Source organism: Rattus norvegicus, chromosome 4 (genome assembly GCF_021556685.1).
Source record: "Rattus norvegicus strain SHRSP/BbbUtx chromosome 4, alternate assembly SHRSP_T2T, whole genome shotgun sequence".
Taxonomy (NCBI): Eukaryota; Metazoa; Chordata; class Mammalia; order Rodentia; family Muridae; genus Rattus; species Rattus norvegicus.
The window spans coordinates 40,105,802-40,177,890 of record NC_141537.1 but is presented as its reverse complement, the minus strand read 5'-3'; positions in this window follow the sequence as shown (position 1 = coordinate 40,177,890).

Here is a 72,089-nt window from a genome sequence, read left to right as displayed (position 1 = left end):
CTTTGTGGAGGGGTGTATGTGTTCAGTGTGTGGGATGTGGGGAGGAGGTATGGGATCTGGAACTCTCTGGGGGTTGGACTGGAAGAGGAATAAAATCTGAAGCCTAAAAACAAACAAACAAAGAGAAAGAAAGAAAAATAAATAAATCCAAAAACCACAAGAAAAAATCATTTTAAAGTTATGTTCCTTTAACAGAACAATTTTATTTGGTTTTCTCGTAGGTCCATAGTGAAACTAGTCTAACATTATTGTCCATTTGAGTAGTGTCAGGCATGAATTCAGTTTTATGGAGTGAGTTTTAAATTCAATCAGAGAGTGGTTCGTTACCCCTACAACATTTGTGTTACTATTGAACAAACATATTGTGCAGCTAAGTTAAACTTTTAGATCACTGGCTTTGTAGCTGCATGGTGGTTATTTTTTCTCTTCTGGTAGTGAACAGCATGTAGAGTACTTTTCAGTACTGCGAACACTAATCAAGGATAAAATCTCTACTTAGGCAATATTATGGCTTCTTCATGTTCAATATGATATATAAGTTTTGTCTTCAGCAACAGAGCTACTCATCAAATTGTGTGGACTATGCAATAGACTGAGTTGTTTTGAAGTTTTCTGGGGGCTCCTCTGGCTAACAACTCAACTATATGCTGCCCATTGCTGACACTGAAGCTTTTACATGGTGGCTATAAAGGTCTACTTGGAACACTATCTCCTTATTTGGGACTTAATTTAGGTTGCTTTCATACATGTAAATATTTTATGAAGCTTCTATAGCTGTAGGCTTTCATATAACTCCTCAAATAACAATGTTAGTTGCCCTTCTCCATATTCTATCCCTCACTGATCTCTTCCCTCCCCATATTTGTTTAATCCTCCTGTTTCAATATTCCATGATTTCTTTCCATAGCTCTATATTCTACTCCCCTCCCTCTACCTTGGGATAGCTTTCCCTCCTGCTTAGTTTCATACTTTATACCGAACCTTTTGGGATTATGTAAATTGTAATATATTATTTAATGCTTAAATGCTAATATCCACATATACAAGAAACCATACAATATTTGTCTTTTTTGTGGGGAGGTCTGAACTACCTTATTCAGGATGACTGTTTTCTAGCTCCATCATTTAAGCTGCAAATTTTATAACATTTTTAATGTCTCAGGGTGTTTAAAAATGTTTTTCTTATAGAAAAAGTGAAATTTTATTTAATAAGACTAATGGTATAATATGTTGAAATAATAATTCTTATGTTTAGTATGAGTCACCTAGACACTGTGTAGATTTATGCAATGATCCCATGGTACACATTTACTATTCAATATTCATAGTGCCACTTTCATTTGATTGACAGGTTTTATGTATAGAGTTTCACAAGCTAGCTCCACATTAACTACTGCAAGCTGCATTAGTTTTTATTAGATGTTTATTCCCTACTTATATGGTAAGAATAGAAAATGCTGTCGGAATTTTGTTTGTTTCTACAATTCTATTACTCTGCCACCTTCCAAAAATGGGATGCTGAATTGTAGCCAAAGCCCTGGCTTTGCAGCATAAAGCATAAGATACAGACACTTGTGTAAATTAGTTTCTGACTTCACTATGGTCCAATGGTAATTTCTATGTTAATAGACAACTAGTTGTCCAGATAAGTCTAGATTACTTGGAGGGAGCTAGAGAACTTGAGTATCTATACTAATTCTGTGCTTTTAGAGAAGTATGAATTCTTTTTATATTTCTTAACATTTTGAACATTCTTTTAATGGCAACCATATGAAATTGGGAAAATTGAGGTCCCTTATAGGGTTGTTAAACTTGTTAATAAATATTTTTTATTGTTTATTTTCTATTTTTCCATGTTTATTAAATTGGGTATTTCTTATTTACATTTCAAATGTTATTCCCTTTCCCGGTTTCCAGACCAACATCCCCCGAACCCCTGCCCATCCCCTTCTATATCTGTGTTCCCCTCCCCATCCTCATCCCCATTTCCACCCTCCCCCTCAACAGTCCCATTCACTGGGGATCCAGCCTTGGCAGGACCAAGGGCTTCCTCTTCCACTGGTGCCCCCACCAGGCTATTCATTACTACCTATGAATTTGGAGCCCAGGGTCAGTCCATGTATAATCTTTGGGTAGTGGCTTAGTCCCTGGAAGCTCTGGTTGGTTGGCATTGCTGTTCATATGGGGTCTCAAGCCCCATTCAGCTCTTTTCAGTCCTTTCTCTGATTCCTTCAATGGGGGTCCCATTCTCAGTTCAGTGGTTTGCTGCTGGCCTATGTTAATAAGTAATTTAAGAGTGAGGAGAGCTGGATGGATAACCCAGCAGTTAAGAGTGGTGCTCTTGAAAGGGATCTGAGGTCAATTGCCAGCATCTATCATAGGCAATTTACAGTTGTCTGGAACTCCAGTTCCAGATGTCTTTATACCTTTAGTCTATGTGAGCACTTGCATTCATGTGTACATTAACATACATGACATATCCCCAAACACATAATCACAATCAATGCACAAACACACACATATACACAATTAAAATAATTAAAATAATAAATATTTAAAATAAAAGGAAATCAAGAATAGATTTAAACAAAAGTTCAAGATCAATTTTCTTCAATTTTAGAAATAAAATCCCCAAGGTAGGCAATCTAGAAATCATATCAGATGCCCAGAAGAGTGAATGGACAGACCGGAGGAGAATGAGGAGAATATTTTTTAAAATGTCTTACAATTAAGCTGGCACAGAGGACAAGAAGAGTAAATGATCTCATGGAAGGAAGGGGGACTTCAAGAAAGAATAAGGAGACCCAAAGTACAAAGGAAAACATTATACAGAGACAGAAAATGTAATATTTTGAGTAATTCAGAAAAGCAACAGATTTATACAACTGCATGTCTGTGGCCCTTTAAACTGCTGTGTTAGTGGGACAGAACTTGGAGATGAAAATTGCATCATTTATTAAAGAAATGCTTATTCTGTTTTTCTCTTTACTGTGGTTTAAGGTGAACTCACCCTCCTCGTTGTGGCCCTCCATTTTGGAAGCATGGTCCTTTAGACAGACGGGTGAACTTGTGTCCCAGGAATGTTAGGTCTCTATCCAAGCCAGAGATTTCATCTTTATAACCTCCTCTTAATGAGCCTTACTGCTGCTGTGCCATTTACAAGTGAGAAAACAACATTCCATTTGTGTATACCTTTGAACAGATAATTCTAGCCTGCTGATAGGGCATTTCCCCCCAGGTGATAATGATATAATTAATGGAAGCTATTCAAAGTTTTGACTTTCATGGATGTCGCAGATTCATTTGGAAAAAAAAAAACCTGCTTACACAATGGGTAGCCTCACCTGATGATCAAAGGGCATTCTTGCTGAAATTGCATGACTTACCAGATACCCCAACTAAGCAGAAGGCAGAACCTACTTCTTATATGCTCCTTTGTGCTCCACATGTGTTGTGTTAAATAAATAAAAAAGGATGTACCATCCCACGCTAGCGCTGGTTACTCTCTGGCCCCAGTGGTCTCCCTGCCTCCATGGCTAACCCCATGCAGAGACCACCCATTTCGCTGCTCTCTTGTTGTGGACTCTGCTCACATTCCCAGCTATCAGTCCCCTGTGGTTATAGTCACAATTCCCAGTAACCAGGTAGAAATCAAAACTCTAGAGACTTGGAACTTATCAATCAGATTTATATCTGTAAATTCTCACCCCACAAAACATCCACACAATAAACTCAGAGCCAATTTATATTGCTATAAACTGCTCACATAGATAAGACAAATTGTACTGTAATTATCTATCCCTTATATTTATGTGTAACTGCGGCTATTTAAAGCCAGATGCCATCTTCCTTTCTTCTCTCTTTCCATACTCTCTGTCACACCTCTAAAATTCTTAGCCCAACTTTCTTTTTCACTGCCCAGTCACAGATTCTTGCCTTATCTTGTGCCAGTGTTCATGTGCATATAGACAGCAACTCACATACATGTAATCCTAAAGCAGAAAGTTCTGTGTATTAAGGAAAAAAATTCATGGATACTTTTTTAACACATTGTAAGGCCATTCCTTTTGGGGGGTTGCAAGGATGTAATTTGAGTATAATTTTAGATTTCTGGAGACAACAGGACTTAATGGTGCCTTATGCCATCATGCCAGTCACCTGCAACTATAGAAAGATAGTCTATGGAATGAGAGAAAAATGAGATCTCTGACCAAAAACCTTTCAGGGAACCATCAGTAGGCACAGAGGCCAGAAAGACTCAATGCCTTGACATTGTTCTTGTAGAAATTACCAGTGATTTAAAGTAGAAAAACACAGTTTCCAGAACCTATATTATTTGAAAACCCAGGTTTACAGCAATAAGCTCATGTATTCTCCAACAGTAACAAGATTAGGTGAAGTCAGTGAATAAATTTACAATACAGAAATGGAGTATTCTGTTAAGAAAATGTACATACACACATAGACACATACAAAGACACACATACACAGAGAAAAAGAGAGAGGCAGAGAGATGAGACAGAGACAGAGACAGAGACAGAGAGGGCAGACAGAGAGAGACAGAAACACACAGAGAGAAACACAGGGGAATCTAGCTTTCTGCATGTTCAAATCATGACTATACAAAGTTAAAAATAAACAATTCTAGCTCCTAGTTTACCAACAAAATAAATACACAGAGCACCACACTGCACTTCTGCAGCCTCATGCACTCAGGATGATTTTACGCAGTCGAGTTGTGAAACCTAAGTTTTAATGCTTTGGTTTCTATAGAACTATTTTGAAAGAACTAGTAGCCAATTAATGACTTTCAGTGACGTTGGCTGACTGAAGGATTGCTTCTGTTACGTATCAGTGTAGAAACTCCTTTCAAACCTATTTTCTTTGAAGTAGCTTTATACTTTTTAACATCACATAAAACATCACTTTTAAATGGATTTATCCTGAGTGTGCTTGTGTTGGTTCAAAGGACATGTTCCTTTCAAAGATTTGAGAACCACTTTGGTCCAGGAGAAATTTATTACAATACAATTTCTCATGAAGCAAGACCACGTTGTTTCATGGCTTAAGACTGCCTGATGTTTCTTAGGTTGAAATGGCTCAGGTGAGATAAAGGAAAATTCAGCAAGGTCAGAAGAAAGAAGAAAAGATTTATCTGTGAGTAGAAGAGATAATGGTGTCCTAAGTGTACAGACAAGACAGAATTGAAGCTTTTCTGGTAATCCCCCTGTCCATAAATGCTACCAAGGAAGAAAAGAAAATCAGCCATACATGGGCAGTTTGTCAAAGTTAATATGTGGCATGCAAATGGATATGTTCAAAAGCTAACCATTCACATAGAAATGTTGAAGGAAATTTAATAAAGATAGTTGACTTTGTGAAGCCCGGGATGAATACTAAGTATTCATTTTACTAAAGATATAAATGATGTATGTACTATGAAATAAGCCTTCTCCATGCAGATGTTGCAACTTCCTACAACTCTGTTTGTTTGACAATTGTAAATTTGTTCTTAAACCTAGAAACACATTCTGTTAATAAGTTATGAAATATCCTGATTGTCATTTTATTATGGTATTATCCTGACATTTGTCACTAAAATAATGAAAATGCATTGTTTATGCACTTTGAATGACAGTAATTTGATATGACATTAAAATATGTAGCTGAAGGCTCGGAGTGTCATTTCTGGCTCATTTAGATACTATCACCGAATAAATAAATAAGAAAGTTGATGGCACCTTTTAATTTTTTCTTCTACTTGATTTTAATAGATTATTGCCTCTTAAAGATATTTGAAATGTTTCTTCCTTCATTTAGAACACAAATTAGTGTGTCATTTCCCCATGAATTTTTTAAAGCAGATAGGATATTGACAGTATCCATCCAGTGTGCATCTGTGTGCATATTTCAGGAATTTCAATAAGTCATTTGAAGAATAGATCCATGCAAGCATCTATCATTGCTTTGCAATCATTGTAAGCTAAAATTGCATTGTCAGTATTTGAAAATAAAACACAGTGAGAACTTGGAGTATAATAAAAATCAATTCTGAAAGTAGCTACTTCTGACTGTTATGTACTTTGCATATTCAGAAACTGGAAATGATCATTTGAACTTGGTAGGAAACGTTTTGTGAAGAGTTTTTAGCTTCTTTACACTGATCTTTCTTTCTTTTTTTTAAAGCAGTGACTCATTCTTTTATCAAATAAACAAAGATAATAAGATAAAATTAGAATTTTTAAAGTATTGGATGAGAAGATATAATTTTTGACAAACATTGAGATTACAGGGATGGGGAGGTGTTGGGCAGTAACAACTACATGCTGTTCTTACAGTGGGACCTGTTGGTTCTGAGCACCCACATCAGGCAGCCACACCACTTGTCCCTCTAGATTCAGGAAGTCTGCCACCCTTTCTGGCCACCATAAACACATACATATGAGGTATATACACCTGTGGCTTATACAAATGTGGCACATAAAAAAAGCAAATCTCATAAATGTGATTACACTTATATTCTGGTATATAATTTTTATACTTTGCTAATTAACTTTTTCATGAAATAAAGTAAAACTTAAATGTTTCTGTATTTTTCCCCCAGTGTTCACTTTCTTACACAAGGGAGTATTTTTAGTACTCCTGTATTAAGGCTTGAATGTAAAATTACCTCATTAGGCTCAGGTTTTGAACACTTGGTGTTATTTTAGAAGGTCTGGAAAACTTTGGGAGTTGGGGCTTTTCATGAGGAGGTAGGTCAGTGTGGTGTTTTGAATATGCTTGGCCAAGAGTATGGACACTATTAGGGGGTGTGGCCTTGTTGGAGTAGGTGTGGCCTTTTTGGAGAAAGTGTGGGGATGGGCAATGACTCTCCCCCTAACTACATGTGAGCCAGTCTGCTTTTGGTTTCCTTTGGATAAAAATACCAAACTCTCAGCTCCTCCTGTACCATGCCTGCTTGGATATTGCCATTTCCCTGCCTTGATGATACTGGACTAAACCTCTGAACCTGGAAGCCAGCTCGCAAAACTTGGAATACCCAAGAAACAATTCACAAACCATATGAAGCTCAAGAAGAAAGACCGAAGTGTGGATACTTCACTCCTTCTTAGAAGCTAAAACAAAATACTCCTGGAAGGAAATACAGGAATAAAGAGTAGAAAAGAGACTGAAGAAAAAGTCATCCAGAGACTGCCTCACCTGTGGATCCATCCCATATGCAGCCACCAAATCCAATCATTATTGCTGATGCCAAGAGTGCTTGATGACAGGAGCCTGATATGGATGTCTCCTGAGAGGCTCTGCCAGAGCCTCACTGATACAGATGAGGATGCTTACACCTAACCATCGGACTGAGCATGAGAACCCCAATGGAGGAGTTAAAGGACTGAAGGAACTGAAGGGGTTTGCAACCCCAAAAAGAAGAACAATATTAACCAACCATACCCCTCAGAGCTCCCAGGAACTAAAACATCAATAAATGAGTACACATGGAGGTACCCATGGCTCCAGCTGCATGCGTAGCAGAGGATGCCTAATGTTTTAATGAAAAGAAGCAAGCTGAGAAGGGAAAAATATAACATATATGGTAATAAAGGGGCACCAGGAAGTGAAATGGAGCTGTATTCTTTGTTCAAAGAGATAAACAGATTAAAGTGGTGACTTTGGGGCAAGATTCTACCCATGAAAAGCATAGGCCCAAGCAAGGTAGTAATCCCAGAAGACTGAGGTAAGCAGATTTCTGAGTTCAAGGTTAGCCTGGAGAAAAGCAAGTTCCAAATCCACACCTCCTCCTGGACACCTATATAAGGACATCGGAAGAAGGAAGACACACTCTTCCTCATCTGCTTGCACTTGCCAGCACATCTGTTAGAACCTACTTCTTCAGGATTCTAGCTTGTATAGAAGACTAGGTGAAACAACTAGGCTCATGGGACTGAGCAACTACTAGAGTTTTGGGCTTTCCATTCACACCTGTCCATTGTTAGGTTAGTTAGACTATTGACTATACGTCATTATAGTAAATTTTATTCACACATAGAGACATTCCATAAATTCTGTTACTCTAGAGAATCCTGATAAACATAGTCACAGTGTGGATCCTTGTTGATATGTTATCTCTGGTCAGTGGGTGGCACAGTCTCAGTTTTTTGGCCCACATTGAGCCTTTTCTGCCATTCTACCCTCACCATAGTAGATCAAAGCTTTGTAGAACTATGAATCCAAATAAATCCTCTTTGTTTTAACCAGTTCTTCAGGTAGGCTGTCCTAACAGCATAAAAGTAGCTAATAAGCCCCATATTTAAATAGTAAGCAATCTTCGAATCAATGACTACTTTCTGTCCTTTAGCTTTACACCTTCTTATAGTCTGTGGAGGGTATTTTAGTAACTATTATATGTAGATTACTGCATTTAACAATCTTTTCTTCAAAAGTAACTTTATTGCCAATTCTTAATTTAAGGAGAATTGCTGAGACATTTATAAGAATAGTGATGCTCCTGTTCCTCTTCAGCTTGAGGCTTTAATAAGAAACCTACTGAAAAGGAACATTATAGTAATTTGGGTATCATGACAGAAGTCAGAATTTTCTTTAACGTTTTGCATAGAGAGATGTTATTGATTTGTGTGTGTGTGTGTGTGTGTGTACATATATAAATATATCCATTGTACTACTGAACTATATAAAATCACTGATATTTTTGTACTAATAATCTACAAAATCTACAGTTTTGAGAATATAATTTGAAGTAAACCAAGCAAATAATTTTTAGAAGACTCAAATTTAATTATAATTTCATTATTGATTTATTCTTTTGTGATTTCTAGAAATTTTACCCTGTAGTTGTGCTTATAAGCTTACTACTAGACAATTTGTGGTCAAACTTTCAGTATGAATTTGAATAAGAAGTGCTTTTTCATTTCCTTTTATATTTTTTCTTTTTTTCCTCCATCCTTATTAAATTGGGTATTTCTTATTTACATTTCAATTGTTATTCCCTATCCTGGTTTCCAGGCCAACATCCCCCTAGTCCCTCCCCCTCACCTTCCATATGGGTGTTTCCCTCTCCATTCTCCCCCAATTACTGCCCTCCCCCCAAAAATCCCATTCACTGAAGGAGGGTTCAGTCTTGGCAGGACCCAGGGCTTCCCCTTCCACTGGTGCTCTTACTAGGCTATTCATTGCTACCTATGAGGTCAGAGTCCAGGGTCAGTCCATGTATAGTCTTTGGGTAGTGGCTTAGTCCCTGGAAGCTCTGGTTGCTTGGCATTGTTGTTCATATGGGGTCTCAAGCCCCTTCAAGCTCTTTCAGTCCTTTCTCTGATTCCTTCAACTGGGGTCCCGTTCTCAGTTCAGTGGTTTGCTGCTGGAATTCACCTACGTACTTGCCGTATTCTGGCTGTGTCTCTCAGGAGAGATCTACATCCAGCTCCTGTCGGCCTGCACTTCTTTGCTTCATCTATCTTGTCTAATTGGGTGGCTGTATATGTATGGGCCACGTGTGGGGCAGGCTCTGAATGGGTGTTCCTTCTGCCTCTGTTTTAATCTTTGCCTCCCTATTCCCTGCCAAGGGTATTCTTGTTCCCCTTTTAAAGAAGGAGTGAAGCATTCACATTTTGATCATCCATCTTGATTCATTTGTTCTAGGCATCTAGGGTAATTCAAGCATTTGGGCTAATAGCCACTTATCAATGAGTGCATACCATGTGTGTTTTTCTGTGATTGGGTTACCTCACTCAGGATGATATTTTCCAGTTCCAAACATTTGCCTATGAATTTCATAAAGTCATAATTTTTGATAGCTGAGTAGTATTCCATTGTGTAGATGTGCCACATTTTCTGTATCCATTCCTCTGTTGAAGGGCATCTGGGTTCTTTCCAGCTTCTGGTAATTATAAATAAGGCTGCTATGAAGAGAGTAGTTCATAGTGGCTGCTATGAGCATGTTTCTTTCTTATATGTTGGGGCATTTTTGGGTGTATGCCCAAGAGAGTTATAGCTGGGTCCTCAGTTCAATGTCCAACTTTTTGAGGAACCTCCAGACTGATTTCCAGAATGGTTGTACCAGTATGCAATCCCACCAACAATGGAGGAGTATTCCTCTTTCTCCACATCCTCACCAGCATCTGCTGATCCCAGAGTTTTTGATCTTAGAAATTCTAACTGCTGTGAGGTGGAATCTCAGGATTGTTGTGATTTGCATTTCCCTTATGACTAAAGATGTTGAACATTTCTTTAGGTGCTTCTCAGCCATTCGGCATTCCTTAGCTGTGAATTCTTTCTTTAGATCTGAACTCTGTTTTTTAATAGAGTTATTTGTCTCCCTGCAGTCTAACTTCATGAGTTCTATGTATATTTTGGATATAAGTCTTCTATCAGCTGTAGGATTGGTAAAGATCTTTTCCCAGTCTATTGGTTGCCACTTTGTCCTAACAACAGTGTCCTTTGCCTTACAAAAGCTTTGTAGTTTTATGAGATCCCATTTGTCCATTCTTGATCTTAGAGCATAAGCCATTGGTGTTTTGTATAGGAACTTTTCTCCAGTGACCATGTGTTTGAGATTCTTCCCCACTTTTTCTTCTATTAGTTTGAGTGTATCTGGTTTGATGTAGAGGTCCTTGATCCACTTGGACTTAAGCTTTGTACAGGGTGATAAGCATGGATTGATCTGCATTCTTCTACATGTTGACCTCCAGTTGAACCAGCACCATTTTCTGAAAATGCTATCTTTTTTCCATTGGATGGTTTTGGCACCTTTGTCAAAAATCAAGTGACCAAAGCTGTGTGGGTTTATTTCTGTGTCTTCAATTCTATTCCACTGGTCTATCTGTCTGTCTCTGTACCAATGCCATACAGTTTTTATTACTATTGCTGTGTAATATTGCTTTAGTTCAGGAATAGTGATAACCCCGGAAGTCCTTTTGTTGTTGAGAATAGTTTTAGCTCTCCTGGGTTTTTTGTTATTTTAGATGAATTTGCAATTTGTTCTGTCTAACTCTATGAAGAATTGGATTGGGATTTTGATGGGGATTGCATTGAATCTGCAGATTGCTTTTGGTAAAATGGCCATTTTTACTATATTAATCCTGCCAATCCATGAGCATGGGAGATCTTTCCATCTTCTGAAATCTTCAATTTTGTTCTTCAGAGGCTTGAAATTCTTATCATACAGATCTTTCACTTGCTTGGTTAAAGTCACACCGAAGTTATATTATTTGGGACTATTATGAAGGGTGTCATTTCCCAAATTTCTTTCTCAGCTTATTTCTCTTTTGTGTAGAGGAAGGCTACTGATTTATTTGAGTTAATTTTGTACCCAGGCACTTTGCTAAAGGTGTTTATTAGGTTCTGTAGTTCTCTGGTGGAACTTTTGGCATCACTTAAATATCATCTGCAAATAGTGATATTTTGACCTCTTCCTTTCCCATCTGTATCCCTTTGATCTCCTTTTATTGTCTGATTGCTCTGGCTAGAACTTCAAGAACTGTATTGAATAAGTAGAGAGAGAGTGGGCAGCCTTGTCTAGTCCCCGATTTTCGTGGGATTGCTTCAAGTTTCTCTCCATTTAGTATAATATTAGCTACTGGTTTGTCGTATATGGCTTTTAATATGGTTAGGTATGGACCTTGAATTCCTGTTCTTTCCAGGACTTTTATCATGAAGGGGTGTTGAATTTTGTCAAATGCTTTCTCAGCATCTAATGAAGTGATCACGTGATTTTATCTTTCAGTTTGTTTATATTCTGGATTATGTTGATGGTTTTCTGTATATTAAACCGTACCTGCATAACTGGAATGAAGCCTACTTGATCATGATGGATGATTGTTTTGATGTGCTCTTGAATTCCATTTGAAAGAATTTTATTGAGTATCTTCTGTCGAAATTCATAAGGGAAATCGGTCTGGAGTTCTTTCCTTGTTGGGTCTTTGTGTGGTTTAGGTATAAGAGTAATTGTGGCTTCATAGAAGGAATTCAGTAGTGCTCCATTTATTTCAATTTTGTGGAATAGTTTGGAGAGTATTAGTATGAGGTTTTCAATAAAGGTCTGACAGAATTCTGCACTGAACCCATCTGGGCCTGGGATCTTTTCGGTTGGGAAACTTTTAATGACTGCTTCTATTTCTTTAGTAGTTTTGGATTGTTTAATGTTTTATCTATTCCTGATTTAAGTTTGGTACCTGATATCTGTCTAGGAAATTGTCCATTTTTTCCAGATTATCAAGTTTTGTTGAGTACAGGCATTTGGAATAGGATCTGATGATTTTTTGAATTTCCTCTGATTCTGTAGTTATGTCTCCCTTTTCGTTTCTGATTTTGTTAATTTGGACACAGTCTCTGTGTCTGCTGGTTAGTCTGGCTAAAGGTTTATCTAACTTGTTGATTTTCTCAAAGAACCAGCTTTTGCTTCTGTTGATTTTTGTATAGTCCTTTTTGTTTCTACTTGGTTGATTTCACCTCTGAGTTTGATTATTATTTTGCCTTCTACTCCTCCTGGGTGTATTTGCTTCTTTTTGTTCTAGAGCTTTTAAGTGTGCTGTGAAGCTGCCTATATATGATCTCTCCTGGTTCTTTCTGCAGACACTCAGAGCTATGAGTTTTCCTCTTAGCACAGCTTTCATTGTGTCCCATAAGTTTGGGTATGTCGTACATTCCTTTTTATTAAATTCTAAGAAGTCTTTAATTTCTTTCTTTATTTCTTCCTTGACCAGGTTATTATTGAGTAGAGCATTGTTCAATTTCCATGTGTATGTGGGCATTCTTTCCTCATTGTTATTGAAGACCAGCTTTAGCCCATGGTGGTCTGATCAGAGGCATGGGATAATTTCTATCTTTCTGTATCTGCTGAAGCCTGTTTTATGACCGATTATATGGTCAATTTTGGAGAAAGTACCATGAGGTTGTGAGAAGAAGGTATTTCCTTTTGTTTTAGGATAGAATGCTCTATAAATATCTGTTAAGTTCATTTGGTTCATGACTTCTCTTAGTCTGTCTATGTCTCTGTTTAATTTCTGTTTCCATGATCTGTCCATTGATGAGAGTGTGGAGTTGAAATCTCCTACTATTATCGTGTGAGGTTCAATATGTGTTTTGAGCTTTACTGTTTTCTTTTTATGTATGTAGGTGACCTTTTATTTGGGGCATAGATACTTGGGATTGATAGTTCATCTTCATGGATTTTTCCTTTGATGAATATGAAGTGTCCTTCCTTATCTTTTTTGATGACTTTTAGTTGAAAATTGATTTTATTTGATATTAGAATGGCTACTCCAGCTTGCTTCTTCAGACTATTTGCTTGGAAATTTGTTTTCCAGCTTTTACTCTGAGGTAGTGTCTGTCTTTGTCTCTGTGGTGTGTTTTAAGTAGGGAGCAAAATTTTGTGTCCTCATTGCATATCCAGTTTTTTAATCTGTGTCTTTTTATTGGGGAATTGAGTCCATTTATGTTGAGAGATATTAAGGAATAGTCAATGTTTGCTTCTTGTTATATACGTGTTTGGATATGATATTATGTTTGTGTGCCTCTCTTCTCTTTGTTTTGTTGCAAACGATTAGTTTCTTGCTTTTTCTAGGGGGTAGATTGCTTTCCTGTGTTGGGCTTTACCATTTATTACCCTTTGTAGGGCTGGATTTGTAGTAAGATATTGTGTAAATTTGGATATTTCATGGAATATCTTGGTTTCTCCATCTGTGTTAATTGAGACTTTTGCTGGATACAGTAACCCTGGCTGGCACTTGTGTTCTCTTAAGGTCTGTATGACATCTGTTCAGGCTTTCTGGCTTTCATAGTCTCTGATGAATAGTTTGGTGTAATTCTGTAGGTCTGCCTTTATATGTTACTTGACCTTTTTCCCTTACTGTTTTTTTAATATTTTTTTTTGTGCTTTTACTGTTTTGACTATTATGTGACGGGAGGAGTTTCTTTTCTGGTCCAATCTATTTGGAATTCTGTAGGTTTCTTGTATGTTAATGGGTATCTCTTTCTTTAGGTTAGGGAACTTTTCTTCTATGAATTTATTGAAGATATTTACTGGTCCTTTGAGCTGGGAGTGTTCACTCTCTTCTATACTATTATCCTTAGGTTTGATCTTCTCATTGTGTCCTGGATTTCCTGTATGTTTTGTACCATTAGTTTTTTCCGTTTTAAATTATCTTTGACAGTTGTTTCAATGAAATCTATGGAATCTTCTGCTCCTGAGATTCTCTCTTCTACAGTTGTTTCAATGAAATCTATGGAATCTTCTGCTCCTGAGATTCTCTCTTCTATCTATTGTATTCTGTTGGTGATGCTTGTATCTACATCTCCTTGTCTCTTCCTTTGCTTTTCTATATCAACGGTTATCTTCCTTTGTGCTTTCTTTATTTTTTCTATTTCCATTTTTAATTCCTTCACCAGTTCGATTGTGTTTTCCTGTAATTCTTTCAGGGATTTTTGTGCTATAGGCTTCTGCTTGTTTATTTGTGTTTTCCTGAATTTCTCTAAGAGCATTCTTTATGTCTTTCTTGAAGTCCTTCATCATAATGATCAAATGTGATTTTTAATCTAGATCTTGCTTTTCTGGTGTGTTTGGATATTCAGTGTTTTCTTTGGTGGGAGAATTGGGCTCTGATGATCCCATGTATCTTGGTTTCTGTTGCTTTTGTTCCTGTGCTTGCCTCTTGCCATCACGTTGTCTCTGCTGTTACCTTGTTCTGCTACTTCTGACAGTGGTTAGACCGTCCTATAGGCTGTTGTGTCAGGACTGGTGTAGACCTGTTTTCCTGTTTTCTTTCTGCCAGTTATTGGAACAGAGTGTTCTGTTTTCAGGCATGTAGTAGTTCCTGTCTACTGGTCTTCAGTTGTTCCTGTGGGTGTGTGTCCTGAGTCCACTAGGCAGGTCACTTGGAGCAGAAAAGTTGGTCTTTCCTCTGGTCTCGGGCCTGAAGTTGCTCCTCAGATCTGGGTTTCATCTCTCTGTGAGGGCAGCAACCAGAAAGGCCTGCCCCACCTTCTCTCAGGACCCTGTGCACAGGGGGCCCAGATGGTGCTAGGAGTTTTCCTCTAGAGTCAGGAATGTGGGCAAAGGGTAGTCTCTTCTGGCTTCCCAGGTGTGCCTGCCCCTCTGAAGGTCTAGCTCTCCCTCTCACGGGATTTGGGTGCAGGGAGCTGTTTGATCAGATCCCTTCAGGTCTGGTCACTCTGGATTGCAGCCTGGACAGCAGTGTTTATGCAGCTTGAGTGCCCCTATCTTCCTGTTCCCAGAGGTCCTATACAGTTTCCTCTTGGGCCAGGGATTTGGGCAATGGGGGGCAGTACTGGAGGTCTCTCCTGCCCTGCAGTCTCAGGAGTGCCCACCTGTCTGGAAGATGAACTCTCTCTCCCACGGGGTTTGGGAGCAGGAAGCTGTGGGCCAGGATCAGCGAGGTTTGGGCCCCAGCTAGAAACCCATTTTTTTATAATGTGTAAAATTATTTATTGTCAATAAATTTTTATTTAGGATGTTTGATTCCTCTGCTGTCCATCCAGGTCATCTGAAAATAGTCCTTTTTCAAGGTCATCTAGTTGTGCTTTTTAGCCCTTTTTAAAATCTGTCCTTTGTTTAATGACATAGTCATTGGTAACTTCTAAGTTCTTAGTCAGAAGATTTGAGGATTTCTTCAATTTACTTTAGGGACTTTCTTCAATTAGCTTTAAAAACCATTTTTAAGGTAGGTTTCACTTGTGACACCCAACATCTCTGAGGAGTCTTCTCATATCCAATCCTGGAGAACAATATGTATGTCTTTATTAAAATCGACAGTTAAAGTTTACTCCAATTTAAAAGCTGTAGCCACTTCTGTCAGTCATTTCCTTTTCAAAGATGTATTTAGTTTTGTTTTATGTGTATGAGTGTTTTATATTCATGTATTTATGCTCACTGTAAGTATGTGTGGTGCCTGCAGAGGAGAGAACAGTACACTGGCTTTCCTAGAAATGGAATAACAGCATTCTTTCAAACTAAAGGTAGAAACAGTGATGAGTTTCAACATAGGTTGAAATGACAGAATCTGGCTTCTTGGCAAGAATAGAAATCACCCTTTTCTGTTGAACCATCTGTCCAATCCTGACCTTTTCTAACAGTTAAAAATTTCTCCACTCAATTAAATATTTCCAAAACTATCTATTTCTTTATATGATTATTTTGGTCTCTTAATTTTTGCATCCGCTGCTTCATATTTTGTATGAGATAAAATTCAGTAAATGTTTTAGTTTAATATGGTCAGTTCTAAAAGCTAATGTTAAGAACAGTTGCAGTAGGTTCCAAACAGAAAGCAAACAATGATGTCAAGGACAAAAACTACCACAACTACAACAACACCACCAACACAGATACTGTTCTTCCTTCACCTCCACACAATGCCTTTGTTTTTATTTTAATTTTTGCTTATTGGTTTGGACTATTTCATGACAAATCTATTTCTTCTGAAGTGTTAAATGTCAAAAGGTTTTTCGTAAACAGCACAATACATGGGCTCAGCCGACTACGAGCAGCCAGAATTTCATCAGTCCCCTCTTTGTCTCTTTCTTTGCCTCTGCTGGTATCACACAAGCTTCCAGACTTCCTTAATTACTATCTGATTGCTCTATTGTTTATGACAATGTCACATGGCACATATTTCTCCAGTGAATTATCCTATTACACTTGGAACCTTTGCAAGGAATTTTTTTGTGACTTATTATGAATATTTTGTCCTTAAAATACCTCTGTTTTTTCTCATTTCATACTTCTCTCTGACAACACTTCATTTTGTGGTTTAGCTTCTTGGTTTCTTAGAATGATGAGTCTTCTCTTAAATTTTGCACTTTAGCAGTTCTTGGATTTGAAAGTTTTTTTTTTATGTTTGAACGTCTCCTCAATCTGTTTCAAATGTTGTTAATTCTTTTTGAAAGACCTTTGGAATGTCTTCTTTTATTGACTGGCAGCTCCATATGCACATTCTTATTTCTTTACTCTGGAGATGGTGTGACATGGTAATTTGTCTGGTCCCTTCCAGTGATATTCTTGCTATCTGAACATGCTGCTAGGTGCTAAGAGAAGGCTTGTTAAATTGCCTCCTTAGAAATTCTGCCTTCTATTGCGAGAAGGCAATAATGTCCCCAATGTTTGTGTCACACCTACAATCTGGATAAGGAAGGGAACCTTCCGCACCATCAACATGTAGAAAAAGTAAACCCTGGCACTGCTCATGCAAGGAAACACTGCCACTGTAGAGTGAGGCATGAGAGGGACAAGGGCTGGGAGAGTCTCGTTCCCTTTGTTGCACCTACTCAGACTAAAGCTATCACTTTGAACTGCAGGGAAAGAAAATACCTCAGAACTGATTCCAGCTGTTCCTTTTGGAACTTATTGTGTTTTCTTGAGTGTACTTTTCATTATCTGTAAACTTTCAACAATATTTTCTGGGACTTTATTTTAAAACAATACATTTCACAAGTTACATTCATTTCCCAGAAAGAGATCTGCATACAGATTCCAATCTGTCCATTCCTTCTTCAAGTATAAAATATCGTCTATGGATAAACTTTGTATGTTTACTCACTCTCACTCTTTTTGTTACTTTGATTAGTTTGTAACTTCCTTACTGTTGGTGTGAGATAAAACTTATGGTAACTATCTTTAATATTAATTCTGATATCCATTAAGTGCAAATCCCATTTCGTACAAGTCCTAGTCCTCATGTTCAGATTCTCCTAATGGTAAAAGATAACCTTTCCCTTAGTCCAGTTTTCTCCTTTTCTGTACAAGAAGAGAATCAGCATGTTCTGACCAGCAGTCCTCAATGGTCTAAGCATCTCTGAACCTGACTGACACCCAGAGACTAAAAAAGACAGGGCATGTGGCAGGACAGCCCATTGGCTTGTGCCAGATTCATGTGATGAGGACATATGGATGAAGAGGACCTGGGCATAGGATATAAAAGCAATCCCCACTGCTACAGTTAACAAGTCTGCTTCTGCTTCTCATGTGGCTCTTGGAATCTGTGTAACTGATTCAGTGCCTTTTTATGCTGTACCCCTAAGGACTAGATCATCTTAGGGAGCCAAGGGCTAGCGCAACATCTGGTGCCCAAATAGGAACAACAGGGACCCTTATTGACCCCAGTTGGATTCAAGTGCCCCCTTTTCAGTTGATTCTTGGTAAAATGGCTACTTTTTATTCTATGTCATATGCCCCCCATAGATGAGTGAGAGGGTTCTTTTTTATCCTTTGAACGTCTATGTCCATTTGTGTAGGGTACATGCTATTGGATAAGGTTTGCCTGGCTTTTCCAGGTAAGTACTGATTTTGCCAGGTACAAAACCAGAAATTGGGCCCCAATGGCCTATTTCAGTCTAAAGACATCTTCAGGGTATAGAGCCATGGCCTAACTAACTACAGAAGTTCCCCACTAAGCACAAGACATTGCTTTGTTTGTGATAGTTTTGTTTGTCTGTGGAAATTCTACTTTTTTTGCTGGCAGAGTTACGGGGAATCTACCCTCTCATGTTAAGGAACCCCAAATCCAGGCATTAAAAACTCTCTTGGTTCCTCTAGACCTAAAGACTAAACTCTCAGACCTTGAGAGATTCTAGAATGAGACTGCAATTCTAGCATCTTGGCTCTTACCCCAGTGGAGCTCCAATTTATGGATGAGAGTACTCCTCCTCTCCAGGAAGGTTGAGGTTAGCCCAGGCCATACCAGTCCACCTCATTTATCCTGATTCTTCAGACTAACATAGCAAGTTTCACATCTTCTCCTGAGGTCACAACACCCAATAGACCATGTCAGGAACAGGTCAGTACTAATCTTTCCAAAATTGTTACCCCTCTGTGGTCTCCGTGGAGTATAAGCCACCTGTCTGGGGCCACCTGGCCTGCTTATGCCTTTCTTTGCCTAAGCTAGGTGTTTTCTGCTTCATGGGCCCTTGTTTCTAACAGCATGCATGGGGGTTACCACCAGCCAAATTACTGGAAATTTCCTGGTAGCTTGCTTCTACACAAAAATGAGTTTCACTCTATTGTTAGTTAGAAACTTCAGGAAATTGAAACTTATTGTAGGTAAGAAGTTTTTGGGAAATCAAAACTTATGCCATTGGTTTCTGATGTGACATATGTTTATTGTTACCCTGACTACTACCAGTTTGTGTTGTGTGATTTTTCTGCCTATAAGCAAGTATTTTTTACTTGATTAAATGAGACTTGATCAGAATACTGTCTTGTCTCCAATTCTTGCACCTCTTTCCCATCCATCCCACTCCCCTCTCCAGGGTCTCCGTTGATGTTCCAGCAGGCTAGAAGAGCTACCCACCACCCCTTCCCAAGGATAAAGAAGAGTATTCATCTCCACACCTCCCCAGACAACACACCACTATAGACAGCTCCCCCTGCTCCTTACCCCTCTACTCCTGCCCTATTGATTTCGTCACCTCCTTCCCAGTAGCCATGACAGGAAATGCAGACACTTGAACTGCAAGGAAACACACCCTACCCTTAGCCTGCAGCCATATTCACTGTCTTTGTTGCTGCCTAATATGGTTTTTGTGATTCTGTCCCACTTCCCTCCCACTTCCCCTAAACTTTCACCTCCTACCCAGGCCACACTCTGTGACATACCTTGTTAATATGGGACCCAACTCAGCTATGCAACCATGGGTACCTCCTTCCTTACTGAATTATCCCTCAATAGAAAGGTGAGAGTCAAGTCAGGACCTGATTCACCCTTCTTAGGGCAGATGCTGAAACAATGGTCTATGGAACTTCAAACCCAATATGACTGGCATAGTTTTCTCAAGGCCATTCTGGAACCATCAGTATTTCTGAACTGGCTTATGATTATCAAGCACTCAAACTCTTGTTAACATCCAAAACAGCAGCAACATTTCCTTAGACGTGCTGACGGGATGTGATAATTTTATTGATCCAGGTGTGCAGGACCTGATAGGTCAGTATGCTGATTTCTACTAAGTTGCTGACCTGGCATTCAGTCATTAAGGCCTGCATGCTGCATGACCTTCATTATACTTTGGCAATCTCCAGCAAATGGGAGAGGCCTTCACAGACTTTTTGACCTGGGTCACAGAGGTGACTCTGAAGAAGAGGTGACCTGTGAAGAGATAAGTGGACCCTTGCCCACCGTCGATATACTCATAAAGCAATTGACTTGGGAGGTCCTCAATGCCCCTACCTGAAATGTGCTGGCTGCTGTCCACAATGAGGTTACTCATAAATGGCTCATGGTCACACCTGATCTTGACCTGCGGGGGGCGGGGGAGGAGTCCTTGCTTGACTTAATTCTGACTTACCAGAATAGGCCTTCCAACCCCTAGTCCCCACCTGATAGAGCACGCTAGAATGCAATAGGATCAGACACCTATGGAGGGACTATCCCAATGCTTGCCGCACACAAATATTGCCCAAAATGTGAAAAAGACTTCCACTAGGCCAGGTACTAGCGGTCTATAGAAACACAATCGCTTCTTCCTTAAAACTCCAAGAGGAGTACCGTTCAGTCTCCCCCGACCCCATCAGTAATAAGGGAAATCACTCACCAAAAGCTATTATGGACCCTACCAGCATTCCTCTGTGGGACGGCGGGCAGTGAAAGGTACCTTGATTCCTAGTCGAGATAGGTTGAATCCCCAGGAGACCCTAAAAGGGCTGGCAGGTGCATTCCCATTCTCCCAGAATATCAGGGCCTCGCGTAGCTGTGACATCCCCCCCGTGCCCCGCCAAGACCCCTGTAGAAAGTTTTGAGACAGACCAGTCATGTAGGGCAATGCCTCAAGCCCCTCCTCCCCAGGTGAATACCTGACCATAGGTCATGTAGGTTCAGGACCACACCCGAATGTGTGATGAGGTCTTCCCAAGCTCTCAGGCCAAACCAATAGGAAGTACCTGCTATCAGACACTGACCTATCCAAAAACTGTATTTAAGTGTCATGTTCAGAATTAAAGGTGTTCAGGAATTATTCCATCATCTGAGAGCTTCTTTCATAAGAGCTGTAACACCTCAGCTTGGGAAAGAGATCTGCTCTCCCTGAGTGAGTCCAGCACTCAACCCAAACTACTGTTCAACCAGTACACTGGGAAGAGCTTGATGGCAATCAGGGACCAATTACCTCTACAATCGATGATATGCCCAAAAACCTATGGGACAGAGACTTGCTGAAGGATATGCGCACTGAAATAATAAGAGATAACCATGACTTTTATGATGACATTGTGATGCATGATGAAATTGGCCTCTCAGAAAAATCTGCCCCAAATGATTTTTCCCAGGTTCAACTCCCAATTCCAGAGGCCACTGCACACCAAGATCCTGTGGGGCTATAAACACCTGACTCAAAAGCACTCTCCTGGCAATCAGATAATGACACCTGGATGGAGCACTGGCTCATACTGGAACCAACGCTATCACCCTCAAGGAGGTGGTTGAGGAACGACTTAACCTTGGCCATAACTCTTGATCAGTCAGCACAATAGCAAAGGACACATCATTTGAGACTAAGTGAGATCCACATTTGGCCTTGATGAAGGTACTTTTCCCCATGAATTTTTATAATTTGATGATAAGGGTCTTAGTACTGGTTATAAAAACTGGGCCTCGCTGCTCTGCAGCAATCTTCTTCCCATGGTTAGGTGGAGAGATTCCCCTCACAATGGCAGCCTACTGCTCCCATTCTGAAAGGAAGCCAAGGCTATAGAGAGCCTTGAGGAGCCAACTTTGGACAACAGAGGAGTCCCACTCTTCTCATTCTAATCTCTGACAATATGAATAAGGAGTTGTGGGTCATTGTGCCTTTGCCACCTTTATTGCCTATTGACTCTGCTTCCCCCTGCATACCCTGCACTTCTTACAATGACTGTCACAATGGGACTCCCATTCATGAACCCTATAGATGCAACTCAGGTGATTACTATCAATTGCTGGGACCATCTGCTTTGTGATAGATATCAAGGGGCTCCCTTGTATCTTACTTAGGAATCTCATGACAGGGAACTTTGATGACATGAAAACGTCAGGGAAAATGATGGGGATAGGGATGCTTGTCTCCAGCATCCGACTCCATGCAGACCCTGACTTCTGCCTACCCCAGCAGAGTATTCATTACCCAATTTCCCCTCACTGTCCACCTACAAGTAGAATGCCCACCAGAGTCGAGCTCCCAATCTGGTTGGAATATTGTCAACCCATTTGCCCCTCTTGCCAAGTCCAGGACTTCAGGACTCATACTGCTAGCTTCAACAATTCTAAAATATCCCCCTACACTATAGGGCTATGGCACTTCCTACTGGATATAGGCCAGCTTTATCAACATAGAACACCCCAAATTTAATATTATACTTTTTGGCAAAAATGGCCCCCTTTAGTGGGGGCCCTCAGATATATCAACCTATACCTCTTCCAGCTGGAGATGATGTGAATGTACAGATGGTTATAACCTTTTGGATTAATTGGGCCCAGTCCCATTGTATGCCTCCCTTTCCCCATTCTTCTTTCTTCTCATAAACACTTCTGACATCCAAGAAGGGCTGAACTGTTTGAACATGACATGCTGACTATCCTCCAACATGAACTGTTATGTTCATACCTGGGACTAATGCAATTCATCTCCATGCTATCACTTTGATGTGTAAAACTCACCTACAAGCCCTACGATGGGTCAAACACGATTTCAACATCACTACAGCCATTATTACCACCATCCTGGAACTTGAGCAGGGGCAACTACGGCAGCAGTGATGTTGATGCAAATTGTGACCATGGCAGAACCAATAGATAGGCACAGGAGATGCTTAATCAACATCTTTATAGGCCACTCATATTTTACAACAACAAGTTGACCTATCATTAGAAAAACTTGAGATGGCAAAGCACATGTCTCTTCTTGCATGTAACCCTAGGTTTAAGTCTTATTTGCCCCACCCCTTACCAGGCATGTAATGCTACCTCAGATAGGCTGAAATTGGCCTGTTACATCAAGGGCACATTGTCCACCAAGTTCCTCAATTATTCTATACTCCTCAAGGAACAATTACATAAGTTAAACGTCACCAGACCTCTGGCTATGCTCTTTGAAGTGAGCTTTATCACTAAAGTATGGAACAACATTAAAAGGTTCTTTGATCCCTCTTGGATAGTCACTTATGCAATGCTGGGGGATGTTCTATTGTTAGCTATCATTCTCTTTAATTATCTTATGTAGCATATGTTGCTGATGACCCTGGAATGCCCTTAACAGGTCTCTCCTTCTGAAGTTATACGTAGATGTCCCTCAGAGATATGAAAGCCCCCTCAGTAGGTCCTGGGCAGGCAGTCTAGAGAGGCTGACCTAGAGCTTGTAGTCAATGACCTGGTAAAGACCCTAATAGCAGGGTCTACCTAAGACAGTCATAGTTCAATATGATGATCACCCCTTGAGTTTGGTCAACAAGGTCAGAGCACAGAAGTCTGGCTCCCATTGAGCTGCCAAATTCTAAATGAAATGTAAGAGGAGTGAGTCAGCATGTTCTGACTAGTAGTCCACAATGGCTTACACATGCACAGCAGGAGCTTCTACATTTCCTGAACACTGAACCTGCCTGACACTGAGAGACAAACAAATGGGACCAGCTATTATGGAAAGAGGTGACCTGGGTAGAGGGTATAAAGCCACTCCTAACATTACAATAAATGAGTCTGCTTCTGCTTCTCATCTGACCCCTGGAATCTAAGTTGTTGATTTGTGCCTTCTTAACTCCTACCCCCAAGGATCATTTCAGGGGTAGAGGGCTAGAGCAATACTCCTCATTTAGCATGCATATCATTAACTTTTTTTTTTTTGGAAATGTCAGCCTGCTTTTTTTTTAAAGCAATGGTTTCCTTAATTTTTTTAAATTTTACATTTCACTTTTAAGATAAAATATCATCAGACTTTGTAATTGAAATTCAAATTTTTGATTTGTAATTTTAAGGGGGATTTTCTATTGTGTTTAATATGCTATACAGGTTTTTTCGGCACAAAAACATACATATAGCATGAAAGGAAATTTGAGTTTATTCTACAGCAAGTCGGATTCAGATTATCTCAAATACTATGTTGCTACAAGGAAACAATTTTATGGAGTCTTTATAATTATGTTACTAGTGCCCAGTGTCTGGAATGGGTATTGCAAGGTTCTCGGCATCTTAGTATAGAATAAAATGAAGCACACGTAGATTGCAAAGTGGCAGGAATTGGTTCTAGTAGTAGTTGTGGATTGGTTCTAATGCTTCGATTTAATTGGTAATCTGTGTGTTCAAACACTGAAGGTCTTTATCCCCAATTGGTTTTTGATCCATCAATAAAAATGCCAGCAGCCAATAGTTGGGCAAAGGGAGATAGAGCAGGACCCTTAGATTTGTGCATGCTAGGAGGCAGGAGAGAGGAGGAGACTGGGAGAAACACCACATTCAGAGGGAGAAAGTTTAGATTTAGACCTGCAGGAAAAAAAAATCACCTGAAGTGTAGATGGGAAGGAATGTGTCTCCCAAAAGGGCTGCTGAGAAGTCTTGGACAGCAAAAACTAGGATGCTGCCCAGAAGGAACAGGGCAGCAAAGATAGATCATAGAGTCAGCAGTACCAGAGGGAAGTCTATGATAGCCAGGTGGAGGATTAGAACCACCTAGCCTTAGAGCTAGCCAAGGAATAAAAATAAAGCTAGTGTCTTTCATTTGCAGATCCAAAGAGTCCCTGAGTGGGTGGCTGGAAACACACAACCCATTGGGAGCACAAAGCAGTGTAGCCAACTACAGCTACATATTCTTAAAGTATATGGTATATTCAGAAGGAATACACCTTTGAGAATGACATTAAGCCACATTAACAAATATGCTTAAGGGTCAAATCTTATTTGAGATTATCTTTTAGCTCAAGAGAAAAACAATTTACACACATGGGTGTGGTTTTTGTGGCTCTCTATTTTGTTTGATACATTAAGCTATGTAAATCTTTTCTACTGTGAATATCCCTTCCCATAATGCATCTGATTTTAATCATATGCAAGTCAGATTATGCATAGGCATACTGTGGTAAATAATGGATTCTTTGGGTTTCTTATATGTAGGCATAAGATGATGACTTATTTGAGGTTATTATTGCTGTTATGATATACCATGACAAAAGCAACTTGGGGATTAAAGCATTTACTTGACTTAGGTATCTCAATTCACAATCAAATACGGGTTTTAAGCCAAGACAGGTACTCAAATCAATTGAGAACATGAAATAGGAGCTGGCGGAGATGCCTTGGAGAAGAGCTACTTACTAGTTTGTTCAATGGAGAAGTGATACTTACTAGCTTTTTCCACATGGGTTGTTTAGTCTTGTGTTTCCACATCCAAGAACCACCAGTCCATGTGTGGCATCACACACAATGTGATGCTCTCCCCACACCAATCATTAATTAAGAAAATATCCTATACGCGTGTCTACAGCAGATCTGATGGGAGATTTTTCTCAGTATACATTTTCTTCTCTCAAAAGCTTGTGTAAAGTTGACATAAAGTTCTCCAACACAGATGGCCAAACATTAACTGCAAGAGTTTATATAGAAGATACAGCTTGCCTTATTCGGTGCTCATCCAAAATTACTTTAGACAAATCACCCCTTTCTCTTTCATACCCAGACCTATTGGGAATATGGTTCAGAAGAAATTTCTCAACTCTGATAATTCTCAAGCAAAAGAAAAATACATTATATTGTTTATAGTGGATTGGATGTAGAGTTGAATGCAAACTAAGGTCCCAAATCGTTAACAGGTTGCTGAGGTATGTTACTAGAGTGTGTGTGTGTGTGTGTGTGTGTGTGTGTGTGTGTGTGTGTGTGTGTGTGTGTGTGTGTGTGTGTGTTTGCAATCTCACAGACATAGAATACGCAGGGAAAAGTCCTAATCTTCTATGTGTGCTGTTATTAAGGTGTTCTGCATATCCAAAGCAAGTAAGTCTTAGGTGGCTAAACTCATCTCTATGTTTGCCTATTCCAGTTGCACTGCAAAAGAAAATATATACCACAGCACAAATCAATTACCTTGATAGAATCATGAAATGTGTAGATTACAACAAAAGAATGAATATGCAGGTATTGGTTTGAGATCAAATAATTATACTCTAAGTTGTGTCACTTTGTGAAAGCAAGTCGTATGTTTGCTGCTAAATCCTAAAAACTTGAACATGACAACTAGAAGGATGTCATGTTATATACAGGTAGAAAATCAATTGCGGTATGGGAATGGCTATTTATAGTTAAAATTATTTGGCTCTGGGTCTATAACATTGATGAAAAATTTAATTACTGAACTTATAGAAGCTGTAATACAGTGTGTTTATAATCCTGAGTACTTGTAAGCTTATAAATTAACACAATAGGAGAACCAGACACAAGTTCATACAATTACAGATCCTGATTTGTTACAAAGAGACAACAAAACAAAATCAAACTTAAATAAGCACAACACTATTCAGAGAAAAGTCACCATCTTCAACAGAGGATATTGAAAAAATTGGGTATCTAGATGTGAAAGAATGAAACAGTAACTATATCTCTCACCATGCACAAATATCTACTCAGATGGATCAAGGACCACAATATCAGACCTGGAACTTTGAAACTGCAAGCTGAAAAGGGGGGAGGTATACTTCAAGATATAAGCATATGTACCTACTTTCTATGTGAACAGAAAATGAGGCAAATTACCAATGAATCAGAACTTATGGAACTAAAACCCTCCATGCAATTAAAGAAAATATTTATCCCGTGTATAGACAACCTATTGTCGACTATTCACCTGACACTATTAATTTCTGGAATATATAAAATACAAAAGAAACTAAGCACTAAAAGAAAAAGTAGTAACAAAGGGTTCTGGAATGTTAATGTTTTCTAATTTGATTTTTTAGTCATTTTAAATTTATTCTTTCATTGTATTCATTTTGTTATTTCATTTTTCATATTATTTGTTTTCTCTCAAAGGAATATCTGCATTTCTTTCTAATAGTCAATCTGGATATTCATAAGTATTCTTAAATTTTTAAAAAATATTCTTTTACAAATTTGTAACTTTTTTATTTACTCATTATACATTTCTTGAAGATTCACTGTAGAAGTAGGGTCCATTGTTCTCCAGTTTTAATTGATCCTTTTTATAAAAAAATTCTCTAATTTTTTTTTACAGTCCAGTCCTTATCTCCTTCTGGTTTGCCCTCTGACAGTTCCTCATCCCATTCCTCCTCCCTTGTTTCCAAGAGTATCCCCTCCCCCCACCAGACCTCCCTACTCCCTGGGACCTCAAGTCTCATGAGGGTTAGGTGTATCTTCTGTCACTGAGGCCAGACCAGGCAGTCCTCTGTTGTACATGTGTTGAAGGTCTCATATCTGCCTGATTGGAGGTCATATTCTGCCTGGTTCGTGGCTCAGTGTCTGAGAGATCTCAGGGGTCCAGGTTAGTTGGAAACTGCTGGTCTTCCTATGGGGTGGTCCTACTCCTTAGCTTCTTCCAGCCTTTCCCTAATCTATCCATTGGTTGGGTGTAAGTATCTGCATCTAACTCTTTCAGCCTCTCATTGGGCCTCTCAGAGGGCAGCTGTGCTAGACTCATGTCTGTCAGTACACCGTAGCATCAATAATAGTGTCAGGATTTGGAGTCTCCTCTTGGGCTGGATCCCAATTTGTGCCAGTCACTGGACCGCCTTTCCCTTAGTCTCATCTCCATTTTTGTCCATTTTATATATTTTTTTCATTTCTCAATGCCTTCAAACTGCTCACTAAAAGATAAAACATGGAATGAATTTCTTGGCTTTAGACATTATTTGCTTAGACATTTCAAATGCATACCTAAGGAGAAAGAAGTTTGAGATTGTGGTACCATTGACCTTAGTGTCTTGACAGAAATTCCCTAATCCTCAGCAGGTGGTTATTGAAGCTAGTCTCCTTTGTCAAGAAACAACACTCACCTCCCACCTCTACTGCCTAGTTTTTCATCATTTTTATATCCCCAAATTATACAAATATATCTAATCTCATAATTTTTTCATTTCTAGTGATAGATTAATATCTTTGCAAAATATGACACTGTGTTTTATTCTGGGAACTCTTCATTATAAATAAAATACTAATTTAAGAATATTATAGTTTCCAATGTCTTAGTCTATGTCTTGTTTTCTAATAATTGACTTGATCATATCAGAAGTCCCTCTATATAATCTTGTTGTTTTTGTCCCCTCACCAGAGTCCGGATGTAGATGACTACTTAAGATCCTAAATTTAACAAATTAATGAACTATACTCCTAAGAAATGGTCATATTCCTGTATTGTGATTTGGTTCAAAGAATATCTCACTCCTTTTTGGTATGTAAAAATAAGAGAAAGAAGTGAGAGGGAATTATATTTGTTTTTTCCTGTTGTATTTTACATTCTCGTGATTCTTTGTGTGCCACAGGACAGAAATCTTCTTTTAAAAAAACCTGCACCAAAGCAAAGGAAAGCAAAGGAGTTCAGGCACATTTACATGAAGAATTGGTCTAAAAAAACTTCAAATAAATCTTCAAACCCCACAAGGCATATATAAACAAAGATAGTAGACATTTAAACATTGTCATTATAATAGCAATACATTTTACTAAAGCACACAGGTAAACAGCTCTTAGCTATCATTATTTTAGATATTTTTTAATCCTCTCAAAATGTTAAGAAGCCTATCAGAAAACAGAAAATGGACTTAAGCAATTACAAGAAACAGATTTATCTTTTTACAAAGCCAAAGTCACAGATAAATTTTCTTTTATGAATTAAGAGAGAAAAGTCACTGTTTGCCTACCAAGTTTTAAGTAGTGAGTAATAGAGCAGATGCTACCAAACCCATGTAAGAAGATTTACTCTTCACTGATGCTTTTTAAAATGCAAAAGTGTATTTGGAAAGGAGATATATGATTAAAGCTGAGAAAATGCCCAATAGATTTCAGTATTCAAATATGAATTATGAAATAGTAGTAAATCTTACCAAAAAATTTCTAGTCCTTTAAAGTCTTAAGTATGTATATTTAAAGTGAATATATTTGAACAATGACTATCCTGTTTTTGAAACTAAAGCTTACTTTTAATTATTTCTTCTTCTAGTTCTTGCATCAGAGCCATCATTTTTAAGAGTTGTTCTTTCATATGCTCTTTGGTATTTACTTCGAATGGCTGGTACTACTTCACACACAAACCGTGAGATAGAAATAAATAATTTCATTTCAAATTTCTGATGTGAGCATTCTTAAAACTATATTTGTTTGGGCTAAGTGTATAAACTGAGAAGGGCTTTCAAGGAATTACAACAGCATTCACAACAGTCCACATGAGAAAACACTTCAGGAACCTTCCTTTTACATCCTGCATATCAAAAGCCAGTAGCATAAATCCCCAGAAAAGATCAGAAGTATATGTAGAGGAGAATGCAGTGACATGGTTGTCATCTCATTATCCCAAAGATCAACATTAACCCAAGTACTCAGTTATTTTGAGATGTCAAAACATTTTAATGTGCTTTATTATTTATCTAGAGTTGATCTATCTATTTATCACATGTTTAAAGTTTACCAACAATTCTAACCATCTTGAATATGTAATATACCATGCTCTGAGTGTTAGAAAATGTCTACAGAAATGACATTCCTTGAGGCAGAAATCATCAAGAGTGGATGGAAAGCTGAGAGTAAAGATTGAAGGGAATCAAAAGCAAAATGAAAAGAGAGAACTGTGCCATATAAATGTATGATATATATTATATATTATATATTATATATTATATATAATCTTACACATCAGATCATATATATATATATATATATATATATATATATACACACATTTTTTACTGATAATTTCCTGACATTTCATCCACTGTGTTTGTTTCTTTCCTGTGGTTGTGATGAAACACCATGGCCAAGTTAAATTATGGAGAATTTAACTAATCCAGAGGATTAGAATTAATGATGGTAGAGCTGAAATAGCAGGTAGCAAGTGGTAGGAGGATTGAGCAACAGGTTATAACTCAGAGAGGAGACACCAAAAGAAAGCAGAGAGTACACTGTGGATGGTGGGAGGCTTTTGAAACCTCAAGCCAACTCCCACTGGCATATTTCTTCTGACAGAGCCTTACTCCCAAATCCTTCCCAGGCAATTAGTCCTGCTGGGAGCTTTGTATTTGAATGCCTATGAAGCACCTATATTCTCTGACATGTAACTACTCATGTAGACCACTTTTATAATAAAACATACCCATATTGTTGCTAGAGAAAATAGTGTTGTCTCTACTCATTATCTTTGATCTCTTATATGTAGTTTAAATGAAATAGGAACTTTTTCCTCCTTAGGTTTTTGATACCGTTTAGAACCGCTTACTCCATTTATATTTCATTTGTTCTTCATTGTCTAAAATCCCTAACCCCGTTTTCTAGAAGAGCTTTTATTCCTTACTAGATTATTTCTTCTTAAATGAGGGAACAAGGCTTTAGTTGTCATTTTTTTCTATTTGTCTCTTCTTTTTTTAAAATTTTTTATTAGATATATTTCTTTACTTACATTTCAAAAGTTATTTCCCTTCCCGGTTTCCTGTCCATAAGCCCCCATTCCCTCCACTCCCCCTCCCCTATATGGGTATTCCCCCATACATCCCTCTTATTGCCCCCCCATATTCCCCTGCACTGGGGGTCCAACCTTGGCAGGACCAAGGGCTTCCCCTACCCCTGGTGCCCCAACAAGGCTATTCTCTGCTACATATGCAATTGGAGCCCTGGGTCAGTCCATGTATAGTCTTTCAGTAGTGGCTTAGTCCCTGGAAGCTCTGGTTGGTTGGCATTGGTGTTTTTATGGGGTTACAAGCTCCTTCAACTCTTTCAATACTTCTTCTAATTCCCCCCAAAGGGGTCCTACTCTCAGTTCGGTGGTTTGCTGCTAGCATTGACCTCTGTATTGGACATGATCTGGATGTGTCTCTCAGGAGAGATCTATATCCAGTCCCTTTCAGCATGCATTTTCTAGATTCATTAATCTTATCTAGTTTTGGTGGCAGTATATATATGGGCCACATGTGTGTCAGGCTCTGAATGGCCAGTCCTTGAGTTGCTGTTCTAAACTTTGCTTTCATATCCCCTCCTATGGATATTTTTCCCCTTTTAAGAAGGAGTAGGAACATCGGCATTTTGGTCATTCTTCTTCTTGAGCTTCCTGTGGTCTGTGAATTGCATCTTGGGTAATTCGAGATTTTTGGCTAATATCCATTTATCAATGAGTGCATACCAAGTGTGTTTTTCTGTGATTGAGGAACCTTACTCAGGATGATATTTTCTAGTTCATTCCATTTGCCTATGAATTTCATGATGTCACTGGTTTTGATAGCTGAGTAGTTATCCATTGTGTAGATAGATGTACCACATTTTTTGAATCCATTCCTTTGTTGAAGGGCATCTGGGTTCTTTCCAGCTTCTGGCTATTATAAATAAGGCTGCTATGAACATAGTGGAGTCTTTGTTGTATGTTGGAGTATCTTTTTGGGTATATACCCAAGAGAGGTATAGCTAGGTCCTCAGGTAGTAGAATGTCTAATTTTCTGAGGAATCTCCAGACTGATTTCCAGAATGGTTGTACCAGTCTGCAATCCCACTAACAATGGAGGAGTGTTCCTCTTTCTCCACAATCTCGCCAGCATCTGCTGTCACCTGAGTTTTTTATCTTAGCCATTCTGACTGGTATGAGGTGGAATCTCAGGATTGTTTTGATTTGCATTTCCCTGATGACTAAGGATGTTGACCATTTCTTTAGGTGCTTTTTGGCCATTCGATAATCACAAAAGCACCAACAGGTTATGCACTTGCTGCTAAAGTAGATATTAGCCCAATAGCTCTGATTACTCAATCACACAGACCATATAAGGCTCAAGAAGAAGGATGACCAAAGTGCTCATACTTCAGTCTTTCTTAGAAAGGGTACAAAAATACTAATAGGAGGAAATACGGAGACAAAGTTTGTAACAGAGAGTGAAGGAAAGGGCATCCAGAGACTGTCCCACCTGGGGATCAAGCCCATATACAGCCACCAAACGCAAGCAATATTACAGATGCGAAGAAGTGACCGGAGACTGATATCTTCTGAGAGGCCCTGCCAGAGCATGACAAATACAGAAGCATATGTTTACAGCCAACCACTGAACTGAGAATGTGGTCCCCATTGGAGGAGTTAGAGAAAGGATTGAAGGAACTGAAGGGTTTTGCAACCCAATAAGAACAACAATAGCAACCAACCAGAGCTTCCAGGGTCTAAACCACCATCCAAAGAGTACACTTGGACAGACCCATGTCTCCAGCTGCATATGTAGCAGAGGATGGCCTTGTTGGGCACCAATGGGAGGAGAAGCCCTTGGTCCTACCAAAGCTGGACCCCTCCAATGTAGAGGAATGTCAGGGTGGGCAGGAGGGAAGGGTGGGTAGTTTGGTGTGGGAACACCTTAGAGAAGAAGGGGGATGAGATAGGGATTATATGGATGGGAAACTAAGAATGTGGATAACATTTTAAAAATCCAATAAAATCAATTAAATTATTTCTGATAATATTCTGCTATACTCATAGATCAGTACCTTGCCTGGTCATCATCAGAGGGCTTCTTCTGGCAGCAGTTATGAGTATGTGCAGAGACCTACAACCAGACATTATGCAGAGAGTAAAATTGTAAGTTCAAGATCTCTATTGCATTCCTTCCATTGGAACTTGGTGAACTGTGCAGAAGAGTGGGAGGAAAGATTTTATGTGTCAGAGGTAAAGAAGGATATCAGGAAAACATGACCTACTGAATCCACTAAGCAGTGCTTTTATGGGCTCACAAACACTGAAATTCAAAACATGGGGCATGCAATGGTCTATATCAGGTCCTCTGTGTTATGGCTGTTATCTTGGTGTTCTTGTCAGATTTCTGTCAGTGGAAATGGGCATATATCTGACCTTCTCTTAATACTTTTTTTGTTCCTGTTGTGTTGTCTTGTCCAGTCTTGATATGAGAGAATTTTTCTGGTCGTATTTTTTCCTGTTTGCCCTGCTAGGTTGTTATCTATTAAAGGTTATCCTTTCCTGAATGGAAATGGAAAGGGTTCAAATGAATAGGTGTACGATAAGAAGAGTAGAGGAAGGGGAACCTGTGTTAAGAATTCATTGTATGAGAGAAGAATCTATTTTCAATAAAATATTAAAGATTAATATGAATAATTTTATCCATGTATCAGAAGAACTATCCCAGTCATTTTTTTCTTTTTTGAATTACCATCTACAGGCAAAGAAATAGACCTTTCAGATAAATTTGATAATGAGCTTGCAGGCTTCAAACCAGGAGCAGCAGAAACACTTGGAACTAAACTTATCTGTATTCAGCATATTTGCTGAGATCATCAATTCTTCTTGATAGATGCTTTGTTCCTTCTCTCTTGTTGGCTTTTAGTTTGAAGATGTAATTACTTTTCTATTATATAAATTAGTGTTTGCTTGCATTTACATATGGGCACCATTTTGTGCTCTTAACCACTGTGTCATATCTCCAGAATTTCTTTTTGATTTTATTTCAAGAAACAATCCCTGGGTTCTAAAGGTGAATTAAGTATTTTTAAAGGAAGACACCTGGAACATAAAGATGATGCACAAATACAGTAAACTTTTAAAGATGTTCATAAGCACAGCAGACCACACCTCTAAGGAATACAGATAGGCTAAGTTCAGACCTTCAACGCTTCCTCTTCTACTGCAAATACAATCCCACAGTCCTACTCTAGCTCTGTAGCAGATAATGTGCTGTAGTTTCACCTTCCTCTCTGCCCCCATTTCCAGCATATGACACAGATCTTTTCCTTGTATTTTCCTCTACTTATCCCTTTATCCCAAGCCCTAACTCCCAGACATTCCATGGGCACCCCCAAACCACACCAACCAGGGAAGCAAGTAGGCTAACTGCAGATATTTAAATCTTGCTTCTCTCCTCCAAAATAAACTCCAAATCACATTGATAGTTCTGTAACAGAAAGCAGCAGCAGCCACCCTTCTGTCTCTGTCCATGTCAAACAGATTATGCATATCTTTTCCACCAACAATACTCTCTAGTAATACCACTGTCCTAACCCACAATCTAGCAGACATTCCTTAAAAGTCCTACAGTCAACCGTTCATGGAAGCAAGTCATTCAGTATATATGGCACTATTTTTAAAGGCCAAATCTACTAACAATGAGACTAGAAGAAAGATAAGAAAACCCTGGTCAGTGGGACAGAAAATACTTTCAACAAAATCATAGAAGAAAAATTTCCATATTCTAAGAATGGAGATGTCTATAAAGGTACAGGTAGAAGACAGAAACTTTTCTAGACTAGACTAGAAAAGAAAGTCACCTCAACATCTAATAATCAGAACACTAAATGTAATGGAAAAAAAGAAAGATAATGAAAAGCAGAGAGGAAAAAAGACCAAGTAACATATAAAAGCAGACATATTGGAATATACCTGACTTCTCAATGGCAATTCTAAACAGAGGAAGGGCCTGGACAGATGTTCTACACATACTAAGAGACCTCAGGTACCGCCTATATTTGTATACCAAGAAAAATTTTAATCACAATAGATGGAGAAAAAGATACTCCATTGTAAAATCAAATTTAAGCAATATCTATATCCCAAGAAAAGTACTAGAAGAAAAACTTCAATCTAAAGATGTTAACTACACACAAGAAAACAGAAGGAATGAGTAATTCCAAACCAATAAATCCAGAGGAATTTTGATTTATACACACATGCATGTATACACACATACACACATATGTGCATGTGCATGTGTGTGCGCGCACACACACACACACACAAAGAAAGAGACAGGGAAACAGACAAAGAGAGAGGCAGAGAAAGACAGAGTAATTGTGAGATACACACATACACACACACACACACACACACACACAGAGAGAGAGAGAGAGAGAGAGAGAGAGAGAGAGAAAGAGAGAGAGAGAGAGAGGATTCAGCACAACAGCAAAATAAAATAACAAGAATCAATAAATATTGCCCATTGACAATTTAGCATCAATGGTCTAAATTCTTCAATAAAAGGATACATACTAAAAGAATTTATGTGAAAATGGGATCTATCCATCTACTACGTCCAAGAAACATACGTTAACCTCATGACAGATTTACTTTTCATCACCTCAGGATGAAAGGACCAAAACTATATTAAAAGAAAATAGACCCAAGAAGCAACCTGGTACAGCCACTTCAGTATCTCACAAAATAGACTTTGAATGAAAATTAATCCGAAGAGAAAGAAATGGCTGCTGTGTTCTCATCAAGGGAAAATTCCATGAAATGGATACTACAGTTTTTTTAAATCTATGCACCAAAGGGGATCCAAAATTATTAAAGAAACACTTAAAACTTAAATCACTTGTTAAAGCTTCACACACTGTGGTGGCTTGAATAAAATCCCCTCCCACCCGCCGTGTGTCCAAAGAGAATAGCACTATAAGGAAGTATGGCCCTATTGGGGTAGATGTGATGTTGTTAGAGGAAGTGCCTCTCATTCACACACTGTTGCCTTTCAATCTGGTATTTCTACCTGCCGTGTCTACCTGGAATATAGAGAGTGGTGACCTCCGAGCCAGGCCCTACACAGCTAAACTTTCACCTTGTGTAAAGGAGTTAAAGAAAAGCTTAAGGCCGGCTGTGATAGAGCAGTTTTTCTTTTCTTTTCTTTTATTGGATATTTTCTTTATTTACATTTCAAATGCTATCCACTTTCCAGGTTTTCCTCTGGAAACCACCTCCCCTTGGTGACTGCATATGTGATGGATCCCCATGTGGGGCAGTCTCTGGATGGCCTTTCCTTCAATCTCTACTCCACACTTTTTCTCTGTGTTTCTTCCTGTTCCCCCTTCTAAGAAGGATTGAATTATCCACATTTTGGTCTTTCTTCCTGAGCTTCATTTGGTCTGTGAGTTGTATCTTAGGTATTCCAAGCTATGTCCAACTTTTTGAAGAACTGACAGACTTATTTCCAGAGTGCTTGTACCAGCTTGCAATCCCATCAACAATGGAGGAGTGTTCCTCTTTCTCTACATCCACATCAGCATGTGATGGCGCCTGAGGTTTTGATCTTAGCCATTCTGACTGGTGGAGCAGTCAGTGTTCTCAACCTCTGAGACATCTTTGATGGAGCATCAGAGACAGAGGCAGTTGGATCTCTCCATTTGAGGACAATAACTCTACAGAGTGAGTTTCAGGACAGGTGTGCTTATTCAGTGAAGCAAAGGGTTGAAAACAGAAAGCTAATTAAGATGCAATTGAAAGCAAGGGCCATGCTAAAGCCCAGAAAGCAACAGAACTTGGCAGCCTCAACCATGTAGCTCTGGCTTTAGAAGAAAGGATAAAAGAATGATGCTATAGAATTTCTCTCAGATATTAAAGAAAGACTCTGAGGCCAGACATGTGTCAGGGTATCACTTCATGGAAGCCTTGAGAAGCCATTGTGTGAAGCCATGAAGGTAAAGCCTAGATACTTTGGAGACTCCAAATTTTTGAAGATTCCAGAGTTCTGGGATACCTGCTGAAGAGCACTCCATTAGGAGTGAATGAGCACATGAAAAAGAAGCATTTTTCAGTCAACAAACTTTAAAGGAATTGGAAGTCTGAAGAGGTTTTGACATGGAAATGCAGGATTTGGTGTTTGTCCTGCTGGATTTCAGTTTTCAGGCCTAGTATTTCCTCACCATGCCTTTTATTATACCCACTATAATGGTATATACATTTGTATCTATACCTATACCTATACCTATACCTATACCTGTATCTATATCTGTATCTATATCTATATCTATATCTATATCTATATCTATATCTATATCTATATCTATATCATCTATATATCTATATATCTATATCTATATATCTATATCTATATCTCTATATATATATGTATATATATATATATATATATATCTCCTGTGTCATTTTGTTGGAAATATGTGATCTACTTTTTCATTTTTACTTTACAGGGATTTGCAGCTAAGAGATTGCCTGAGTCTGTGAAGAGACTTTGTCCTTTAATTTTTAAACAATATATTTTTTCTCTTTTCCCCATCTTTATTAAATTGGGTATTTCTTATTTACATTTCAAATGTTATTCCCTTTCCTGGTTTCCATACCAACATCTCCCTAACCCCTCCCACTCCCCTTCTATATGGGTGTTCCCCTCCCAATCCTCCCCCTATTGCTGCCCTCACCTCAAGAATCCTGTACACTGGGGGTCCAGCCTCTGCAGGACCAAGGGCTTCCCCTTCCATTGGTGCCCTTACTAGGCTATTCATTGCTACCTTTGGAATTGGAGCCCACGGTCAGTCCATGTGCAGTCTTTGGGTAGTGGCTTAGTCCCTGGAAGCTCTGGTTGGTTGGCATTGTTGTTCACATGGGATCTCAAGCACCTTCAGCTCTTCCAGTCCTTTCTCTAATTCCTTTAACGGGGGTCCTGTTCTCAGTTCAGTGGTTTGCTTCTGGCATTTGCCTATGTATTTGCCGTATTCTGGCTGTGTCTCTCAGGAAAGATCTATATCCGATTCCTGTCAGCCTGCACTTCTTTGCTTCATCCATCTTATCTAGTTTGGTGGCTGTATTTGTATGAGCCACATGTGGGGGAGGCTCTGAATGGGCATTCCTTCAGTCTCTGTTCTAAACTTTGCCTCCCTATCCCCTACCAAGGGTATTCTTGTTCCCCTTTTAAAGAAGGAGCAAAGCATTCACATTTTGGTCATCCTTCTTGAGTTTCATGTGTTCTGTGCATTTAGGGTAATTTGAGCATTTGGGCTAATATCCATTTATCAATGAGTGCATACCATGTGTGTTTTTCTGTGATTGGGTTACCTCACTCAGGATGATATTTCTAGTTCATTCCATTTGCCTATGAATTTCATGTAGTCATAGTTTTTGAAAGCTGAGTAGTTCTCCATTGTGTAGATGTACCACATTATTTAAATCCATTCCTCTGTTGAAGGGCATCTGTGTTCTTTCCAGCTTCTAGCTATTATAAATAAGGCTGCCATGAAGATAGTGGAGCATGTGTCTTTGATATATGTTGGGTCATCTTTTGGGTATATGCCCAAGAGAGGGTCCTCAAGTAGTTCAATGTCCAATTTTTTGAGGAACCTCAAGACTGATTTCCAGAATGGTTGTACCAGTCTGCAGTCTCACCAACAATGGAGGAGTGTTCCTCTTTCTCCACATCCTTGCCAGCATCTGTTGTTGTGGGAGTTTTTGATCTTAGCCATTCTGACTGCTGTGAGGTAGAATCTCAGGGTTGTTTTGATTTGCATCTCCATTCTGACTAAAGATGTTGAACATTTCTTTAGTTGCTTCTCAGCCATTCAGCATTCCTCAGCTGTGAATTCTTTGTTTAGCTCTGAACTCCGTTTTTTGTTTTTATTTTTAATATTTGTATTCATGTATACATTTGTATGTCTATACAGGTAGATATATAATACATGATAATACATGGTGTATATATTATATACTTGTTTATATTTACATATATGTATGCATAAGTATTTATATAAATATATGCATATATCTCTATAAATGTATATATACACAAATATACTTGTATCCTCTATATTACCAGATTGTTTGGTTTTGTTTTTCTAGACATAGTTTCTCTGTGTAATGGAGCCCTGGCTGTCCTGGACTTACTTATGTAGACCAGGTTGGCATCAAACTCACAGAGATTGCCTACTTTGGCTTCCAAAGTGCTGGAGTAAAGGCATGTACCACCATGCCTGGCTAGTAGATTCTCAAATGCTAAGAAATTCTTTAGGCTTGCTGTCCAATTCCTGATCATTTTAAGGATGCCTGTCTTAGGTGCTATTTTTTTTTTAACTTGAGTATTTCTTTTTTTTTTTATTAACTTGAGTATTTCTTATATACATTTCGAGTGTGTTAGGATGCCTGTCTTAGGTGCTATTTTTTTTTAACTTGAGTATTTTTTTTTTTTTATTAACTTGAGTATTTCTTATATACATTTCGAGTGTTTTCCTCTGGTGTCTGGATGTGTGCAGAGTGCAGTCTCTTCTGGTTTCCCAGTCATGTCTGCCTCTCTGAGGGTTTAGCTCTCCCTCCCACGGGATTTGGGTGCAGAGAACTGTTTATCCAGTCTGTTTCCTTCAGGTTCCAGCGGTGTCTCAGGCAGGGGTCCTACTGCTCCTGGGCCCTCCCCCACGGGAGCCCAGAGGCCTTATACAGTTTCCTCTTGGGGCAGGGATGTGGGCAGGGGTGGGCAGTGTTGGTGGTCTCTTCCGCTCTGCAGCCTCAGGAGTGCCCACCTGACCAGGCGGTTGGGTCTCTCTCTCACGGGGTCTGGGAGGAGAGAGCTGCTGCAGGCCGGGATCCGCGGGTGTGGGACTTCCGGTAAACACAGGAAGTGCCCGGTCCTAGAGGAATTCGGCCTCCCTGTGTCCCGAGCTCACCAGGCAGCTTTCTTGCAGCAGAAAAGTTGGTCTTACCTGTGGTCCCGAGGCTCAAGTTCGCTCGCGGGGTGCTGCCCACGGGCTCTCTGCACTGGCAGCAACCAAGAAGATATGCCTTGAGTATTTCTTATATACATTTCGAGTGTTATTCCCTTTCCCGGTTTCCGGGCAAACATCCCCCTCCCCCCTCCCCTTGCTTATGGGTGTTCCTCCCCAACCCTCCCCCCATTGCCGCCCTCCCCCTAACAGTCTAGTTCACTGGGAGTTCAGTCTTAGCAGGACCCAGGGCTTCCCCTTCCACTGGTGCTCTTACTAGGATATTAATTGCTATCTATGAGGTCAGAGTCCAGGTTCAGTACATGTATAGTCTTTAGGTATTGGCTTAGTCCCTGGAAGCTCTGGTTGCTTGGCATTGTTGTACATATGGGGTCTCGAGCCCCTTCAAGCTCTTCCAGTTCTTTCTCTGATTCCTTCAATGGGGGTCCTATTCTCAGTTCAGTGGTTTGCTGCTGGCATTCGCCTCTGTATTGCTGTATTCTGGCTGTGTCTCTCAGGAGCGATCTACATCCGGCTCCTGTCTGTCTGCACTTCTTTGCTTCATCCATCTTGTCTAATTGGGTGGCTGTATATGTATGGGCCACATGTGGGGCAGGCTCTGAATGGGTGTCCCTTCAGTCTCTGTTTTAATCTTTGCCTCTCTCTTCCCTGCCAAGGGTATTCTTGTTCCCCTTTTAAAGAAAGAGTGAAGCATTCACATTTTGATCATCTGTCTTGAGTTTCATTTGTTCTAGGCATCTAGGGTAATTCAAGTATTTGGGCTAATAGCCACTTATCAATGAGTGCATACCATGTATGTCTTTCTGTGATTGGGTTAGCTCACTCAGGATGATATTTTCCAGTTCCAACCATTTGCCTACGAATTTCATAAAGCCGTTGTTTTTGATAGCTGAGTAATATTCCATTGTGTAGATGTACCACAATTTCTGTATCCATTCCTCTGTTGAAGGGCATCTGGGTTCTTTCCAGCTTCTGGCTATTATAAATAAGGCTGCGATGAACATAGTGGGCACGTGTCTTTTTATATGTTGGGGCAACTTTTGGGTATATGCCCAAGAGAGGTATAGCTGGATCCTCAGGCAGTTCAATGTCCAATTTTCTGAGGAACCTCCAGACTGATTCCAGAATGGTTTTACCAGTCTGCAATCCCACCAACAATGGAGGAGTGTTTCTCTTTCTCTGCATCCTCGCCAGCATCTGCTGTCACCTGAGTTTTTGATCTTAGCCATTCTCACTGGTGTGAGGTGAAATCTCAGGGTTGTTTTGATTTGCATTTCCCTTATGACTAAAGATGTTGAACATTTCTTTAGGTGTTTCTCCGCCATTCGGCATTCCTCAGCTGTGAATTCTTTGTTTAACTCTGAACCCCATTTTTTAATAGGGTTATTTGTCTCCCTGCGGTCTAACTTCTTGAGTCTTTGTATATTTTGGATATAAGCCCTCTATCTGTTGTAGAATTGGTAAAGATCTTTTCCCAATCTGTTGGTTGCCGTTTTGTCCTAACCACAGTGTCCTTTGCCTTACAGAAGCTTTGCAGTTTTATGAGATCCCATTTGTCGATCCTTGATCTTAGAGCATAAGCCATTGGTGTTTTGTTCAGGAAATTTTTTCCAGTGCCCATGTGTCCCAGATGCTTCCCTAGTTTTTCTTCTATAAGTTTGAGTGTGTCTGGTTTGATGTGGAGGTCCTTGATCCACTTGGACTTAAGCTTTATACAGGGTGATAAGCATGGATCAATCTGCATTCTTCTACATGTTGATCTCCAGTTGAACCAGCACTATTTGCTGAAAATGCTATCTTTTTTCCATTTTATGGTTTTGGCTCCTTGTCAAAAATCAAGGGACCATAGGTGTGTGGGTTCATTTCTAGGTCTTCAATTCTATTCCATTGGTCTATCTGTCTGTCTCTGTACCAATACCATGCAGTTTTTATCACTATTGCTCTGTAATACTGCTTGAGTTCAGAGACAGTGTTCCCCCTAAAGTCCTTTTATTGTTGAGGATAGCTTTAGCTATCCTGGGTTTTTTGTTATTCCAGATGAATTTGCAAATTGTTCTGTCTAACTCTTTGAAGAATTGTATTGGTATTTTGATGAGGATTGCATTGAATCTGTAGATCGCTTTTGGTAAAATGGCCATTTTTACTATATTAATCCTGCCAATCCATGAGCATGGGAGATCTTCCATATTCTGAGGTCTTCTTCAATTTCCTTCTTCATTGTCTTGAAGTTCTTATTGTACAGATCTTTTACTTGCTTGGTTAAAGTCACACCGAGGTACTTTATATTATTTGGGTCTATTATGAAGGGTGTTGTTTCCCTAATTTCTTTCTCGGCTTCTTTCTCTTTTGTGTAGAGGAAGGCTACTGATTTATTTGAGTTAATTTTATACCCAGCCACTTTGCTGAAGTTGTTTATCAGCTTTAGTAGTTCTCTGGTGGAACTTTTGGGATCACTTAAATAAACTACCATATCATCTGCAAATAGTGATATTTTGACTTCTTCTTTTCTGATCTGTATCCCCTTGACCCCCTTTTGTTGTCTGATTGCTCTGGTTAGAACTTCAAGAACTATATTGAATAAGTAGGGAGAGAGTGGGCAGCCTTGTCTAGTCCCTGATTTTAGTGGGATTGCTTCAAGTTTCTCTCCATTTAGTTTAATGTTAGCAACTGGTTTGCTGTATATGGCTTTTACTATGTTTAGGTATGGGCCTTGAATTCCTATTCTTTCCAGGACTTTTATCATGAAGGGGTGTTGAATTTTGTCAAATGCTTTCTCAGCATCTAATGAAATGATCATGTGGTTTCGTTCTTTCAGTTTGTTTATATAATGGATCACGTTGATGGTTTTCCGTATATTAAACCATCCCTGCATGCCTGGGATGAAGCCTACTTGATCATGGTGGATGATTGTTTTGATGTGCTCTTGGATTCGGTTTGCCAGAATTTTATTGAGTATTTTTGCATCGATATTCATAAGGGAAATTGTTCTTAAGTCCTCTTTCTTTGTTGGGTCTTTGTGTGGTTTAGGTATAAGAGTAATTGTGGGGGTTGGGGATTTAGCTCAGTGGTAGAGCGCTTGCCTAGGAAGCGCAAGGCCCTGGGTTCGGTCCCCAGCTCCGAAAAAAAAACAAAACAAAAAAAAAAAAAAGAGTAATTGTGGCTTCATAGAAGGAATTCGGGAGTGGTCCATCTGTTTCAATTTTGTGGAATAGTTTGTATAATATTGGTATGAGGGCTTCTATGAAGGTTTGATAGAATTCTGCACTAAACCCGTCTGGACCTGGGCTCTTTTTGGTCGGGAGCCCTTTAATAACTGCTTCTATTTCCTTAGGAGTTATGGGGTTGTTTAACTGGTTTATCTGTTACTGATTTAACTTCGATACCTGGTATCTGTCTAGGAAATTGTCCATTTCCTGTAGATTTACAAGTTTTGTTGAATATAGGCTTTTATAGTAAGATCTGATGATTTTTTTGAATTTCCTCTGAATCTGTAGTTATGTCTCCCTTTTCATTTCTGATTTTGTTAATTTGGACACACTCTCTGTCTCCTCTCCTTAGTCTGGCTAAGGGTTTATCTATCTTGTTGATTTTCTCAAAGAACCAACTTTTCGTTCTGTTGATTCTTTCTATGGTCCTTTTTGTTTCTACTTCATTGATTTCAGCTCTAAGTTTGATTATTTCCTGCCTTCTACTCCTCCTGGGTGTATTTGCTTCTTTTTGCTCTAGAGCTTTTAGGTGTGCTGTCAAGCTGCTGACATATGCTCTTTCCTGTTTCTTTCTGCAGGCACTCAGCGCTATGAGTTTTCCTCTTAGCACAGCTTTCATTGTGTCCCATAAGTTTGGGTATGTTGTATCTTCATTTTCATTAAATTCTAAAAAGTTTTTAATTTCTTTCTTTATTTCTTCCTTGACTAGGTTATAATTGAGTAGAGCATTGTTCTATTTCCACGTATGTGTGGGCATTCTTCCCTTATTGTTATTGAAAACCAGTTTTAGGCCATGGTGGTCTGATAGCATGCATGGGATTATTTCTATCTTTCTGAACCTGTTGAGGCCCGTTTTTTGACCAACTATATGGTCAATTTTGGAAAAAGTACCATGAGGAGCTGAGAAGAAGGTATATCCTTTTGCTTTAGGATAGAATGTTCTATAAATATCCGTTAAGTCCATTTGGCTCATGACTTCTCTTAGTCTGTCTACATCTCTGTTTAATTTCTGTTTCCATGATCTGTCCATTGATGAGAGTTGGGTGTTGAAATCTCCCACTTTTATTGTGTGAGGTGCAACGTGTGTTTTGAGCTTTATTAAGGTTTCTTTTACGTATGTAGGTGCCCTTGTATTTGGCGCATAGATATTTAGGATTGAGAGTTCATCTTGGTGGATTTTTCCTTTGATGAATATGAAGTGTCCTTCCTTATCTTTTTTGATGACTCTTAATTGAAAATTGATTTTATTTGATATTAGAATGGCTACTCCAGCTTGCTTCTTCTGACCATTTGCTTGGAAAGTTGTTTTCCAGCCTTTCACTCTGAGGTAGTGTCTGTCTTTGTCTCTGAGGTGTGTTTCCTGTAGGCAGCAGAATGCAGGGTCCTCGTTGCGTATCCAGTTTGTTAATCTATAACTTTTTATTGGGGAGTTGAGGCCATTGATGTTGATAGATATTGAGGAATAGTGATTATTGCTTCCCGTTATATTCATATTTGGATGTGAGGTTATGTTTGTGTGATTTTCTTCTCTTTGTTTTGTTGCCAAGACGATGAGTTTCTTGCTTCTTGTAGGGTATAGCTTGCCTCCTTATGTTGGGCTTTACCATTTATTATCCTTTGTAGTGCTGGATTTGTAGAAAGATATTGTGTAAATTTGGTTTTGTCATGGAATATCTTGGTTTCTCCATCTATGTTAATTGAGAGTTTTGCAGGATACAGTAACCTGGGCTGGCATTTGTGTTCTCTTAGGGTCTGTATGACATCAGTCCAGGATCTTCTGGCCTTCATAGTTTCTGGCGAGAAGTCTGGTGTGATTCTGATAGGTCTGCCTTTATATGTTACTTGACCTTTTTCCCTTACTGCTTTTAATATTCTTTCTTTATTTTCTGCGTTTGGTGTTTTGACTATTATGTGACAGGAGGTGTTTCTTTTCTGGTTCAATCTATTTGGAGTTCTGTAGGCTTCTTGTATGCCTATGGGTTTCTCTTTTTTTAGGTTAGGGAAGTTTTCTTCTATGATTTGGTTGAAGATATTTACTGGTCCTTTGAGCTGGGAGTCTTCACTCTCTTCTATACCTATTATCCTTAGGTTTGATCTTCTCATTGAGTCCTGGATTTCCTGTATGTTTGGACCAGTAGCTTTTTCTGCTTTACATTATCTTTGACAGTTGAGTCAATGATTTCTATGGAATCTTCTGCTCCCGAAATTCTCTCTTCCATCTCTTGAATTCTGTTGGTGAAGCTTGTATCTACAGCTCCTTGTCTCTTCTTTTGGGTTTCTATATCCAGGGTTGTTTCCATGTGTTCTTTCTTGATTGCTTCTATTTCCATTTTTAATTCCTTCAACTGTTTGATTGTGTTTTCCTGGAATTATTTCAGGGATTTTTGCGATTCCTCTCTGTAGGGTTTTACTTTTTTATTAATGTTTTCCTGTGTTTCTCTAAGGGAGTTCTTCACGTCTTTCTTGAAGTCCTCCAGCATCATGATCAAGTATTATTTTGAAACTAGATCTTGCTTTTCTGGTGTGTTTGGATATTCCATGTTTATTTTGGTGGGAGAATTGGGCTCCGATGATGCCATGTAGTCTTGGTTTCTGTTGCTTGGGTTCCTGCGCTTGCCTCTCGCCATCAGATTATCTCAAGTGTTACTTTGTTCTGCTATTTCTGACAGTGGCTAGACTGTCCTATAAGCCTGTGTTTCAGGAGTGCTGTAGACCTGTTTTCCTGTTTTCTTTCAGCCAGTTATGGGGACAGAGTGTTCTGCTTTTGGGCGTGTAGTTTTTCCTCTCTACAGGTCTTCAGCTGTTTCTGTGGGCCTGTGTCTTGAGTTCACCAGGCAGGTCACTTGCAGCAGAAAAGTTGGTCTTACCTGTGGTCCCAAGGCTCAAGTTTGCTTGCAGGGTGCTGCCCACTAACTCTCTGTGGTGGCAGCAACCAGGAAGATCTGCGCCGCTCTTTCCTGAAACCTCCGTGCACCAGGGTTCCAGATGGCGTTTGGTGTTTTCCTCTGGCGTCTGGATGTGTGCAGAGTGCAGTCTCTTCTAGTTTCCCAGGCATGTCTGCCTCTCTGAAGGTTTAGCTCTCCTTCCTACGGGATTTGGGTGCAGAGAACTGTTTATCCGGTCTGTTTCCTTCAGGTTCCGGCGGTGTCTCAGGCAGGGGTCCTACTGCTCCTGGGCCCTCCCCCACGGGAGCCCAGAGGCCTTATACAGTTTCCTCTTGGGGCAGGGATGTGGGCAGGGGTGGGCAGTGTTGGTGGTCTCTTCCGCTCTGCAGCCTCAGGAGTGCCCACCTGACCAGGCGGTTGGGTCTCTCTCTCACAGGGTCTGGGAGGAGAGAGCTGCTGCAGGCCGGGATCCGCGGGTGTGGGACTTCCGGTAAACACAGGAAGTGCCCGGTCCTAGAGGAATTCGGCCTCCCTGTGTCCCGAGCTCACCAGGCAGCTTTCTTGCAGCAGAAAAGTTGGTCTTACCTGTGGTTCCGAGGCTCAAGTTTGCTCGTGGGGTACTGCCTAAGTCCTCGCTGCGGTGGCAGCAACCAGGAAGATCTGCGCCCCTCTTTCCCGGAACCTCCGTGCACCAGGGTTCCAGATGGCGTTTGGTGTTTTCCTCTGGCGTCTGGATGTGTGCAGAGTGCAGTCTCTTCTTGTTTCCCAGGCGTGTCTGCCTGTCTGTAGGTTTAGCTCTCCCTCCCACGGGATATGGGTGCAGAGGTGAACTCCGTTTTTTAATAGGGTTATTTGTCTCCCTGCAGTCTAACTTTGTGAGTTCTTTATATATTTTGGATATAAGCCTTCTATCAGCTGTAGGATTGGTAAAGATCTTTTCCCAATCTATTGGTTGCCATTTTGTCCTAACAACAGTGTCCTTTGCCTTACAAAAGCTTTTTAGTTTTATGAGATCCCATTTGTCAATTCTTGATCTTAGAGCATAAGCCATTGGTGTTTTTTCAGGAAATTTCTCCACTGCCCATGTGTTCGAGATGCTTCCCTACATTTCTTCTATTAGTTTGAGTGTATCTGGTTTGATTTGGAGGTCCTTGATCCACTTGGACTTAAAGGCTATGGCATCTTTTGAAGTTGCAATTAATGCATTGTGATGTGGCTGCAAGGCTATGGGGACCAGGAAGTGGAATGTGGTAATTTGGATAAGATTGGCCTCTATACATGTATAAAGTGTAGCACTCTTAGGAGTTGTGACCTTGTTGAAGTAGCTATGACATTTTTGGAGGAAGTATGTTCTCATTTACTTTCTGCTCATCTAAATGTAGAATTCTCAACTCTTTTTATAGCTCCGTGTTTGCCTGTATGATTCCATGTTTCCTGCTATGATAATAATGGACTTCTGGAAATGTCAGTCAACCCCAATTAAAAGCTTTCCTTTATAAAAGGTTCTGTGGTTATTCTGTCTTTTCACAGAAATAAGACCCTAACTAAGACACTTCCAATAGTGGGGAACTCAAGTTCCTAACTCTCACCAATAGACAGAACAGCAAAACCAAACCAAACCAAAACAAAACAAAACACCTAAGTAGAAGAATGCTGGAAATAAGTGGTATTGTAAACCAAATGGACCTATCATATATTTACAGAACACTTTAGCTAAACAAATAAGAATATATATAGTCCTCAGCCCTACATGAAGCTTTCACCAGTTTGACCACATTCTAGGATACAACATAAGTCTCAATAGATATAAAGAAATTGAAATAAAATCCAGTATCCAATCTGACCAACTGGATGTCAACAACAACAGAAACAGCACAAAGATTACAAAGTCATGGCAACTGAACACTCACCAATGAATAGCAAATAGGACAAGACAGAAATTAAGAAAAAAATTGAAGACTTTCTACTATTAAATGGAAATGTGTACACAATTTACCCAAGCATATGTGACAAAAAGAAAGCAGTTCTAAGAGGCAAGATCATAGCACAACGTTCCAACATGGGGAGGGGGAGGAGACATTTTTGTCTTTATATGTTGATTTTTTTTCTGAGCCTTGGATCTGGGAATCTTCTGTGAGCGGAGATTGAGGAAATAGCTGATCGATGAGTGTGCCAACTTGAGACCTACCCCATAGGAAAGAGCCATCTCCTGACACTTCTAATGATACTCTGCTATGCTTGTAGACAGGAGCATAGAACAACTGTTATCTGAGACAGAAATTGGAAACAATCTATACTAGAAGGAGAGAGAACTGTAATCTGAATGTAGTGTATGAAAAATCTCTTCAAAATAATAATTTTGAATAATAAGAAAAAAATAATTCAAATAAACAAAAAAATCATAGGCTAAAGATTGTGGCATGTAGTACTGACTATACCTTTTTCATTTTATTTTATATTTATTTAAAACAGAAGTCACTGAGACTTGACTTCTAAATGCAAAAGTCATATAAGATAGAAAGGATTTCTTTCCATGAAATAAACTAAATATGGTATTTTTGATAATTATAGGTATTTTATAATTCAGATAACTTCTGTATTACAGAAAATATTAACTTCTGGATCAAGTGATTGATATTTTGAATAACAGACATGGTTTATTAATTGATCTACATCCCATTTTAACATTCTTTCCATACTGCTCTTATTGAAGGGCTTGCATGTTTCCTGTCTTCTTCTGCAATCAACCCATACCACACACATCCAACTGATTACTCAAATTGGCAGTAGTGTAAAATTATTTTTCTTAGGTGATAGTTTTAGAAAACCTTGTTTTCCTAAGAAAGAGGACACACAGGGCAGATTTTGTCCTTCATTTTGTTGTCAAATACTGATACAACTGCCAAATATCCCCTATTATGCACTCTCTCCTATTCAATACTGACATTGATAACATGGAGTTGCTGAATCAATGTCTAATCTAGAATTTCTATTTATCTACATATTCTTAATTTATTTTTTACTTCTCATTATTTGCTTTGTTTTTGGTAGAGAAGCTTTTAATCCAGCAGCATGACTGCTTTGGCAAGGGATGACCCTCAGATGCACTCTCAGGTTAGAATGAAGACACACGTTCAACCCCTCTGGCTGTAATACACACCTTTGATCTCTCTGGCTGTAATACCTACACACTTTTATTGCACCACTTTAATACAGTAATGTTTCATTGAGGGGACATATAAAGATTTGACAAAATGAATCAGAGACGGGATATGCCTAACTGTCAAGACAATAGCACAGGAAAGAGAGACCTGTGAGAGAGCAGTGCAGGAAATAGGGGGGACTTAAGATAGAAGCGTGTGTGGGTGTGCACATGCACACAAACACACACACACACACACACACACAGAGAGAGAGAGAGAGAGAGAGAGAGAGAGAGAGAGAGAGAGAGAGAGAGAGAGAAAGCTGTTTTCCTGTGACATTTTTTAAAGGGACAGGTTGTAGGTGAAGAGAGAATGAGCCAGAGAATGAAAAGGAGCTTTGGGCAGAGGAAGGTCTGTGTTTCTTCTTGTGGTCTCATTATAGAGATCTGCAGTAATATTCTAATTGTGTTAAAATGCATTTACATTAAGTATTTGAAGTTCTTATTTGAATAGGGAGCCAGGAGTACAAAGGCAAGGTATACTTCACTGATATCCTAATCTTGTTACTTCCCAGAATCCATCCCATAGAAAGTAGTCTAGCTGATGTGTTGACAGGACACCTAGGATTAGTAGTGCTTTTTTTACCACTGTCCCACTCTTTTCAATCTTGGAAGAGTAGATGGAGATGCTTTAAATGTAACTTTTTCAAAGACAAATTTCATGTCTTACTTCAGGTCTGTATAGAAGAAAGTTGTAATCAGAAAGCAAATAATATATTTTAATCTTCCTTTATTTTATTCTCTATTAAAGAAACTCTTAATTCTTTCTCCATTTCAGTGTTGGGTCACATTTAAATATCTTTATAATTTTGAAATTATGAAACACATAAATAAATAGGTATACTATTTTAATATTCTAATTAAGTCATTTGTATTTTGTTTACCTTGAGTTTATTGTTTACCTTGAGTAGTTATTGACTATACAGGAGTGAGAACACTATTACTGATATAGATGAGAAAATGAAAAGGTTTGAATAAAGGGAGGAAATGTGCAGAACTTAAGTGTTTGCATCAAGTTTTCTGTGCTGATGATGCTGAAACATGGAAAAGAATAATTTAACATAGTAGTCAGGTTTCTGCTTTGCTTTGGTGCATAGTCTTATACTATTTTATCTACATTTGAATCAATTAGGCAAATAAGTCAATTTGTGGGACATAATGAATTTGAAATATTTGTGAGATTATTAAATAGAGATGCTAAGTAATCAATTACTTACTAAGATATAAGTTGAAAGCTTAGAAATTTAACCAAAATGAAAACAAATAAAAGTAAACTACAAATCACTGTTTGATAGCCAGAGACAAAAAATGATGGATGAACCTAGAGATACATAAAGGAGGTTCTATGGATATAATGTGTGGGTTCAAAAGGAAGCAGAATGGGATCCTAAATAACACCATCATTTTTTAAATGGAGATGGAGAAATGAACTGCCTTAGATAGAAAATGGAACTAAATATGTAGAAAGCAAGTATCATCATAGAAGAAAAACTACAGAGATGCATATGCGTAAGAGGAAGATGCTCAGAAAATGAATTCATGCTGAGTACTCATGAAAGATAATCAGTACATTATGCTGACTACATTTGTTGACTAGAAGAACTTTGCTTAATATGGTTAGTGGCAGAGGAAATAAGGAGATGGCTTAGGAAATACTTTAGCAACAAATAAGAGGGTTTTGGCTAAAAGGAGTTATAACAGAGTAAAGATATAATAAATTTGTAGTTAATATGGTCTGATAAGAATGCAACAATATAGTTGATAAGTTCAAACTGAATTATTAAAAATCAAAAAGGAGGTAGGAATAATAAATGTGGGACATCTGAAGATGTAAGAGTGACTGTGTGGGCAACATGGACAAAGCTGCAAGGACTCTGCATATGCTAGTGTGCCATAGCAAAGAGCCAGTCTTATATTCTAGACAATAAAGACTGTGTGTGTGTGTGTGTGTGTGTGTGTGTGTGTGTGTGTGGTGGGGCACACGTGCAGGCACACTGGAGGGATAGCTTGGGCAATAAAGCTTGTCAATAAAGCTGGTATTAAACATCTAGCTGAAAAGCCAGCCATGCCAAGGCACAGTTATAAACCCAACAGTTGGGAGCAGTTGGCAAAGGAATATGGACCTTTTCTTTCTTCTGTACAGAGGCATGTGCACATACCAACTCTCACAGATACTTGCATAGGAAATGAAGTCACACATATACACATACATAATACTGAATAGACTTTATTTCTATTTTGGACAATTATTTTAGTTAATTGTAGGGGGAATGAAGTCCTTGGGGCGGGATTGAGGAAAGTATGAAGAGACAGACAGAAGAAATAATTAGAGAGCTATATACTTAGGAAGGAATTAGTGTCAGAAATCTATTAGGCAAAGTGACTAGGAGACAAAATCAATGAAAGATTTGAAGAGCATCTGAAGTTTCCAACTATAGAAATCTGATGAAAGCATGATAAAAATTAATTAAGAAGAACTTCAAGTGTAAATGGAATTGTTCCATTTTAGACATCCTTATTTTAGTTGCCTATATATGTGTAGAAATTGTTGACATAAAGAAATAATCTATACCATTCAAAAAAGTAGACAGCAAAAGCAGCTCATAGATTACCTGAGGCACTGTACAATGATTGATGGCTGACAGTGTGGAAGTAGACTAGTCTGATGAGACTGGAGCAAAACAATGAGAACCTTGCATAGAATGTTGAAGAACATTGAATATCAAATGAAGTAGCAAATAAAAACATGATCCAAAAGTTGATCGTTATATTCTTGTGGAGGAGGTGAAAATCTGAACCAGAGAAAAGAGAATCACATATTTACGTGCTGAAAAGAGTACAAGGTAGGTAATTGAAGAGTGTGCACATAAGAGTGTACACAAGATTGTGCACACACAGCCATCTATTGAAGCTACAGCATCATATTACAACCAGGCCATTTCACTAATTGTGGTTGAATAACTACATCCAGTGCAAGGCAGCCTAAGACAAATATGATTAATGAACATAATGAAGAACAACAGAGAAACCAATGAGAAGTTACTTCCTTTTTACCTCAGCTCTTGATAGACCTTTGGATAACTGTAGAAGCCCATGGTTATTGTCTGTCACAGAAGACGCATAGAACAGCAATGGTATTAACAATGCTGTCTGTTTAGCCTTTGCCTTGTAGATCATATTTCCAGAGATTAATCGTAAGGAATTCCAGCTGTTAAAACAATAGTCTAATAAGGAGGGGGAGGCCAACATCATTTAAGAGCTATGTCTTCAGATACCCTAGCATTTGGCAGTGGTAGAGATTGTTAACTTTCTTCAGGCCTTTCTGTTTAGTTATGTGGTTGAGTTGAGGACAAGATTGAGGATTTTAATAAAGCCTCAATTCGTGCTACATGCACCATGATGTGAGCACTTTAAGAAACATCACTTCTCACACAGGGGTGCATGAGTGTCCTGCAGTCACTTGTTTTCGGGAGTATCATTACTTGTTTGTTTGTAATTGCTTAATTTCAATTGCATCTTATTATTACTACTTATGCTGAGCATTATTTTAGTTGACTCTTTTCTTTCACTGGATTACAAGTTAAATTTCACAATTTTATTATTTATAAATAAAGATTGGAAATAATAATAAAGATTGGAAAGTTCAATGATATCTGAATAGTGTTGCTGGTGATTATTATCTTGTGATATGGATGTAACTCTTCCCAAATAAATTTTATGTACTGAGATATATGTAACTCTTCCCAACTAAATTCTATATATTGATACCTATATTAGTGTTTCTTATAACTGCCTAAAGTTCATCATAGTGAAATATTGTGTTAACTTTTTATTTATTTTTATTAATCATTTTATTTATTTATATTTCAAATGTTGTCCCCCTTCCAAATCCCCCCCTCCATGACCACCCTACCCTCTCTCCTCTCTCCCTCTCCTTCACCTCTAGTCTAAGAGGATGCTTCTTCACCTGCCCACTCCCACCTCACCCCTCTAGCACCCCCTTCCTTTGGGGCATCAAGCCTTTACATCTCCTCCCATCGAGGCCAGACAAGCTCTGCTACATATGTATCAGGAGCTTCATGTATGCTCTTTAGTTGTTGGCTTAGTCCCCAGGAACTCTGTAGACTCCATTTAGTTGATATTGTTGTTCTTCCTACTGGATTGTAATTCCCTTTGGCTCCTTCAGTCCTTCCCCTAAGATAGGGGACCCTGAGTTACAGCAATGTTACTCTTTTTAAAACTCATTATTTGAATCTTTATTTTATATTACTATTTAAAAACTACTGTTGGCTTGAAATAAAGTTTTTAAAAAAATCCTAGCATTTTAACCTACTAGAAATAAATATTTTATATGTGGCTTATGCATATATTTTCTAATTCACTTTGTATTCCTTAAACAAAATACCTGAACCTGTATAACACACATAAACACCTACAGAGAGACACACACACATCAGTAATGTCTTGGTTTTGTTGGTTGAAATTTCAAGCTAGGATAACCTCATTTTCCTGGCCTTTGGTGGGTGCCTATTGCTATACCACAACATGGGAAATGGTTTTATGGCAAGAGTGGAGTATAAGAAAGAAAATAAGGTGGAAAGAAGAAAAAGAAGGTAAGAAAGGAGTGAAAGAAGGGAAGAAAGAAGAACAAGAAAGTATGAAGAGAGAAGGGAGAAGAACAAAGGAACTGCAGAACACACAACCTGAAGTCTATCTATCTATCTATCTATCTATCTATCTATCTATCTATCTATCTATCTATCTATCTTTCTTTCTATCTATCTATATCTAGATACATCAATTATCTATAAAGTATGTGATGTGAAAATAATTAAATGTGCCAGAAGACATATTTATGTTAATAGTAAAAGAATAATATGTCTCCTAAATTAAAATGTAAATAAGAAAGAAAAAGCAACATATCAATTTATTTTACCATGCCTTCTTGAACAATATTAAAATAGGCCAGAAAACAATGCTATTCAAGGCCAAATTCCTTTGATCTAAGCTGAATGTTAATATCAAACAAGAAAATTTTAAACAGCAGTAAAACATGATTGGTTTCAAAGACACATCATATCTAAAGGATGCAAATTGAGGAAGAAGTGAAAAAAATCAAGAGGCCCTTTATTTCAGGTTTGTCTGTTTTGAAACCCATCTGAACTAACCCATCTGCCCATCTCTACAGGAGTAGACCATTAAGACATGAGAGGAAGAGGGCTTAGACAAGATTGTGGGTGAGTCCTGATAAATCTTATCATGCAGAAAGTTAATTCTGGCCATATGTACAGTTTCATAGTGAGTTTTTATCGGTAGCAAGAATTCAACAGTTTATGTGTTAGATAGACATTAATTGATTTGGGTGGTATTGGTGGTACACTATAATCCCAGCACTCATGAGGTAGAGGCAAGTAGATCTCTGAGTCTGAAGCCAGCCTCATTTACAGAGTGTTAGTCATGGCTACACAGAGAAACCTTGGAGAGAGAGAAGGGAGCAGGGGGGGTGGGGGAATACAGTCATTGCAGCCTCTTTTTCCTCATTAGTGATAAAGATTAAATGACCTCTCAAAGGCGCATGACTGAATTATAGAGCCTATTAGTCAGCATTCCTTGTTCCCATTTAACTAAAATCAGCCAATGCACACAAAGCTACTGGTTTTTAATGTATTCCTTAGAATATGAGCAAATACCCTGAAGATCTGGGTTTGCAGAAGTTTACTTTGAAGAGGAGTTAACGCAATCAAGTCCAAATGCTCTTCTCCTGCCAAGCTGGAGTCCTCTTTACAGTTTTAGAGACTTGTACACCATTTCACTAAAGTGCTCAGGACAAGAAGCCCACTACCTTCTACAATTACATATTGTTTTTTATTCCTAGGGAGTTCTTAACAGGGGGAACTGATTTCCTGAATAACAGTGTGCCTAGGTCTTTTTGTTGTCCCAGAGCCTGAAAGCCAGAGTTGGATACAATTTTCCTATGCCTCTAAGAAAGAAGGCTCCACAGTGTGTCTGTGATGTAAGTATCCCCTAGCTTACTGGCAAGATGTTCCTCTTACCATTTAAAAGCCTCTTGGACTCTTTAAAGCATAGCCAAATGGCTCAGACTAAAGCTTTGATTTTTAATCATGGCTTTCTATTATTGACTTCAATCAATCACCATCAGCCTTCTGGTGAATGGGAATCCAAGGATTTTTGTAGTTTCCTTATCTATAACTATTTCTACATTATACTCCACTGGGGATCTGGCAGATCGATATTGGAGCCACTGTTTGTGTAAATTGAGTGCCCTAAGAATTACTTCAGTTTTCTGGTTCTGCTCTTCTGTTTAATGAGGGACCAGCTGTACAAACACATATTCAGGAGGATGTTGCACGGGAGGTTATGAAAGCCAGACCACCTCTTCTGACCAGAGGGATGTGGGGCTTCAGTATACAAAGGGATCAGTCCAGTTTCCTTCCACAGGGGGGAAGTCGCGTGGCTTTTCTTTGCAGCATTTTGTTGGAGAAATAAGACTCTTCAGAAGTTCAATGTCAAGCATGTGAAAGACTTGAATTAAGCTGAATTAGAAAAATGAGCTGTTCATTTGTAAGGATCTCAATTAAACACAAGCATTTAGATTTTTGAACTAAAGGTAAATTTGAAACCTTCCTTGCTTTCATGAGACTTGCATGAAACATTAAGATAAAACTGCACTGAAAGTGAAAAATGCTAAGCTTTACCCTAAAAGGTATGAGCATGCAGATGTATAATTTACTCAAGTATCTTATCTATGTATTCACTGTAAAAATCCTTTGACACAGGAAGTTAAAATTAATTAACACAAGATACTATTTATTAGACATAAAACTGGTGATAACTTTTGATTATTATGTCCATTAGATTTGTTCTATCAAATGTCAGCTTTGCATTGCAATTTTTGAATTAACTCCTGTAAGAAGAGTTGAAGACTGAGAAATGTTATTGGACCTAGAAGTGTTTAGAAATAGCTCTAAGTTTGATACTAATAAGCTTGCATTATTTGAAGCAACACTTCTACCAAATATCATATCAAATTCAAAAAGTTCAGTGCCTGGTACTCTACATGTGTCTCTATGTCTCTATCTCTTTGTCTCTATTTCTCTCTGTCTCTGTGTCTCTGTATCTCTGTCTCCATCTTTCTCTGTTGCTCTCTCTTTCTGTCTCTGTCTGTCTCTGTCTGTCTCTGTCTCTCTCTCTCCGTGTCTCTGTCTCTGTGTGTGTGTGTGTGTGTGTGTGTGTGTGTGTGTGTGTGTGTGTGTGTCTTTTTGACAAAAATTAGTCTATAACTATTGCTCCTGGTTACCCTCCAGAACTTGGTAGTAGGAGCTAATTTCTGACTTGATTGTTTCTACTTACAATGCTGGGGAAAAAATAAACAAAAGTCTGTGAGTCCTGTGGGGTCCAATAACAACAGCCCATCAAGATATGACCCCTGCTGCTGTAGTGGCACAGATGTTACAGAGATATCCAATCACATAATTTTTAACTGAATTTTAGCCCACTCTAAAAAAGAGAACACATGTCTGATACCACTAATTGGGCCACTAATTGTCTTGGTCATAGAGAAGTAGAAGACCTAAATATTATTGTTATGTTAAATTGATATACTAATAAACTACTTACTAAATTCTTTTCTTTATACAAATATATTAGTGCATCTCTAAGGCTCATCAGGAAAAAAATCTTTTTACCAATTAATTTTGAGAACCACAGCTAGTCACCATGCAGAAAACAGGAGACTGTGCAATGCTCTGCTAGAATAAGATATCTTATCCAAACCCCCAAAGACAGTAAACCCAGGAAAAAAGAAATAGAAAGATAGTAAAATCCAGAGGTACCTAAACCACATGAAGAACCACATGAAGTTACAAAGAAAAAGTGGTGGGGACATACAGGAGAAATGTGTGAAGTGGAAATAGGTACTGTCTGCAGTGTGGCAGTATCTGTTAGACAGGACGGTACTATTACTCACATGAACTAATAACACTGTGACAGAGATATTCACCAGTGTGGCAAACCAGGATAACTAAAATCCCAGCTTGAATAGGGGAGGAGCTCCTGAAACCCTATCCCAAGTTGAAGAGATATTGACAATTGGCGGCTACTTTAGGTTCAGCATTCTTCAGAAAAAAGCTACTCCGTGAGATGGTCCTACATCCATACACATGTAGCTAGCACCAAGTAGACTCAGTGGGGTTTTTGTTTGTTTGTTTGTCTGTCTGTTTGTTTGTTTTCTTTTTTAGAAGAACCGCATGAAGTTACAAGGAAAAAAGTGGTGGGGGCATGCAGGAGAAATTTGTGAAGTGGAAATCGGTAGGAGATTTATTCAAACTGCAATGTATGGATGAATAAAACTCTCAATAAAATACATGGCAAGATGGTTCAACCTAGATGGTATAAACTGTAAATCATTAAAATCGCTAAACATTTTAATTTAATTTATCCATTGGTAATTCTTTTTTTTTTCTTTATCGGATATTTTATGTTTTTACATTTCAAATGTTATCTCCCTTTCTGGTTTCCTCTCTAGAACCACCTCTCTGATCCCCCTCCCTCTGCTTTTATGTTGGGGCTGTCTATCCCACCCACCCACCCCTACCTCACTGCACTTGCACACCCCTACACTGGAAAATTGAGCCTTCACAGGACAGAGGGCCTCTCTTCCTATTGATGCCAGACAATGCCATCCTCTGCTACATATTTGGCTGGAATCATGGGTCCCTCCATGTGTACTCTTTGGTTGGTGGTTTAGTCCATGGGAACACTGGGGGTATGGTTGGTTGATATTGTTGTTCTTCTCATGGGGTTGCAAACCACTTCAGCTGCTTCAGTCCTTCCCCTAACTCCTCCATTGGTGTCCCTGTGCTCAGTCCCATGGTTGGCTTCCAGCATCCACATCTCTGTTGGTCAGGATCTGGCAGAGGCTCTCAGGAGACAGCTATTCTTCGATAATTATAAACGTGGGTCTATCCTATAAAATTAAAACTACTTAGTTCTTTTGTGTGCGAAGATCACTTTATTGTTATTAACCCATGAAAATAACCATAATTTAGAAAGCAATGAAGTTTTCTGTGTGCGTTTCTGTTTCTCTCTGTGTCTGTGTGTGTCTCTGTGTCACTCTGTGTGTGTGTGTGTGTGTGTGTGTGTGTGTGTGTGTGTGTGTTTCTCTCTGTGTCTGTCTTTCTGCCTGTCTCTCTTGGTGTGTCTCTGTGTCTGTGTCTCTATGTGTTTGTGTCTGTGTGTTTCTGTATGTTTGTCTGGTGTGCATGTGAATGTCTCTTTGTCTCTGTGTCTATGTCTGTCTGTCTGTCTTTCTCTCTCTCTCACTGTGTGTGTGTGTGTGTGTGTGTGTGTGTGTGTATCAGTCTCTGAGACATAGAGATGAATAAGAAAAAAACATCAGCTTTTAAAGAGATCTCAAGTGAGCATTAAGGAAAAAGCACATGAGCACAAGCATTAATATAATTTACATTAGAAAATGCACAGATGAAAGGAAATGGGATACTCATTTCACCCAAGGCACCATAGGGTACCCAGAATTTCATAGGCATTTGGAGCAATGTGTGACATCATTTAAGGATTTCCTAATGAATGAAGAGATAGTAAGTAGTATTTGTGCTAGAAAGACATAAATAACACAGATTGAGGGGAATGTGGAAGCAGCAGTGTGTACAGTGTGCAGCAAGTCTGAGGAAAACAGCACTCTCACTGGACAGCATGCCAAGTCAGGAAACGACATAAAACCTAAAGCTTTCTATGTACTCATAAGAACTTCACATGAGCAAGGGGAAATATTGAATGACTGTGATCAAATGTATACTTAATCTATTCTGAATCAAAATATAGAAAGAAATTTGAGGGGAATTTGTGGCTTATGTATAGAGAAGTGACCAGAAAAACACACATAAAGAAGGCACACAGGTGAATCAGAGAGAAGTTTTTAAAAATAGAATTGGCAAAATTTGGTGTGCGCACATTGGTTAATAACATCTGAAGGTGAGGTAGGCTCTGTTTTGTTCAATTTAGTGTAGCCAACACAACAAGAGAAAATAGCTTGCAGTATAATATGCCTGAGAAAAAAATGTCACAATCCAATTTTTTATTCCATCTATGGCAATGTCTAGAAGATAGTTTGATGCATTGCCAATGTAGCATTAGAGAACATTCTGACCTGCAAACCAGACTTAACAGGGTGAAGTTTGGGATTTAGTTGATAAGTTGAGTATGGGATAAGTCACTGTTTTGGAGGGCATAGAATAATAAAAAAGAGCACGAGTAATACATCTCAGCATATTTACACTTGGATAAAATGTATTATACAATTAGGTGAATAAATAAACCAAAACCAATGGTGGTGGTGTGAGAGATAGGTCAATGCCAAACAAAATATCTAAAATAGGGGGAAAGGTAAGTTTTAGCATCCTGAAGCAGTGTTTGATTAAAACAAGAGTAAAGAGGTATTTGCTGACCTGAATTTTGATGTTTATGACTGACATTTTAATTTTTGCTTCTAGTGGCCACTTAGCTTTGCAGTATCAGTACCTCAGCTGAATTTACATCTTCACAAAGGTGTGAAGATGTGACACAAATCAGTTACACATGTCTCCACCTCTTTATCCCACTCCAATGCTTGCTTTAGAGAAGGCACAGTAACACAGATTAGGAAAATCAAGGCAGGTAAGTAAACATTTCCTAGATATACAAAAATGAATAAAATGGTTTCTTTCTGGCAAGGTTCAGAGTATACGTAAGAGCTGCAGATATTGTTCTAATGGTAACGGATCCAGTTCAAAGAGAACCACAGTCTGGGTGGAAGCTAAGCCCAACTTTATCCTGTTACTTCATAACCTGTGAGGGCAAAGGTGTTTTCCTACTTGATACCAACTTACGTATGTTATGTATTTACATTTCTCTAAGGAAAATGATTTTACTTTACTTGTTCACTCATAAACCTGTTTCCAGCATATTTGATGTACCTTGCTCACCTCTGGGCACAAGGAGTGAGAAAAACAGTTAATGAGATGATTCCCTAATTACCCTAGTACAAACTCTTAAAAAGAGGTACAGAAATCAGCATTTAATCTATGTGGGCTAAGCATCAGTGGAATATCCCAGCAAGCTAGGATAAGACTAGCACCTAGGAAGCTGGAATCGGATGAAAACTTCGAGTTCGAAGGCAACCTGAGCTCGATGTCAAGACCTTGCCTCCCTCACCAGTAACCACAAGAATAGGTAAACTACACGTGCAATACAGTTTAAGTAACAGTAATTGTGACAATTAAAATGTTGTTGCTCTATACATGACATGGAAGAAAACGATTACAATGTCCGTGAAGAGGATTTCTTTGTTCCCTACAAATGAACTCAGATGTTTTATTAGAATAGCAAAATGGAGACTGAGGAGCTTGGTACCGCTAAGGTGATGGGCTGCTAGACCCAGCCTGATGTGGGCTGTGCTGTAAACCCAATGCTGAAAGAGGAAGGAAGGAGAACCCCGGAGCTCCCTGGCCAGCCATTCTAGGTAATTCCTGAGCCCCAGTTTAGAGTTTAGCTCATGGCAACTTTGGACCTCCCCATGTAAGCAGTGCCCCCCACAGTCTGCCACCTTGAGCACATAGTGAAATGAGTGAAATTCACTCCTTAATTGCTTTATCTTTAAGGAAGGGGCTTTCTCTTATCTCTCTCTTTCCTCAAGCTCCCAGGAAAACCTGTACCACCGTCAGTGTTCCTATGTCAATCTCAGTCACGTGTTTAAGAAATCTCTATGAATTGCCTCTGAAGAAAGGTGTCTAAGAGAAGGAGGGGAAGCCATTTTAGGATTTGGATTTTAAGTGATGAATACAATATTAGCCTAAAAAAGACGTCCTGAATTTGTCAGGCTTCAGAATGAAATACGCTGTGAATATTCAATCAGAGGCCCCAATTGTTGCTTTCGAACCTGTTTCTTTATACCTGGGTTAGAAGGTATGGCTGGCTACTGGTTAAAGAAAAAGGGCTGTCTTGGCAAGGGGACAGACCCTAAGCAGAGTTCTTTTCATCTGTCTTTTAAATTAAAGTGAAGTTCAGCAGATACCTGGAGGAAAAAATTAAATTGCAGATTTTGCAGTTTGTTGTGCCTGCATTTTTCCAGTGTGGTGGTGAGAAACCGAAGAAGCCCTTAAAAGCCTTTGTGCCTGGCACCTGCAGAAATCTAATTTCTGATGAATAGCGCTCTAATTGGGTCAATTATTCTATTATACTACATAAGAGTACTCCAAAGTGCTGCTTCAGTAAGGAGAGGCGCTTCAGTCCCCCTTTGGTGTAAAATCTGAACAGAACTCAGAATCCTGCATTTCATGTTTTCTATTCCAGGGCCTTTATGCTTTTGCTCTTCCTGCTCAGTTTATCCTCTGAGACAACAGCTGAATTAAAACGGCATCCCACTCGTAGACCAGGGCTAAGATAATAAAGGATCTCACTTTCATCACCATAAAAAATGTTTCTTCTGCGTTTTCAGCTGTGTGAGGAGGTACATTAATTCCTTCCTTTCAAGAGGACTTTTTCTTTTTATTACATATGGGGCCAACGCAGGGACCGGAAAACTGCATTTTTCTTTGTTGCTTGTATAACATATTGCAAACATGCCAGCCTTTAGTTTCATCTCCTTGACACAATCCTTGCACCAAGTTCTTGTACATAATCTTCAACATGGGAGTTAGAGAAGACAGTTTTGAAGCTGACATACGATGGCATTCAGAGACTCAATATTTTAATGAGGTTTATTTCTTAGACATTTCCCTTATGTTAAATGTTCTTTGTAACTTTAAACAGAAGGTTCATTAATTAGTATGAACACGTTCACTCATAAGTTGGTCTGTGGCTCAAATTTTGTGAGAGAATGAAATGATGTTGTTAATTGCCATATATTAAAGCTACAATTGTAATATTATATGTATCTTGTGAGAAAAGCTTTTGTTCAGTTTTGGGAAAGCCACAGAAGGTATCATCCTGGACTCTGTAAGATGTTGGAGAAGCACTTATTACTTCAAAGGTATATACCTTAATAATGTATTTAATGATAAGCTTTCTATGGAAGTCCAAACTTTGTGTCTCTCACATAATAAAGACAGAAAATTGAATATCATTTTTTGTTTTTTTTGGCTTGAGCTATGTAAGGATTTTTCTCTCAGGAGAAAACAAAATGGTGAAATATGAGGAAGACTCAGTCCTCATTTTCAGAGATTTTTTTCCATTTTAGGGCTTCAAAGAGTGATGGAAATTTATATGCTTAATTATAACTTAAAATATTTTAGAATAAGTGTTGTCAACTTACAACAAAATGTAGTCTACTATTTAAGTAAATGGAAAGATTAAAAAGCATATAGTCATCTCCTTAGATGCAGAAAAGGTCTTTGACAAAATTCACCACACCTTCAGGATAAAATTTCTGGAGAGTTTAAGTATATAAAGGGTATACCTCAACATAATAAAGACAGCTTGCAGCAAAACTATAGCCAACATGAATTTAAATGGAGAGGAACTCAATGCTACTAAAATCAAGACAAGACAAAGTTGCCCACTTTGTCCGTTTCTATTCAATATAATACTTGAAGACTTAGCTAGAAAAGCAATAAGACAACAGAAAGGTATCACGGGGATAGGAATTAGAAAGAAAGAAGCCAAAAAGATTTATTTGCAGATGATATCATAGTATATATGAGTGACCCTAAAAATTCTACTGGAAAATTCCTGTAGCTGCTAAACATTTTCAACAAATAAGCTGGATACAAAACCCAGTACCTTCTTGTATACAAATGACAAATGGCTTGAGAAAGTAACACAGGAACCCATTTTAACCGCAGCACCAAATAATATAAAATAACTTGGGGTAACTATAATTATCAAGTAAATGATTTATATGATAATAACTTTGAGACAATGAACAAGATATTAGATGATAGGAAGTCCTTCCATGTTCATGGATTGATCAGATTAATATGGGGAAAATAGCTTTAGTGCCATGAAATGTTTGTGAACCCGAGAAAGACCACCAATGAACCAAGTCTCTAATCACATTAGTGTCTCTTTATTCAAGCTTAAGCTTGGACCACACCACTGTCTCTGACAGATGAGAATCTGAGGGAGACTAAGTCATGTTTTAGGCAAACATTTATAGAGGAAAGAGGGGATATGTGTCCAACTGGGGAAGCCATTATGGACTTTAACATAATTGGTTAGAACTGGGAGCCAAACAACAAACTTAACTTCTGCTTTTTTTCTGAATGGTGGTTGCTAGGAAGTGAAGTGTTAGGGGCAGGCTTGCCTCCTGGGGATGTAGATTTGTTGGAGACAAACCTAGAAACTCATGTTATACACTGGTTTTATTGTGGGGAATCCTGAAAACTGGTGCCAGGTACCACCCTGTCATTTAACTTGAGTTCAATCTCAGGTTAGGTTTTCTAAGATAGAACCTAAATGCAAAAGATTTAGTCTCTCATAGCCATCTTACTAAAAGAAATTTACAGATTCAATAAATTGAATTCAGTATTCAATTGGATACAGTCCATACCCACCAAAATACCCACCAAAATCATAACAGAATTCACCTTAAACCTTTAAAGAACAATTCTTTTAAGATTTTATTATTATTTCTTCGAAGCCTGCTTACTTTCTAATATAAGAGGGAAAGGAAATAGATTTTGATAGAAGGGGAGGTGGTGAGGAACTGGGGAGTGTAAAGGGAGGAGAAACTCTAATCAGGATATATTATATAAGAAAAAATTCTTTTTTAAGTAAAGAGAAAAAGTACAATAAATATAAATTATATATCAGATGGGACTATAGGAAAACTTGTAAGATACTTTCTTAATTAGTGATTGATGAGGGATGGCTCAGCCCATTGTGGATGGGGATCATCCCTGGACTGTCGGGCTCAGGTTCTTTTTTTTTTTCTTCTGTTTTCTTTTTCTTCCTTTTTTTTTTGGAATGCTACTAAATAAGTTTATTAGTAAAATAGCATTGTCTCACAGCTGACACCTGTCCTTGTGTCTCAACTATGACAATCAGTAAAATCTCAGGAGCTTGTGGTAAAAATGAATTTTCACTAAGTGGTAATCTTAATTTTTAAATTTTATTTTTGACTCATCTGTGAAAGCATTAAAGCAGTACACATGCACTGTTTGATCCATTTAGTGCACTAAGTAATGTTTCAGTCAGATTTGATGTACTTATCTCATTAAGTACTTAGCTTTTCTTCACAGTGAATCCTTTTATAAATGCTTCTAGCTTTTTGGAATGTGGCGAGCAGTCTGAGCAAGCCATGAGGATCAACACAGGAAGACACATCCCTACATGGCCTCTATATCAGCTCCTGCCTCCAGTGTTCTACCCTGTCTGTGTTTCTGTTTTAATACTATTCAGGCATGGATTATGGATGTGGAAGTTTAAGTCAAATACCTGACCACCCCACCTCCAAATAAAAATAACGACTATGAGAACCTGTTTGTGTGTGTGAAAACACACAACTGAGTCTGTGTGTTTACTTTGTATAGCTTTCTGGAATATGGTCCTTGTAATATCTGAGCAGATACAAATCTGATACACAGGCAGCTGTGTACCCTTTCTCAGGTGTGCCTTGCAACTTACCACTCTGTACATTCTAAGTGCTTTGTCTTTGCTAGCTCTGAAAACCATGACTCTATCAAAGAACATACTTTGGTTGATTTTATGATGAGTTAGAGGGAATAAAATTTAGCAATCAACATTTTGTCGCTTCTTTGGAGAGGTTCTGGAAGAAGTTACTTGATTAGTCCTTTGTCAGAATTCCTCCATCAATTTACATCAGAGAGGCAGTAATGTTTTGGCTAATTGTTCTCTGTAAAAGGAAAGAAAAGAAATATAAAAGTTTTAACTTGAGTATCTTCCAATTATTTTTATTAAATGTTTAAGCAAATATTTAACAGTATAATAGTTTTCTTGGGCTTTGAGATAGATTCTGGTGATGGATGGCCAGGCTAGCATTGAATGACAACTGTTGGTTACAGTGTATTTTAGAAGTGAACTCTGTCCTTTTGATTGTGACCTCAGCCTTTAATGACTGACCTGTCCTCTCCATCCCTGCAGTAAATTGGAATCTTTACATACTGGTCTCAGTATATCCTTTGGAAACATTGCAGTTGATAGCAAATTCCTCCATCGAAGAATAAATTGAGATCAAGAGAGGTTAATTCAGTCCTTCAAAATTCTACATCTAATAAGCTGCTGTTTACTTCATCCAAGGGCAAACTCTTAGTCCATTTTGACATTCTACCTAGCTTCAGGCCCTGTGTTCTGTCCTAATATCATATCTACTTATAGCATCACATGGTTTCAGAGAGCATCACTAAAATATTCTCTTTGAATATTCATTAACAAAAATGTGGAAGCAGTGGCCTAGAGATTAACTTTTTCTCATCATTTTTAAAGCTCAGACTTCAATGTAATGTTGTTCCCAAAATAAGTGGAACAGACATGTCTTTGATCATGAAATATGTTTCTTTGAAGATATAAAGTCAGAGGAGGGTTGCCTCCTTCAGGCAAAGAACCTTCTCCCACAGTTTTGGATGTTAACTGAGAAGATTGGACCAAACATGCTACTGGCATAAAATACTCACAGCTGGACTTCAAAAGTCAATCATCACTCCTTCCTTCAGTCAGCCAGTCTGTCATTCTGTGAGGAAAGAGAGTGTTGCTCCCCAGGGGACTCTTAATCTCTTAGGTGAGGCCAGTAATGCATGATATCACAGAGGTGGTAATTGAGTCAATAGGCAACATATGACTAAAGTGAAGTACAGAAAGGAAAGGGTACCCCATACCAAATGTTCTCCTTTCATTTTTGTCTGACATTACATGAGAGCTGTCATCAAATTTACTCATGTATAATGTCTCTAATATATAGTTATGGTAAAAGATGCAAGGATATGAGCAGTATAAAATTAATGACTAGCTAACCCATTCTGCCAGATCCTTCAACTTGAGTTCTCTTCACCTCCTCCTCCCCAAATTTCTCCTGTTTTCTTCCCTAACAGCCCCAGAATCTTTTCCACCCTATCATCTTTCATGCAGAGAGGCAGACAAAACAGGTATCCCCTAAAGAAATATTCTTACTTTTTCCATTTTATACAATATTATAACTTGAAGAGTAAATAAAACTCTCCTCTGCCGTTATGGTTCTCCAAGGTTTATGTTCATAGTAAGAAACTACTTCTTACTATTATGTTTCCTGTACCTAGTCCACTCTTGTCTATTTGTCTATTATGATAGCCATCATCTCTTCTTTGGATGCGAGAGGAAGACATGACAGCATAGAGTGTGCAGTAAAATTCTGCAGCAAGGAGGGTTTCCCTATGGCCCGTGAAAATGGCTTAAAGGATAAAGAACTGCATGAGAAGAAGAATATTTGGTGTCCTGACTCAAATCCTCTCTGTCCTGACTCAGTTTACCTGCAACTATTTTGAGGCAGTTTTAATTTTCAAGTACTCACTGTCTGAATCTTCCTCCAGGGCTGGAGGAGTTTTCTTAACTCGTAGTCTGGCTCCTGTAATTTTATTTATGCTTATGAAAGGAACTTCTAACCAATACAAGTGTAAAGCTGATCACTAATCATATTTTCTTGCAGACTTAGGAAAACAATTCTAACAAATGGTCTGAATGCTTCACAGAGTTCCTGTAGGGTGACATCCTGAACAACTAAGGGTCTTTTTTCCATTTCTGTTTTACCTGCTCGTTCCTTACTCAAGGCTCCTATAGCTAAATCCTTCTTTGAGATTTTGGTAGTTATACTAAATTAATACCCCAAAACTTAATATTCCCCTAGTCTTATTATTTATTTATTATTTTATTTAATTAGTTGTTTACTCATCAGGGTCTATTTTATTCTCCAAACTCCTTCCCTTGCTATGCTATGGTTTTAATATTCTATTTATTATTAGCTTACTGAAAGACTTAAGATGAGACAATAAGTGGAAAAAGCAGAGGGAACTCCATGCACAGGGGGATTTTTTTTCCTTTGATCCTCACTACCCCGGAGACTTTTACTGCTTCTCTATCTTTTTCTTTTGTCTCAGAGGTTCAATATACATTAACTGCTAAAATCCTTTGACTCCAACCTCATTCTCTTTAAAATCTTACTTTCCCTTATTTTCTCATCTTAATTTTCTGCTTTACAAAATGATTGATTTCATTATATGTTGCGTGTATATTTTTCTATCCTCATTGTAGTGTTTGTCCTCCCTCTCCTTCCAATGCTTCTTTTCCCTCAGACCGTCCTCTTCTGGTTTCGTACACCATATATATGTAGCATATGTATTATATATGTTATTATGTATATTTATAAATATGTATATTTGTATGTAATATATATATTGTATACATAGATTTATATAATGATATGTATGTGTGCTTATACATAATATATAATCTAGACCATATATTACATCATAATCATATACTATATATTTATACATAATTATATAATCTCGATTTTATTTGAGAGAAACCTCACGATGGTTCCTTCTCTCCCGTATCCTTTCTTGGTCTCCTCTTGTTCTTGTTTTTTTTTTTTTTTTTGGTTCTTTTTTTCGGAGCTGGGGACCGAACCCAGGGCCTTGTGCTTCCTAGGTAAGCGCTCTAACCACTGAGCTAAGTCCCCAACCCCTTGTTCTTGTTTTTAATTCCCATCTTCTCCTTGCTCCCTTCTGAGCTTTCATGTCATATGTAATTACATCTAGATTACTCATATGAAAGAAAATATGACTGGATTTAAAAATCTGCCTTATTTCATTTAATACAATAATTTCTAGGTCTACCCATTTCCCTGAAGACAATGTAATTTCATTCATAGCTCTGGCTGAATAAAAGTGCAGTATATAGTTAGGGCACATTTTTCTTTATCCATTCAGACACCTAAGTGATTCTATATATTGACTGCTGTGAACACTGCTTTCATAAACTAACTGTGCAGGCACTGTGGATATGTTGATGTTAATTCCCTCAGATGTGTATCCGAGACTGGTGTTGGATCATACGAGAGCTCCAATTTTAATTTTTTGAGAGACATTCTTAATTATTTCCTGTCTCAAACTTGCTCTTGTAACATCTGGTGATTTTTCCTAACCACATATATTGGTATTCTTACCTTTTTAAACTCTTTAACTCTGCTGATATTACACCTAATAACCTGCCTTTGTGTATTTCTTCTTTTTGTTGCCTTCAAAATACTTTGTTCAGAGACTTCACTGATGTTTTTATTCCAATGTTATGGGTTTCAGTCTTTATTTTTTTATTGGTTATTTTCTTTATTTACACTTTAAATGATATTCCTTTTCCAAGTTTCCCCTGCCTCCATGAGGGTCCTCCCTCATCCACCCACCCACTCACTCCCTCCTGCCTCCCCACACTGGCATTCCCCTACACTGGGGTTATCAAGCCTTCACAGGACCAAGGATCTCTCCTCCCACTGATGATCTACAAGGCCATACTCTGCTACATATGCAGCTGGAGTCATGGACTGCTCTATGTGTGCTCTTTGGTTGGTCGTTTAGTCCCTGGAAGCTCTGAGGTGTCTGGTTAGTTGATATTGTTCTTCCTAAGGGGTTGCAAACCCCCTTAGCTACGTCAGTCCTTTTCCAACTCTGCCATTGGAGACCCCGTTCTCAGTCCAATGGTTGGCTGCAAGCATCCTCCTCTGTAGTTGGCAGGCTCTTGCAGAGCCTCTTAGGAGATAGTGGTTCTTTAACTGAATTGGGCTGAAATGGAAAGTCTTATCTTTCTTTCCGCATTCATCTGAGCACGTTTCCTGTTATGTGAAAGCATTGCCATTGATCCTGCTCTTCACAGACTATCCTTTCTGTGTATTTTCTATATCTCGATACTCATCAGTTCTTGCCACTTTAGATCTGAAATATTGTTGTCTTCCAATCCTATTGCCCTCTCACTTTTGTTATCATTTTCTGACCCAAGTATATTGTTCTAATTCCAATTTATTCCCCTATATTCATTCTTCACAGTGCTCGACAGATTACTAGTGCAACCAATCCAACACAGAAGGATGGTTTCCTTGTTGTTACTTCACCAAACGTAGTATGACTTCTTATGTCCAAATGTGTTATGAGTCATAGATACTGCAATTAAAAACAGTTGCTTCCTTCATTATGCATGATCACCAAATGCTTGTGGGTATTTCATTATTATTTACTTATAGAAAAATGTGTTTTGATGTTTTAATCTTTCATTATTAGAGTTACTTTCAAATTGGTTCATGTTCACATTTTCATACTTAGTATAAGAGACAGAACATATGGCCTTTAAGATATCTTTTGGATTTCTTGTTGGTTTGTTTGTTTTATGTGAAATTTAGCCTGAGCTATTGAGGATTTCCTAGGAAATATTTCTAGCTACAGATTCTGGATGTAGTTAGTAAAAAGAGTGCTTTCTAAAACAGCACCTCACCTGAATAAGTCTTAGACCAGGCTCAAGCTTTGTCTGGTATTTAGATTCCTCCAAGCAGAGACGTTAAGAGTTAAACAGGAGCAGTCGCTTAGATTGTTAACTTCTGATTTTCTCCCATTGTGTTTTAATCAGGAAAGCATATGATGCTGCTTCCCTTATACTTTATTAAACATTCCCAGATTTGCTAAGATACACAACCTTAAATGATGTTTTTATTTTTTCTTTCACTTGTCTATGCATTTGAGTTACTTACTTTCGGATAAGCTTTAAAAATGATATAAGATACATTATAATATTCACTATTTAGCACTATTTTATGACTTTAGATATATTTTTTGATGAATATTTTTGATCCTATTTTTGATGAATATTTGGGATGTTGTAATATCACTTGGATATCTGAGAATTTTTCCTGACTCTAGCATACTATGTGAAAAATTTATGCATCTATCTCACAATATTTTATTATGTCTGTATGGATAAGTAAAATAAGTACTTATAAATAATTGCCAACTATGAGGTTCATCATTTTTATATTACATTGTTTTCCTTAGATTTATACTTGTTGATAAGACATAGTTTCAACTGTAGTATAATTATTTTTTATCATCAATTTAGTCAATGATTATTTTATACTTAAAACACTGACTCTTTTATGAAGTTGCTATAGGAAGGATTGACATCCTATGCATTACTAAGAGATATAAAGAAAAGTTAGTTAACTATTAACTAAATGTCTTAAAGACCTAAAACCAAACTTTAATAATGTAATTACTCACTAATAGTACGAAAATAATTTTATATACAAAGTGTGTAAGAACTTAACTTGAAAAGTTATAAAAGGGTTGTATAAATATTCATTCATGCTACATTCCTTCTAGCGTCTCACATCTGGGACTATATATTGGGTTATAAAACTAGATGACAGGTTTATAAAAATGAAAAGATTAATCCAACATTGGTCAAGACAGCTAAGATAAGCAGAAAGGCAAGCCATGTTTAATCAAGGGAAGTAATGTTTTTCAAGAAAGATTTGTTTAGTTTCTATCATCCTATTACTTCTACCACCATTCTTGCCTCAGATCAGGTTTATTCAGTAGTGGAGTGAGAAGCAGGTTTGGAGAAAGTTATTTGTCTGTCAAATATTTTACAGCCACTGTGATTACACACAGATACACAGAAACACACAGAAAGACAAACAGACACAGAGACATGATACACACAGACACACATGCCCAGACGCACACCCCCCCCCACAGACACACACTTAAATGTGAGTTATAGGGTCATCTTTAAAGGTACTTAACATTTGCGGTACACAAATACCTTCTTAAGCAAGCAAGTAAAAAACATAGTTTTCATAAACCCCACAATTTCATCCTGACATTTGGTATAAACCACAGAATCACAAAAAAACATGTTTTTAGTGAGACAGTATTGGGAGAATTCCACAGAAAATACCACCTAAAACCATTCTTATCCTGGGAAAGGTAAGTTAGCAAACATGGAAATTATTTTTTAGATGTGAATGTATGTTTCTAAGATTTCACTCTTTTTTAACTAGGCTTTGCTATACAATCAATTTTTTGGGGGGTGGATTCACATTCAATTTCCAGTATAGAAAATGCTTGATATTGATGCTGGACAGAAATGAACATTTTTTAACTTTAAATTTCCCCATGTATGTGATTATAATTCAAAGCATGGTCTTAGCCTCTGGAAATTATATTAAAATGAGTCTTCTCATTTCAACTGGTAAAGTGAATACTTTGCATAACATACATTGCCCCGGGAATGAGCTCTACTTTTTTTTTTTTTGGTTGAAAAATGTATTTTCATTTTTGCTAACTAAGCCATGTTTATTTCAAAACAGAAATTTTCACGTGAGAAGAAAGTTTACTTTGATGTAAGAAGAGGTTCTTAAATAAAGGAATAAGTAGGAAAAACTTTACTGAAGGTACATATAAAGGAAAATAAAAGAAAGAGAAATCTCTTTGGTTTTAAGACTAGATTTAGACTTCCAAAAAAGATGAGACTGGTCAAACAGTATAGCCCAAAGTTTAAACATATTGGCTATTGATGAAGTGAAACTCCTTGGGGATTGCATCCATGCAAAGAATTATTTTATTTCAATTATAGATTTTCCATTTACTCCTCCAACATCATTCATTTGATCCTATTGTTCCCAGAATGTCAAATCAAGTTCAGAATTAGAATATACTTTAAAGTATACTTTATAGTTTTACATGATGAATTCTTATTAGCTTCAATTCAAAATCCTGGTAGATTCAGCAATCCTTTTTATGCTGGGATTTGTAGTCTATGTTTTCTTCTAAAATCTCCTCATTGGCCTCACTCTTTATTTTCTTTCTCCCTTCCATCTCTTTGTCTGCTATCTGCCAGTCTGCAATCTCTCTGATCAGCTATCCCTTTGTTTTCTGTTTCTCCATCTGCTTCCTCCTTTTTCCTTCTCCATCATTCACTTTCACTCTTTTTTGCTGTAGTCTTGGAATAACTACTGAAACCTAGCCCAGCAGAATTCACTGCCTTTCTTGTAGTGGAGTAGATAACACACCCTGTCCTCATCCTCAAATCCGACACTGTAGAACATGCATTTCTTTTCTTTATCTCTAGTTTTAAATTCTAAGCAAAAACAATAAACACATTTATTGGTTCTAAAACAAGAATGTTATTGTTTAAGCAAAGTAAAGCTTTTGAACCTGAAGTGATG